This window comes from Rutilus rutilus, assembly GCF_951802725.1.
Source record: "Rutilus rutilus genome assembly, chromosome: 1".
NCBI lineage: Eukaryota > Metazoa > Chordata > Actinopteri > Cypriniformes > Leuciscidae > Rutilus > Rutilus rutilus.
The window spans coordinates 27,140,911-27,212,999 of record NC_140209.1 but is presented as its reverse complement, the minus strand read 5'-3'; the positions used below and the strand labels follow the sequence as shown (position 1 = coordinate 27,212,999).

At 38.2% G+C, this 72,089-nt stretch overlaps 4 protein-coding genes across 5 annotated transcripts in view; 1 reads left to right on the top strand and 3 right to left on the bottom strand.

Annotated features, from left to right (window-relative positions):
* The window catches only part of mmd (monocyte to macrophage differentiation-associated), a 17,464-nt gene extending 3,315 nt beyond the window's left edge, over positions 1-14,149 (bottom strand). The window contains exons 1-5 of one of the 2 annotated variants that reach the window (XM_084385403.1): positions 13,637-14,149; positions 3,017-3,098; positions 927-1,087; positions 584-658; positions 154-255 (exon numbers count right to left, since the gene is read on the bottom strand). In XM_084385403.1, coding sequence (XP_084241529.1) covers positions 154-255; positions 584-658; positions 927-1,087; positions 3,017-3,098; positions 13,637-13,665 — 449 coding nt within the window. In that variant the 5' untranslated portion in view covers positions 13,666-14,149. Of the gene's footprint in view, positions 1-153; positions 256-583; positions 659-926; positions 1,088-3,016; positions 3,099-4,903; positions 5,277-13,636 lie in introns of those variants that run through there. The other variant, XM_084385404.1, reaches the window with a different exon arrangement.
* Positions 13,815-14,123, bottom strand: LOC311276012 (small integral membrane protein 36-like; the record flags this gene model as incomplete). The annotated part of the gene is made up of 1 exon (XM_084385424.1): positions 13,815-14,123. Exon 1 carries the CDS (start codon positions 14,106-14,108, stop codon positions 13,815-13,817), a length of 294 nt encoding a protein of 97 aa, XP_084241550.1. The 5' UTR covers positions 14,109-14,123.
* Positions 14,150-35,192: 21,043 nt separating the features above from the next.
* tmem100a (transmembrane protein 100a) lies at positions 35,193-40,703 on the bottom strand. Its single transcript, XM_084405536.1, has 2 exons — positions 40,427-40,703; positions 35,193-37,782 (listed from the first exon to the last, which is right to left on the bottom strand). Exon 2 carries the CDS (start codon positions 37,728-37,730, stop codon positions 37,290-37,292), a length of 441 nt encoding a protein of 146 aa, XP_084261662.1. The 5' UTR covers positions 37,731-37,782; positions 40,427-40,703; the 3' UTR covers positions 35,193-37,289.
* Positions 40,704-44,282: 3,579 nt separating this feature from the next.
* pctp (phosphatidylcholine transfer protein) lies at positions 44,283-58,860 on the top strand. Its single transcript, XM_084387837.1, has 6 exons — positions 44,283-44,471; positions 45,588-45,705; positions 53,727-53,806; positions 53,968-54,139; positions 56,983-57,050; positions 57,138-58,860. Exons 1-6 carry the CDS (start codon positions 44,343-44,345, stop codon positions 57,213-57,215), a joined length of 645 nt encoding a protein of 214 aa, XP_084243963.1. The 5' UTR covers positions 44,283-44,342; the 3' UTR covers positions 57,216-58,860.
* The last annotated feature ends 13,229 nt before the right edge of the window (positions 58,861-72,089 follow it).

Below are 72,089 nucleotides of genomic sequence, written 5' to 3'. Positions count from 1 at the left end.
AAAATGCTGTATATGACTGATCTCAAATAATCACAACCGAGTTCTGCATTCAACAAAATATAAACACGTTGCGCATGTCAATTATTACTCTAGGCCATAATGAAGATACGATGTCAGATACAGTCTGAGACATTAAGTTGAAGTCGAACATACTTTTCGTGGTAGTTAAACACGTAGATGGTTCCAGCGGCCGCCATCAACCAGACAAACCAGCGCATGTGAGCAGCGAGCGGCCCGAGCTCACGCAGATTCAGCCTGTAGGAACACACACACACACACATACACACATAAGTGCTGTGCTCATCACACAGGAATATGTGGAGACTGAAGACTGGAGTAATGATACTGAAAATTCAGTTTTGATCGCAGGAATATATTACGTTTTACCATGTTCACATAGAAAACACTTATATTAATCATTACTGTATTTCTGATCAAATAAATGCAGCCTTGATGAGAATAAGAGACTTCTTTCAGACAAACAGAACTAAAATAAAATATAAATATAAACCTGGTCTTTTTTAAATGTAGCTCAGTGATCTATAATATGATATCAGTAAATATGCATAAACAAAAGCGTTACCATGGTGTGTAAGAGGCAGCGATGAAGAAGTAAATGACGACTCGATCACACATGTGGAAGCAGTGCTCCATGCTCCTGAAAGAGAAAACACACAGGAAACTAAAGTACAGTCATAGAGTTTGTGTCCCATAACAAAGACTTCAGAAAAAGCAAACTTAGAAGAATGCAAACTTTAAAATGGTTTGCAACGTCATGGGATCTGAGTTGCACAACTACAGGTTGAGATGTTACTCTTGTACTCCATTTACACATTTAAGGTGTTCGCTCCTGCATTCAAATGACTCCCGAAACTCAGCGGGGATTCTGTGGTGAGCGTCAGCGTGATGTTAACCGGCAGACAAACCTCATGTGGCTCTTTTTCCAGGAGATGATGTGAAAGACGGTGGAGACGAGGAAGAGTGCGATCAGACCCATGCCGTAGACCCAGGCCGTGATCCGCTCCCAGCGGTCGTCTGACAGCCGGTGTAACAGGGCCATTCCCACGAACGCTGGCACGATCAGGAACTGCAGAGGGTTGAAGACCAACAACAACAACATTTAACTCTTTCCCCATTTAACTTTCAAAACTTTCATTGTGTGTATGTATATGCCTCATTAGCGGCTGCTATTCGTAATATAATGTGGTTCAAATAACATAATATTTTGACTTTCTATTTATTAAACCAATCTTCTTCGTTGTATTAACTCCAAAAAAAATATTTTCAAATGAACTTAAAATCTAAGGCAACTTAACTTACTTTAAGTTAAGCAAACAATATTTTTTTACAGTGTACACTGTAAAAATTATATGATCAATAAGTTATGACAACATACATTTTTACATTGCTTTAACTAATCGAAATAAGTTAAGCAATTTTCAATTTACAGAGTTACACAAGATTCAGCTCATTTTTTTAAAAAGTCAGTTTAATGTATTTTAAGTTGAACTGACTTAAATATCCAGGGTGATTGTACTTAAAAATGTATGGCAGAAACCTTTTTTTTTTTACAGTGTATGGTATAACAGTGAAAGCCGGAATATTCAGTCAATGGCGGGGAACCGCTGTGTCGTAAATGATGGGAAATTCGTCAATGGTGTGGAAAGGGTTAATATGGCAACATTTGGGAGTGTCCCACCCAGTTGGGTTTCTTTTGGTCGGGTTGGACCGGAGACCAAACAAAATTTTGGCTGTTTTTTGTTTTGTTTTTAAACTGCCGGTTTAGTCGTGTTATTTTAATGTTCGAACACGAGTATAATGAGTAGTGAAAGCCAACATCAAGACATTTTTTTTTTTTTTCTTATTGGTTCAGTTTAAGACCTGTCAATCATTTTGCCGTCTTTGATGTTGGTGAGACGTGACGACTCATGAGCGAGGGGGTTTTAGTGTGATAAAGGAGTAGACTTTGAACCTGAAGCTTTATATTCAAGCGATCGCAATGCCAGAGTGGCCCAAATATTACATATATAAATATAAGTTGCACGATAAAGAGTGAGAGAGGACACGAAATCAGAAATCAGGGCACAACTGAATGAAACTGTCCAGCATCAGGATATATTTTAAAGCGTCCAGACTAATACACTCGTCCTTGACAGCTGCTGCTGGACTTGATCAGTTTTTACAGTGCAATTACAGTACATTATGTTTCATGTACTTCAGGAAAGATGTACTGTAGCTTTGTCCGAAGTCAAAGTGCAACACAAAGGCACGAGCGTTATTGCTGTTAATTTTTTTGTTGTCGGATTATCGTACAGGAGGTCTGTGCATCAATGAATGACACGTTTTTGGATATCATGGTGTGTGCATTAACGTGTGTGAAATGCCTGCTAATTACATCACTTTTTGTCCTTAAATTGGCTTATTCGTACTATTGACATTGAGAATGATGCATGTGTTTTTCCGAGGGTTAAAATCATCAGTTAATTCCTTGAATCATTTGAGTTTTTCTGGGAGTGGGCGGGTTTTGGTGAGCTTTTGAGCTGATACTGTGGCAGAAATGTACTGTACTGAACTGTGATGGGCAACATCACGACTATGAGAAAAAACAGGTATGCTTGAGCTTTCTGTCCTGTTTAGGGTCACATCTTGTGACATCATGTCCTGTTCTCTTGGTTCATTTACATGTCTTTGGTACGTGTTGCGTTCATATTTCACCAGAGTTTGTTTGGAAATGGACTGAGAACCATTTCAGCATCTCGGCCCACTTGTTTGGTGGCACCAGTGTTCAGATGTCAGCGTTCACACTTATTCAAATGAACCGCACTAACAATCAACAATCAAACCAGAGTTCGTTTTAATCCAACCAAACCTGTTGAGTGTGAACACACCGTTAGTGGCACCGGCACTCCTGCTCTTAAGTGTTAGTCTGGAGCCCTGAATGACATCTTCATGATTCAAAATGAACGCATGGGTGGATTTATTTACTTGTGTTAGTTAAAGAATGAATGTCGGTTACCGCATGGGTGTAGCAGTTGGCCGCGTGCTCGTAACATGTGGGCTGGTAACGGCAGTTTGCAGCCGCCCGGGTGTTCATAAACCTGAAACACAACAAACCGTTGCCTTTATTTTTCACAATTAATGGAGCGGAAAAAACACACTGCTTACTTCTGATGTATGTTTGGACCGGTGTTATTATCAGGAACTATAACTCATAACTTATGTTCATTTAAATAAAATGAATGTTAACCAAATAAAATATATATATAAAAAAAATTGTTATACTTAAAAACAAAACTTTTTTTTAATGTAGCAAAGTGGTTTGAATATGATGGCAATAAAGATGTATAACAGACTGCTTCCATCTATACGTTTGGACCAGTGTTATTAGCTTAAACTAAAACAAAGTCAAAGTAATAAAATTACTAAAACTGAAGATAAAAACGAATAAAATTAAAACAGACATTTAAAAAACAAAACAAATACAAACTGACAAAATACACAACAAAATTACTAACTAAATTTTACTTAAATATAATAATAACAATAATAATAATAATAATAATAATTCAAAAAAAAAAAATCAATAAACACTATATTAATGATACTAAAATAGCACTGGATAGGACACAAATGGAAGAATGGGATTTTTTTTGTAGTGAGTGACCAAGGATGTTAAACTATTTGTCCCAAAAAAAAAAAAAAAAAGATTTCTTTAAATAAAAAGTTTAAGATAACAAATTAAACTTAAATAATTAAATGCTTGTAAAGAGGGAAGAAAACCTATTTTATAATTTTGTATCGGTCTAAGAAATATAGAAATAATGCACAGACACCAGCCTGTGACTCTTTCTGCCAGATCGTTCTCTATCAATGATGTGTAAAGCAAACTCATAACCTGCAGAGTGACTTATACAGATGTGTTGTTTTTGTCAGGCCTGTTTGTTTAAATGCTAAACTCCTCAACGGATGCAGCAATGATGTCAAACATGGTGGCGTCTGATGCAGTGGTGCGTGCTCATTACACACACACACACACACACACACACACACACACACATCCGTATCCATACTGCATTCCCCTCCATTCCTACACCCATGCGGATGAATCCTGACACTGCTGATGTTTGGAGAGGAGATATCACACCATGAACTGAGATAAACCCACCAGCACAAGTGAGTCAAGGAGTCAGTATTGAGTCAATAAATAGACATGATGCACTGATATCTGTGCAAAATCTGATCTCTGAAAGGAGGGAGCGAAGTCAATAAACCTCTTTCCTGGCAGGATCAGTCACAGGACAGGCTTTTAGATCAATGCATGTTCTGATCCATAAACATGATGCATCTACAAGAGAGTAACAAATCTATTTTATAAAGAGATCAGAACATGCAATGAAACAAACCATGATCAGATTGCAGTTCATCTCTGTGAAGCTGCTTGAAAATAATCTGTAGTGTATAAAGCACCATAGAAATAAAAGTGACTTGACTTGGTCTGATCTTTACATCAAGAATAAAGGTCTGATCTCTGATTAGAGACTATATAGTCAACAAAAACTAATGCATGCATCCACAAGATGAGCTGGAAATGTGCATGATCTGATCTCTGCATTAAATAAATAAAGTCTGATCTCTGAATAGGGAATGCATGGTATAGAATCAATAAAAGCACATGTTCTGCTATCTATGCATGATCTGAATAAAAGCATCATGTCAGGATGAGCCTGTATGTCTGATCTCAATACAGCACAAATGCATGAAGATTTACGACATATTCAGATTTCTGAACAAACAGACACAATTAATGAGCAATAAACAAACAGACAACCATAACAGACAGATCAGACAATGCGTTGTAATAGTAATAGGACCCGTTAGCTGTCTGGCTAGCCTCCATACTCACCTCTGGAGACTATTCACCCTCTTCATCTCGCGAATACACAAATCAAAAAACAGAGCTGAGATCAGTCAATGAATCGGGTTATGAAAATGAATCAGATGTCCGAGGCCTGCGGCAAAATCCCCATTCACAAAACAATCAATCCCAGACCGAAACCAAACGCGTCCGTGCCACCATAACGGCTCAAACACACCCTAAATCATCCATAAGAGACCGTTTGTCACATCATTCCATCTTGTGTCGGGTCCCTCTCTCTCTCTCTCTCTTTCTCTCCCTTTCTCCCTCTTTCTGTGACTATCAAAAGCCGGAGATGGAGTTGTACATTTTAACCATTTTTTTTTTGTTTCGGCAGACATGATTGACGGGGACTTCAGCCAATGGGAGCGCGGTTGGAGTGAGGCGGTTGATGAGTTCGACCAATCCATCGGCGGGAATGATAGCGCTTTGTTTGACGCAACAAAGGAGGGCGGGGCGTATGGTGACGAGCGAGAGTTGCCATACCTGTTTGAATCACGATGACCTGTGTTCAAAAGTGACATTGAATAGAAACATGACGATTCTCCTTTGTCATTCAATTGTAATTCAAAACGATAATTATTAAGTGCAGCTGTAATTTAAACATAATGTGGTGAGCAGCAAAAACTGCAAAAACTGCAAAAAAAAAAAAAAAAAATTCCTTATTTCTGTGACAAATGTCCTCTACCATTTTTTTTCTCTGTATGGCCACATGTTCTTGTTCTTTGTTCTGTATATTATCACTTTTTGTATTGAATTACAATTGAAGTGCAATAAAACGTGCTCTACCATGTTTTTGGACATGCAAGCCCCTTCTTTAAAGTCCCCTGTAGGCTAGTCAATAATTTTATTCCTTAAAACTCATTTTTGATCACCAAAATGGCATAGCCTATTAAAAAAAATTAATTCGTGAAAAAAATCATGCCTTAAAATGGCTTGAATGTAACTCTACACCCTTGCCTCATTTAGTATAAGGTTCTATGAATATGCAAATGAGCCCCGCCTCCACTCACTCACAGCAGCTCAGAGATCCACTCGTTGACGATCACATGTAGATCTGATTGGTTACAAGGTTGACGATCACATGTAGATCTGATTGGTTACAAGGTAGTCTGTGACGTCAGAAACAGCAATTTCAAATCGTGTTTTTGTGACTGTCTTTGATTCACTGCAGTTTTAAGGAGAAAATACTCAGCAATGGTGTCGACTTATGAATTTGCATATTAAAAACACCACATAGACATTTACAACATTAAAAGCTTGATTTTCATCTCAGGGGGACTTTAAATTACTGAGTAGTATAAATAAGTAGACTAAATACCATGGTATGCAATCACTATGTGTAATCAAATTACCACTTTAGTAGACAAAAGGCCAACTTCAGTTCAGTTCTACTTCTAAAGTATGTGGTGTTACCACATACTTGAAAACCACGGTAGCAACTTCCTTGTTAAAAGCGTAAGCCTGATATTTTATTAATGACATTTAATTAAAAACACATGATCAAAATGCCAGTCTGTGTTTTTCTCTCTGATTGCATTGTGTGTTTGTATTAAAATAAAGGTTATATATCACCGTCTCTGTTTCCTTGAAGAACGTTCAACATCCATGAAAACTTTTCAATGCACATAAGGTTTTTTTATAGGACTGTTCACTGAATGACCAAAAATGGTTCTTCTATTCTATTTCTGTGAAAACCCCCTTTGGTAACCTTCATTTTTAAGAGTAAAGTTGTGCAATTGTGCACTTATGCTCCTGTTTTGTAGCTGAATTTCCCCTTGGGGGTGAACCAATTCATTTTGTTCATGAACACACACGCATAAAATGCATCCCTTACCCACATGTTGCAACTAATGCTGAAGGCGAACTTGCACAATATCAATGTGAAACAGTGTGTTCGGGTGAAGAGCAGCCGTGGCTAAGAGATTCTGTGACCAGAAGCAACATTACATAAACCAGCAGCAACGGCATTAGATGTCACTGAACATTTATGTAAGGCTGTTAACTGAATTAAGAAGAAGTCAGAGTCATGCTATTCGTGTTTTCCAGGAAAAACATCTAAACATACTTCATGCTCAACAAGGCTGCATTTATTTAATCAAAAACACTTGATCATGTGACACTGAAGACTTGAGTAATGATGCTGAATATTCAACTTTGATCTCAGGAATGAATTACAGTTTAAAATATATTCAGATAGAAAACAGCTATTTTAAATTGTAGCACATATTACTGTTTTGACTGTATTTTTGATACTGGATACAGACAGGATTTATCTGTCTGACTGCAGGTCTCATCGTCTCAGACTCTAATGTTTGCCAGGTCATCAGATTATGCACAGAGCTCATAATGGGATGATAGCGAGACTAAAAGCTGCATGCATTTCAGCATGTTACAAAAAAAGTGGAACAGTCATGGTATTAGACGACATTTTGATATTAATTTGATGTATTGAACAGCACCCCGAAATACTTTTATTTGCAGTGTAAGAAGTTTAAACTGCACCAACTTAACCACTAGTAAATGTGAGGGCATGCGTTTGGACAATGTGTGCTTTAAAAGGTTAGTTCACCCAAAAATGATAATTCTGTCAGTAATCACTCACCCTCATATTGTTCCAACCCCGTAAGACTTTCATTCGTCTTCAGAACACAAATTAAGATATTTTTTATGAAATCTGAGAGCTGGCTCACTCATAGGCTGCTAGGTAACTGATATCTGCCAGCCCAGAAAAGTTAGTAAAAACATCGTTAAAATAGTCCAAGTGACTACAGTGGCTCAACCATAAGTTTATCAAGCGACGAGAATACTTTTTTAGCGCAAAAAACTTTATTCAACCATCTCTTCTCTTCCATGTCATTCTCCTAAGCTGTTGACGTAGTGTAAACCTGTTCTGGGTTGTACGTCAGAACGTAGGCTCACTATTGGCCGACGCTGGTCATGTGTGTGATGTTGGCCAATAGTGAGCCTACGTTCTGGCGTACAACCCAGAAGCGCTGCGCTGTTACACTACGTGAACTCACTCAGAGGCCCACACAGAAGAAAATGAATAGCTGAAGAAAGTCGTTATTTTAGTATTTTTCTTGCGCACAAAAGGTATTCTCGTCGCTTGATAAACTTAAGGTTGAGCCACTGGAGTCTCTTGGACTATAATTGTAACAATGTCTTTACTAACTTTTCTGGGCTGGCAGATATCGATTACCTAGCAGCCTATGAAGGAGTGAGCCAGCCCCTAGATTTCATAAAAAATATCTTAATTTGTGTTCCAAAGATGAACGAAAGTCTTACGGGGTTGGAACAACATGGGGGCGAGTAATTACTGACAGAATTTTCATTTCTGGGTGAACTAACCCTTTAATCTCTGAAGATAAATCCCTACTTCTTCAGATGAACTTCTTCTGTAACATATAAAGAAACAATGGCAGAGGCCTTTATAACCACATGCGTTCATGGAAATTTCAATCATTTGAAGCCTTTGCATCGGCTCTTAATGCTATAGAAACAGTCCAGTTCAGCTGGTAGAGGAAGTAGAGACGGCTAAATTAACCGGGGGATTTACACTAAGACACTAACAGGAAGGCTGATCCTTCCCTTCCTCCTTATAATCTTTCATGACGTATTTCTCTACAATCAAATCTTCTGATCCTATCTGTTAACATTAATGTATGCCGTACATCGGGATGTGGTGCTCAACAGACAACTCTATTTGGATCTGCAAATGGAATGTAAAAAAAAAAAAAAAAATTCTAAACCACACTTAAAATAAAGGCATCAGCATAGAACATCAATTTCAAATGTTCACTATGGAACTCGGAACTCTACATCGGAATACTGATTGGAACACACCCGAAAACACGTTTCTGAATTATGTCATTTAGGCTACTTTTATCATAGTGGATATCAGATATCCATTTGAGGTTGATGACAAGTTTGGGATGTTTTCATCTGCCAGAAACCGCATATTCCTGCCAATCGAAATTAAGGTCAGCTAGATTTACCACACCTCTTTTCAGTTAATCTACAGACCAACATTCAAGTTAATTTGATTAGTGTTTGGCACCGATTAGTTGATTAGTGGTTTTGATTAGTTGATAACCCTAACCCTTTCACAATCACAAGTAACTGTAATGCCTAATGGATCTTTTTGTGGCTTGGCTTGGTCTGACGTTGGTCCAGAAGGATTTAAGGTCGTCTAGATCCTTAGAAAAAGAGAAATGCCAGTACCACGGTTGCACACACAATGTGGATTAGCCAAGTAGGACGTGTTCCTGGATTAACATAATTTGTTGGCCTGTTTTTTAATTAATTAACTCATTAGATCCCTCATTTAGGGTACGTTTACACGACAACGATATGCTTAAAAATGGAGACGTTTTTCCTTTTCCGCATACAGACGACACCATTGTCAAAACGATCCCCAAGGATCCGCGAAAAGACCATTAGATGGCGATGAAACACTATAAACTAAACACGTAATACGCAAACATAAAAAAAAAAAAAACGTGCACTAAACTGTTTTCAAAAGTTTGCTTTTTCAGGCACCCAAAACACCGTTGTCGTGTAAACGAACGGGCAAAACGCATACAAAGTTTTACGTTTTTAGTTGAAAACGGTGTCGTGTAAACAGCCACTTAGTCTGGTTATAGCCTGTGTTTTCAAGTTCTTTGTCCGATCTCATCTTTATAGTAGTTGTGTTTTCTACATTTATCTCCTGATTTTCCTTGTGGATCTACAAAAAAGAGTATTTGTTTGATTCTTTATCGTTGTCCGCTCATTACAGCCATCGTTACGTGACAATTGTATGATCACCATATTTACTGTAGTCTGTACCATAGTATTTACAATAAAAAATAAAACATAAATAAAACATAAGTAAAGCTCTCATATATATATATATATATATATATATATATATATATATATGAGGTGTTCACAGTTCACCTCAGCTTTACTTATGTTTTTAATATATATATATATATATATATAGTATTTACAATAAAAAAAACATAAGTAAAGCTGAGGTGAAATGTGAACACCTCATATATATATATATATATATATGCAAATGCTGTCAGATCTTCTAAAAGAAATATCTAGTCTAGATAAATAGATCTAGGTCACTAAACGAATAACATTCTTCACCTTGTCTCCTAAAGGTCCGGAGGGACTCTATGAAATTACACCCAGATAGTTATTGTGCAGAGCGTGTTGCCTTTAGGAAAAGACCTCTCATTACTCTTTCATAGACTGTAAGAGTAGGAACCACAGTGACATAACAAAATGGGCCACCTGTGAGGAGAAAGCTGAAATAATATCCCAGTACAAACGCGCTGCCAGACCGAACACATCGCTGAGCTCCCACAATCCTCTCTGTCTATCCCAGATGCATTTATCCTTGTCAAGACGCCAGTTATTTTTTTTTTCTTTTGCATTAAAGTCCCCCTGTGGTTAAAATCCAGCTTTTAATGTTGTTTATATGCTTTAATAGAATTTTCTCCTGCAAAAACTGCAGTGAACCAAAGACAGTCTCATAAACACGGTTTGAAATCACTGGTGTTTCTGACATCACAAACTACCTTGTAACCAATCAGATCAACGTGTGATCGTCAACCAGTGGATCTCTGAGCTGCTGTGAGTGAGTGGAGGCGGGGCTCATTTGCATATTCATAAATGTATACTAAATGAGGCAAGGGTGTAGAGTTACATTCAAGCTATTTTAAGGCATGAATATAATTTTTTTGTAATTTGGTGATTAACGATGACTTTTATGGGAAAAGATTATTGACTACATGCAGGACTTTAAACAACAACACCAAGCAAAAAGCTAATGCTAATGCTAAAAAAGTCAGAGTTTGTTCTATTTCCCATTTAGAATCTCAATTAAAGAACCCATAAAATGGAGTTTTAATGTTGGAACTGAAACCAAAAGTATTTGAATAGGTACAAGTGCTCTTCATACGCATTTTACTGTGACACAACACTATCTTCTGTTATCATTACGTTAAATATTTACTCTGTGCTACTCAACCTTTGAAACGATGGTCCACGCTTCCACAGATATTATTGTGTCAAATGATCATATCTAATCACCACCGCAGTGAGCTGTCAATCCTTTTTATGATGCTTTATTTGTATAAATTATGCATTATTCGTTGGAAGAAAGTAATGAGTGTACACTACAAATGTGCAAACTGAACAAATTCAGTGCAGGCACTTTAAATGGCTTTCTGGCCACTGCAGTTCACAAGTTTCTGTCTGTCTATAGTCTTAATGGTAGCCATAGTATGCACAAAAATATACTGTTCTCGCTCTGAGAAACTGAAGTGTAAAAATAGCCTAAGTAAGAAGTAGCATGACGTAGAGCTTAGCGGCTAATGGGCTCAAAACAGCTCTATGCAAGCGATACAAACCCTCACAAACACAAACGAAAACAGTGATGCATTTTATGTAAAGTCACAGTTTATCCTCTAAACAACTTCAGCTTATGGGTAATATAATTCGCAAGCAAATGAGATTAATGCATGTAACCCGTCAACTCAGAATAGATGCAGTATGTTGTCATAGACAATTGTTTTTAAACCAATCACCGGCACCGCGGAAACTTCCCGGAAGCTCCTGAGCTCCATTTGCCTGTTTCATGGATCAAACAGGGTCCAGAAAAAGACTCCAAGGAAAATCTGTGTTGCTCAGGAGTTACTCTTCTACAGCTCTGGAGAATTAATGCCGTTGCCAGTTATGTCACATTTAAGTATCAGCTCTACACGTCTCAGATGTTTCTACAAGAACAGTCAATAAAAAAAAATATAAAAAAAGCTGTGGTTGCCAGTATAACCTTGTAAATATACAGTAAAATTTGACATTTTACGATTTAAAACTGTAATATATATGTGGCCTAATGGTTAGAGAGTCCTAAAGGTTGAAGGTTTGATTCTCAGTACCGGTGGGGGAGTGAAAGAACAGCGCTCTCTTCCACTCTCAATACTCACGATTATTGGCATTGATGGTTCCACGAAGAACTTTTAACATCCATAGAATCTTTCACTTCCACAAAAGGTTCTTTGTAGTGGAAAAAGGTTCTTTAGATTGTTAAAAATGTTCTTCATACTAAGGAAAAAAATTCTTCTTTTAAGAACTGTTCACTGAAAGGTTCTTTGGGGAACCAAAAATGGTTCTTTTGTGGCATCAAAAATCCCCTTTTGGAACCATTATTTTTAGATTGTTAGACCTTTTTTCCAGAGAACCACAACAAATCACCGTTTGTTCTCCATTTTAATTCTGTCCAGGAGAAACAACTGTGGCATGAATTAAAAAACAACAAAAACAATCATACATCATGGTAACAATACATCATGACACTAAAATAATGCTACACGTTAATTTAAGGTGTAACACCTTAACTGATAAAAAAAAAAAAAAAAAAAAAAAGAATAAACTTAATTATTAACACATGTGAAGTGTCACACAGGGAACTCTAGTAATGACAGAGGCTTTTCACAGTAAATTATAAGATGATTTGTTAATTTTTACTTCCAAAATTTTTACATTTAATAGTATTTTACTGTAAAATTACATGACATATAGATCTATTTTTCCCATGTATATAATAAGATAACTTACTGTTAACCAATTAAAATTAAAATTACGGTAAAAATTTTGTTAATTGGTTAATATTAAGTAAAAAAAAAAAAAAAAAAAAAAAAAAACTACAATAGATCTACCAGGACAGTTTAAACAATTTTACAGTAATATACTGTTAAATGTTCAGACTTTGAAAGATTTACAGTAAAAAACTCTATTCCTACAATTGCCTGTGTGAGACTTTACGTATGATTGTTTAAACAATAATGTGTCTTGATAGTTTTGTTATAAAGTACGTACATTCGGGTTTTGTGTCACATACTGTATTGTTTAATTAATGTTTACTGCATTATTCCAGTGTCATGTGTGTTACCATGATGGTGTTTGGTATTTGTGCGCATGACACTGTGTGCAATCTGTATTTTAATTTTGCAGCTTGTGGAAAAGCTATTTATTAATAGATTAATAGTTTTTTTTAACTGCCTGCATAATTACAGTAGGTCTACCTATATATCAATCATTTAAACAAAACAAAACAGAGTAATAAGAAATAAAGCCTAAATATATATTTTTTTATAGTAAATTTAAGTTCAGCCCTGTAAAACCTAAAATGTTGCTACCACATTTTTTTGCAATAAAGTTCTGGCAACCACAGCTGTCGTTTTTCACGTAAAATTCACAGATTTTTTACTGTGTATAAATTTAATGTTCATTCATCAAATCATTCAATCTTGGAAGAATCGCTTGAGTTTACACTGAGACTTAATTGCAAACTGTTGAGACATGACTGAGATCTGTTCTGAAAAATAAAGGTTCTTTATTGGAATCGATGGTTCCATGAAAAACCTTTAACATCCATAGAATCTTTCCATTCCACAAAAGGGTCTTTATAGTGGAAAAATGTTATTTAAATTATTAAAATGTTCTTCATACTAAGAAAAAAAGTTATTTTAAGAACTGATCACTGAAAGGTTCTTTGGGGAACCAAAAATGTTCATCAATGGAAAACCCCTTTTGGATACATTACTTTTAGACCTTTTTTCCAGAGAACCACAACAAATCACCATTGGTTCTCCATTTTAATTCTAAGAAATAACTAAGCCATTAAAGTGCCATTTGTGTGTTTTGTTTTGTTTTACTCACCGTTTCTTCAGATAATCCAATCTGGACATGATTCAGTCTCGGCACAGAAGTTCTGAATTGTTTAAAAAAAGACGCTTTACACAAAACATCAAACGAGAGATACAGTCCTTGCATAGTTATGTACAGTAGATAAAAAAAGATAATGTGCTGTTATAAATTGAGCTGTTATCAGTCCGTCTCAGACCAAAGTACTCTTTTTCTCGGTGGCCGGCGGTTCGTAGGTGGTCACCATCTTGTTCTGGTCCCACCGGGCGTTGGCGGGCGAGCTCTGCATGACCATCAGCCGGATGGGAGCGGCGTTGGCGTTGGGCACGGGGTCGGGCGCGTACTCCTTGGTGGGGTCTTTGCCCTGGCAGTCGTAGAGGATGCAGGAGATGAGGAAGACGAGGAGGAGGATGACATAGCTGGCGATCAGTATGATGAGGTTGAGGGTGACCGGGTCGATCTCCACATCGTCTGCGATGAAGCTCATGGTGACGGTGGTGGAGGACTGAGAACCTGAAGGACTGAGTCGGACCCTGAGCGCCGTCTCAGGACATAGAGACCTGAGAGGGATTAGTACACACAAATCCCTCTCTCATTCTGCCTGTCTATCTGTCTCGCACTCTCACACTCTCACACACACACACTCTCACACACATGTTGTGTTTTCATGTTTTATGGGGACTTTCAATGATTTTATATTGTAAAAACTGTATATCTATCCTCTATCCCTAAACACACACACACACACACACACACACACACACACTCTCACTCACACACACACACACACACACACACACACACACACACACACACACACACACACACACACACACACTGTCTGTCTCTCAGTTTCAGTCTAATGTGCTTTATTGGCATGACTAATAATTGTACATCTGTATCGCCGGAGCATTTACGGCTTATAGCCTCTGTCTGTCAATCACTCAGTTTTAATGCATTTTGTTGGCATCACAAACACATTTGTACTGCCAAAGCATTTGCAGATGAGTTTCCAAGGACAAAATAAAACATTGTGTACAAGTCAGTAAGATATTTTAGTGTTTGTGAAAGAAGTCTCTTCTGCTAACCAAATCTGCATTTATTTGATCAAAAATACAGTAAAAACAGTACTATTGTGAAATATTATTACAATTTGACTATAACTATTGAATTTTCAGCATCATTACTCCAGTCTTCAGTGTCACATGATCCTTCAGAAATCATTCTAATATGATGATTTGATGCGCAAGAAACATTTCTGATTATTATCAGTGTTGAAAACAGTTGTGCTGATTCAGATTTTTGTGGGAATCTTTTGCAACATTATAAATGTATTTACTGTCACTTTTCACCCATTTAATGCATCCTTGCTGAATATAAGTGTTCATTTCTTTCAAAAAAACTTACTGACCCCAAAGTTTTGAATGGTTGTGTAAGTCACACTTAAAATGTCTGAATGTTATTGCATTGATTAGATAAAATATTAAAGTGAAAATGTTCAGGAAAAACATCTGATAAGTTTGTCAGGAAATGCTAAAACAATAGATATAGTGAAAAAAAATAAGTCAAAAATGTTTGTCAAATGTGTTCATGTTAATTAATTAGTTAATGTTGAACACCTTTGGTTCCTGTGTGTGAGCTTGAAGAGAACTGACTTCATATGTGCACTAAGGGCTCATTTACACAAAACAAAACAAAAATAAATTTGTTTGCGTTTTTCGCGTACAGATGATAACGTCGTCCAAACGATACCCGTTCACATGGATCCGCGAAAATGAAAAACGCTGTATTATTTCTTGCCAGGCCAGTAGATGGCGATGTCATTTTGTAATACGTAATACTCATTAGTGCTGCACGATTAATCGTATCGCAATCGCGATGTCAAGCCTACGCGATTATATGACACAAAATGCTGCGATTTGTTAAATAAACACATTTGCGCTGTTAACGCAATTAACGCAGCATCTGTTAATTTTTGGCATCCTTTGGCTAGTGTTACATGATCCCGCTCTTATTCATGTAAATGCTTTTAAACCATTCATGTGCGATAAGACAAAAAAGAACGCGCTGCCTGTGAATGTCCTCCTGACACACACACACACACACGACCCACAGATAGACGCGCGCCAGTATCAAGTTCTCTTTCGCGGTAGAATGGTAGAACGAACAACACACATGTATGCCAAAATGAACGCGCTGCCTGTGAATGTCCTGACTGTGACACACAGGAAGACTCGCGCTAATATCGTTCGTGCGCACAAAACAGCATGCCAGAATACAGTTCTCTTTCCAGCTTGAACGAACAATAAGTAATGACGTTCTGTATCCGCCACTGACAATAACACACACAATTATGCCAAAATGTCTTTTAGTCGAGTATCTTCATAACATAAGAGTAGTCTTATGATGAACGTGAAGAGTTGTGACTCGTGAGAGAAGGAGGTGTGTGAGATCCGCGTCTCTGACAGCAGCGGATGGTCTTAAAGGGACAGTACACAGTAGCCACTAATTATATCTGTCGCTAAAGTTAATCAAAGAACAAAGGGAACAGAGAAAAACACGCACTGCTCTTGACTAAATAACTTTTTTCTTTAGGCAGATTATCACTAATCTGTGTGTGCATTTATTTTCCTTGAGAACCAAGCAAGTTGACTCATGAAACCATTTGTTTATTATATCGCAATCGCAATATTGACCTCAATTATCGCAATATGACATTTTCCCCAAATCGTGCATCCCTAATACACATGCACATGACGTCACCGTGTAGTTTACACAGAGATGATATAAGTTAGTTTTTTAAAAACTAAAATGCATAAAAAGCCAAAAATGGTTATTCTATGACATCACTACGAAAACCCTTATTGGATCCTTTTATTTTTAAGAGTGCATGCACAGATTCATGAATGAAATCATTGTTTTTCTATCACTGACTGGTGGTGACTCCATACATTACTGCAGTTTGAAATCTAGAATGAGGTTATTGTATTTGTCTCTTTTGTTCTTTGTGTTTCATTTCTTTAAGACACACTGATTATGTGTATGTGTGTGTGTGTGTGTGTGTGTGTGTGTACGGCGCAGGGCTCCTAATCCTAATCTTGATTGTGAGGAGGGATTGAACCATCTGTTTTAGCAGCGATCACTATAATCTATCACATTATGTGAGACAGAGACACACAACACTGAGACAAGTCAATATTATCCTAAATGAAAAATATAAAAAATTCAATAAGATGGAAATGGAAAAACTGAGCCTAAACTAAAATGCAACTAAAGGCTCCAAAATGCACGCAAAATAAATAAATGAACAAGCACTAAAAACACTGAATCTATAATACGAAGTTATTGAAATGAGAAACTAAAAAACACCATCCGCAATGTCGCTTTTACAACATTTCAAATCCCTCAGTTCTCCATCTCTGAAAAGCCAGCCCGATGTTGATTCTTGTTTTATTATGAGCTCTGTCTCCTTTTCCATCAGACTCTCCTCTGTTCGGCATTTGTTTAAAATGGGTGATTCTCAAGAGCAGATTCCCACTCCCACAACACACACACACACACACACACACACAACTTACCTCTGCCACTTCCACACCAGACATGTGGCAAAGTAGGCGGAGCAACTTCTCTCTATTCACATGCCTGAATGCAATTTCCCGCGAAAACCATCCTGTCAGGTCTAAAATATAAACACTTTTAATCGATGTAAGACAAAAATACGTTTTGGAAGAAGGACTGACAATATATTGACTCGTAATTTTAATTTGGTTCATTTATAACAAAAAAGTACCTATATAAAAAGTTAACACGTATAGGCCTATTTGAGAATTATTTCAAAGTTCAGTATTCTGTCAGTCATTGGTAATTACCTCAGGGGGAAAACAAATGGAGCATAAATGGTGCATATTAGCAAATCAAGACCTTTTAGCAGACCGAATCTGAAATCAAATCTGACAGAAAGCAAGAGACATGAATCTACAGATCAACTTTCTATCAGAATGTAGCCATAAAATATGTATGCAAGGCATGAATAATTCCCTCGAGTCATTCCTAAAGCGGATCTTTCACCGTGACAGCAGGTCTGGTCAGTAATATTCAGTGCAGTGTCTCTTCTAAACAGCAGAGGGCAGAAGTGCTCAGGACTGAAAACAGGCCTCATTCTTGAAGAACACATGAACTTTGACTCATCTGAATCTGAATAGAATTATGCTTTTATATTATTCATGTTGCTCCAATGAAAACTGCATTTATGAAATAAACACATTCAGATTTTTGGATGCAAAATCCACATGACATTTTAACTGCTTAGTAAAGTAACCGCACAGAGAGAGTTATTAAATGTAACATGATTAGAGGAATTATTCAAACACAGCTGGATGACACACATGCTGAACTTTAATACTTAGTGATAAAGGTTTAATCAGTAAAAAAAAAAAAAAAAATGTAATAGTGAGTGATTAAAAAAATAAAATGCCAATAATTAGAGAAGCCCTGGTCTCTCTCAGCTTGAGGAACAGATTGTTGGCATCATTCATTCTGCTGACATTATGAAAATAAGTGAAAAACTCGGAGATAAAGCGGCACCACAACATCTGTGCAGGACTTTTAAAAGCGCAAGCTGTTTTTCAGCCAGTCAGACTTTTTATATAATGAATAAGCAGGAATGAAATGTTTTCTGCATTATCAGTGTGTGTATTGAGAGGTGCGGGTGGAGTCTGTCCTGTCTGGGTGTGTGAATACAGAAGTGGTGCCAGAGAGAGAGAGAGAGACGCCAAACATTTTACCTCCCGGTTCCAGGATTATGTTTGATAACGTCAGAATGTTTGACTGACGTGCATAAACAAAGTTTATTCCTGTTCCTGCATCCATGTGTCACTGTTGCGTTTACACTATAGATGCAAATACATTTTTTTCTCTCTTGCCATTCCCTGAATTGCTCTCATTAAAGATTTTCTGGCAATTTCAATTTTTTTTATAGTAGAATAGTTTTGCAAAGCAATTTGCGAATCGCAAAAGAATAGTTCATTCTAGTCAGTTCTTTTCAGTGAATCCGTCAAATTGGATCGCAAATGGTCTGAATGATTGTTTTGTGAATCACAACTAAATAGGCCAAGTTCATCCAAGTCAATTCTTTGCAATGAATCAGTTAAATCGGTTTGCAAAGCGGTTTGAATTGTTGCTTTGTGAATCCCAAAATAATAATTAATTTCACTCAATTATTTTCAATGAATCAATTAAATCAGATTGCAAAGAGTTTTGAATGATTGCTTTGTGAATCCAAAAAGAATCACTCATTTTAGTCAATTCTTTTCAATGAATCAGTTAAATCCGATCGCAAAACGTTTTGAATGATTGCTTTGTGAATCCAAAAAGAATCATTCATTTTAGTCAATTCTTTTCAATGAATCAGTTAAATCAGATCTCAAAGCTGTTTGAATTATTGCTTTGTGGATTCCAAAAGAATCATTCATTTTAGTCAATTCTTTTCAATGAATCAGTTAAATCAGATCGCAAAACGTTTTGAATGATTGCTTTGTGAATCCAAAAAGAATCATTCATTTTAGTCAATTCTTTTCAATGAATCAGTTAAATCAGATCTCAAAGCTGTTTGAATTATTGCTTTGTGGATTCCAAAAGAATCATTCATTTTAGTCAATTCTTTTCAATGAATCATTTAAATCAGTTTGCAAAGCTGTTTGAATTATTGCTTTGTGAATCCCAAAAGAATCATTCATTTTAGTCAATTCTTTTCAATGAATCAGTTAAATCCTATCGCAAAACGTTTTGAATGATTGTTTTGTGAATACCAAAAGAATTGTTCATGCTAGTTAGTTCTTTTCAATAAATCAGTTAAACCGGATTGCAAAGCGGTTTGAATGATTGCTTTGTGAATCTCAAAAGAATCATTCATTTTTAGTCTATTTTCTTTTCAATTAATCAGTTAAATCAGATCGGAATGTGATTCCGCAAATATGTGATTCCCCAAAATAATTTTCATTCTAGTTTACAATTATTAATTTGCATTACATATTTATAATATGATGACATTTCCCATGCAAAAAAAACAATAATCATTGGCTGTGCTCAGAGGGGCTCACTGCAAATGGGGGCAAAATTGAAATTGTGCTATTCATTGCAACATTTGACATGCAATGCATGTGGCGCCAGTTAAAGCTCTAGCTTGACGCTTTTTTCTCCCCAGAGTTTAATGGGTGGGGAACATCGACAAAGAGTCTTGAGAACCATAGACAGCATTTTATTTCCCTGAACAACCAGCGGAGTTCAGAGACGGACTTTCTCGATGTCTTTGGAAGCAGTGCTGAGGTTTGCGCTGGAGGATTCTGTAATTGGAACGATAAACCAAGAATAATCATATCAAGGGCTTGCCAGACAGAAATTCTATAGTTTAATCCAATTTCACACTAATAAAAACTAACATTTGGAAGCCTTGTTGGAAGAATTAACACAAGCGTATACTAATTTACTTGTAAAGTTCTGTTCAGTTTAAAGACACACGTGAACTGGCAGAGATTTCCAAATGAACTTTATGCTGCGTGAACTCTCTGAATCTCATGTTGAAATGACCTGTGTGTGTTTCCTGCGCTGTGAGGCATGGCTGTAAGACAGAAGATGTTGCATGTGTGTGTGTGTGTGTGAACTGCTCTGAGACTGAGCCTATTTATCCTGAACTGCTGAGGTCCATTAGACATGGACAGCAAAACTAATTTGATTATGACAGAGAGAGACACTCACACACATATGGAGAATGAACTTCACGCCCCTGCCAGTACATGAGTGTGTGTTTATGAATGAACAGGGTATATTAGATTGAGTGTTTTGCAACACCAATGTAATTGGGTTTTTTTTATTATTATTTTTTTTATTTTTTTTATGAGACCAATTGCAAGCCTAAGCTCATATCCAAATCTCTCAGTTTTGTCTTAATAAGAAATTATTTCATACTGTACTTACAGGGACAATTCACCAAAAATTATATTTCTACAAGAATAAATGTTTTTTGTTGAATTTTATTTTTACTTTGTAGCCTAGGCCTACACTTTGCAGAGAAAACAACTTTATTCAGATAGACAATTTCATTACTTGTCTATATATGATATTACATATTACCAAAAAATATTACACAGGTGGATTAAACTATAGTGATTTCTGATTCATAGATGAATCATTTGGTTTTATTAAACGTGTAAAATGGGTTTGCTAAGCCGTCTGAAAGATAGTTTTGCATATCGGAAAAAAATCTTTCATAGTCAATTCTTTTCAATGAGGTCAAATTGGATAGTAAAGTGGCCTCATCAATAATTTTGTGATTTGCGAAAGAATGCAGAGCTCTTTGGGATTTCCCTGCTGAAAAAAAAAAAAAAAAAATCGACTAGAATGAACGATTTGCCAAACTATCGTTCATCGCCCGCAAAAAAACAAACAAAAAACGGTTATTTTATTCGATTAATTTGAATGATTAGGTCAGATCGCTTTGCAAAGTGGCCCAAACGACTAGCGAATCGTTACGGGATCTTTCTAGTAAATTCATTTTAATGAATCGGTTTGGTTCACACAGTGACCCGAACTAGTCGTTTCGCGAGAAGTAATGGGATCCTTTAGTAAATTCATGAATCGGTCGGTTCGGTTCGCAAAGCGGTCTGAACGAAACGTTTCGTGAATCGCAAAAGAATCGTTCAGTCATTCTTAATTTCAGTGAATCAGCCAAATCGGTATTAACGACTCCCGAACCAAAACACTGCAGTTCCTCGGATAAAACACAATGGGTGACAGGTAAGCTTAACCTGTTTTTTTTTATATTATTTTATATATTAATTATAAGCTATATTTGACTTGACAAAACTCCACGGAACTGTAAACGAGCGTATTTCTTCTCGCTTTGTGCGTGTAACGTTAGGCCAACGCAAACCTGCGTTCGTGCGCGAGTCACTCGACTCAGATCATCGATCGCACCTTGGCTGGCGTTGGGTCAGTCTGTGGGGTGTCTGGGAACCCTTTCCTTCCTGAGGGCTGCAGTGTTTGTGTTAGACCAGCCGAAAGCCCTTCTTCTGGGTGTGGGAACCGACTCCTCCCTGGACTCCACATTTCCTCTAGTCAAGGACTGAGCGGCCGAAGCCCAGGCCGATCTGAGCCGTTACATTCAACGCGCATGTATAGGAACAACATACACATTTTACACATCATACAGAACAAATACGTAGGCTAACCATATGTTCACAAATAACATTTCATTTAGACAGAAGACTTTGTTTGCAGGTAAGCTCTAAGTTATAGTTTTCTGAGTAGACATCTGGATCATTCCTGTGAAAATGTTGAACAATATCAAATTTAAACCCGTTTTTGTCATAAATAACACCATTTGAACTCTAAGCATATTGAAATGGATTAAAAATAATAATAATTTACAGTATTTTGGAACAACCACATCAAAATTTTGTCCCCAGGTCTGTGTAGCCCATTCATGATAACACTTTTAGCCTACATGATTTTTCCCAACTTTTTTACATTGTTGGGTATAACATTAATGATTCTCTCTAATGTGTATATATATATACATATATATAATGTGTATATATATGTATATATATATGTATATATATATATATATATATATATATGTGTGTATATATATATATATATATATATATATATATATATATATATAATATGTGTTTTCAAATATTAAATTTATTTGAACAATTATGCAAATTTTTTTTTAGCTTGTCCCTCAATTTATTGTCCACCCTGTTATCATGACTACTTTCCCTTTAAATTAGTAAGATCCTCGATTATTTTGACCTATTTTATCTTTAAAATTAAATGTGATCAACCTTAGTACGTCCACCCTGTTAAGGGAAATATTAAAAAAGTTAGTAGAAAAATCATATTTTTAAAATTACAGTTTTTAAAGGTCATGCAATTCTTTATTTGATAAACCTTCTATGTTAGCTTGTTTTTGCTCATTGGCTGATTTTAGGTCAGAATGTCCACCCTGTTATATCTGAAGAGCTAACAGAGTGGACACCGAGAGTGAACAACATAGTGATTGTAAAAGTAATTTATGTTTAAAGTTGAAGAAGCAGGGCATTTAAAGTCTGTTTGCGATGTTTTAGATATTGTTTCCCATCTAAATCCAGTTCAAAATAAAGTAAAATTGTGACTGGTTGTTTGTGAGCGATAGGAAATCATCCATCCATCCATTCTTTATACCACTTGTCCATCACTTGTTATTAATTTGTCCACCCTGTTATCAGTTTGTCCACCCTGTTTTTTTACAAATATTTCATAAAATCAGTACACACAAAAAAACACATTTATTGGTTACATTTATTTACCCGAGCTTGACCAGAATATATATATATATTTTTAAAGTGTTTTACATCACTCTATCACGACTACACAATGTGTTTTTTAAAATTGATTAAAAACTGAGTTTGATTTCCTACATTTTATGATGATCAAAAGGCACAGAATATCATAAATGACCCATCTGTGCTGTTCATATGTTCTAATCAATAAAAAATTATGAATAGAAATGATTTACTAGTTGTCATCCATTAAGAGTCTAGAGCCATAAATGGATGTTGTTGAGATCTCTAGAGGAGACACATGTAAGATAACTGGGTTTTTACTAGGGAACAACTGGAAAACTTCAGCAAAAAGAGCTATTTCCATTTCATCTAAAAACAATTGAGATTTATATGAGTGGTTTATCTGGCGTAAAACAAATCTGCAGTTTTCTAAAGGCGTCATCTGTGTATTTTAGTTTCCCCTCGGTGGGTCACACACTTTGCCCCGGATTCGGCCTCTCTTAAAAAGCTCCACGAAAAACCCTTTTCATGCTCGTCCCTCGGCGGAGGAGGAGGCAGGAATGTTCACACTTCACAGATAATAATAACGCCCAGCGATCTCATAAACACACACTGCTGCAGTGGCCAACAGTAACCTGCTCACATCTTTAAATTTGACATTACTATTAGAATAAAACACTTGCCATAAAAACAGTCTCTGAGACCCCAAACGGAGAAGTCATGGAGTTTAAAAGAGATAAACTCTTTATAATATGATGTCAATTAACGTTTCCAACTTTCATTTAAAGGGAAAGTAGTCAAAATAACAGGGTGGACAATCAATTGTGGGATCATTGAAAAAAGAGATACATTAGAGAGAATCATTACTGATAAACCCAAGAATGTAAAAAAGTTGGAAAAACATCATGCATATTAAGTGTTGTATTTATCATGAAAATGGGCGACACAGGCCTGGGGACAAAATTGTGATGTGGTTAAATGTTTTAAATTATTATGTTTTTAATCAACTTCAATATGTTCAATAGATTAACTAATCAACTTCAAGCACACCAACTTGAAGAAAACGATCTGTTAGATGTGCGTCCATCGTGTCACGGCGCTTTAATGCGTCTCTGGAGGATGACGGATGAACTGTGAGCTTTTCTCACAGCAGGGCCGAGGTGAGATAAAAGGAAAGTTTGCGGTGTGAAGACCGTACCTCTCATGACATCAGCGTTAAACGCTTCCCGACCTCCACAGCTGCTGTGCGACACACACCCTCATGCTTCCTGCACTCAGCGTCTCAACAATTCACTTCAGTTACCCTGGGAAAAACGCCTCGGTGCCAGCCCACAAAAACCCCATGTTATTACGTAGACGCACAAAAGCCTAATAAAATGACCTTTGATTTGGTTTTAATAGTGCGTCCCAACACTGATGCATTGTGAGTGGATATAATAGATGATTTATTCAGAAATACTGCTTATAACTCAATACGACTGTGTGCTGCCGAGGTGTAGAGCGAAATTTAAAGTTGTTGTTTGCTGGATATTTTGCTGTTGCAGTGTGGCATCCATTGGGAAGAACATAAACATTTGGTGTGCATATATTAGGGATGCATATGGCTTCCTGTTCAGTCGCATATTGCTTTTAAAACTCTCACATTAACATACAAAGCTATGCGTGGAATAGCCCCTTCTTATATCTGTGACTTAGTCAGCCTGTTATGCGCCTTCCCGTTCCCTTTGGTCTACTGATTCTCTTCAGCAGCCTCTCTGTAGAGATTAACATCTTTCTCTGTTCCTTCACCCAGGTTATGCAATGCACTTCCTCTTATTGTTAGAGATGCTCCCACAGTTTCGAGAAGTTGTTAAAAACTCATCTATAATATAATTTCACAAACCTAAATCACTTGAAGCAAAAATCCATCCTTCTGGCCCTTTAAATGTCTGTGTTAAAAGAGCACATTCATCCGTTTAGTGAAGCTGACTGCTATATCCAACATCAGGTCTTCCTTCATCTTTAACTCGTAGCTGCTGCTGGAACGGTGGCTTGGTAAATTTGTTGGCTAATCAAATATCCAGTATCTCTGCTCGCCATTATTAAGGTATTTGGTGCATTGGTAGCAGTTCAAACTAACATCATGTAATTTTATTGACATCAAGTTGACCTTCAAAATTTAGGTGAAAATTCGGACGAGCCGCCACTTCATGAATAAATCGTTCACAATGAGATCAATAACATGCATTTCGAAAATAGGATACATTTCAAACCCTGTGGATGCCGACACAATACTTCCATTTTGATTTTTCTTAGTTAAAACATGAGTTGAGATTGTGTGTGTGTGTGTGTGTGTGTGTGTGTGTGTGTGTGTGTGTGTGTGTGTGTGTGTGTGTGTGTGTGTGTGTGGTTGTGGTAATCAACATTTTGCAACAATTGCTGTTGACTGTTTTTTTCCCTCAAGAGCCATAATATTTCTTGCCTAGAACTACCTTTTCTTCAGAAATTGGCCCTTGTGGTATAAAGTGCTAATGTGAACTACACACATTCACATTGCAGCAACTATGACAAGCTTGGATTGTTCTTTTGTTCCCCATTAAAATTTATATGAGCAGATTAGATGTGTGTGTGCGTGTGTGTGTGTGTGTGTGTGTGTGTGTCCTGAGACTCATTGATACTAGTGCTGATGTCATAGTGTTTTCCTGAATCCCAGCTCTGAGATCATTGTCTAAAGAGGTTGTTCAAAGGTCAACCGATCTCACACGTCAAGAAACAACACAACCCGATTGACAGCGGCACTGGGCCGCTTCCTTTGAGATTTCATCTAACTGTTGTCACAAAACGTCCTTCTACTGCATGAAATACACAGTATACAGCGCATTCGTACACAGTAATAAAACAGACAGTGTTTACAAATGAATACTGAGGCAGTAACAGAACTCTAATCACAGAGTTCATTTACACACTGAGAATGCTAAACAGTGCAAGTGTGGTAAATAGTCATTAAAAATTACATGATCCTTCAGAAATCATTCTAATATGCTGATTTGATGCTCAAGAAACATTTCTAATTATTATCAATGTAGAAAACAAATGCAATGTGATGCATTTTTTCCCCCCAGGATCCTTAGATGAATAGAAAGTTCAAAAGAAAAGCATTTATTTGATACATAAATCTTTTCTAACATTATAAATGCCTTTACTGTCACTTTTGATCAGTTTAATGCATCCTTGGTGAAAACTTTTGAATGGTAGTGTAGCTTTATTATGCTCACTTTCACTCGAACAATCACGAGCGAATGAATTACTCACAGAGGATTATGTTTTCTCATACAGATTTCTATCAAACATTGCTCTGCGGTTTCCCGTGTGGGAGGCTTGACGTCTTTCCTTCTTTGGGGCATTGTGGGATACGTCTGTCTGAGGCCGATGGACGCAGCTCTGCATGATATCTGCAAGAGCTCTTGATGAGGGAAAGTTGAACAAAGGCTGACCGGCCTGAGCACCGCACTCCTGGGTTTAATTAGGAAGTGTGTGTGTGTGTGTGTAAGGAGCAGGGTGGGACTATTGCAGCAACAGTGGGGAAAAGAGTACACGCCGATCGATCAGTGCGAGCCAGAGTTTTGCGTCACAGAGGACAACAGTCTGTGGTTATCATCACTCACGCACTGCTCCATTCAGACGATTGTTTTGCCTCGCGGGAATAGTGCTGGTCAACGCGGAGGCAGAATTGATGGAAATCATTCAAAAACAAAAAGCCATTGTTTCATAAAAGCTTTACCACCTTCCAGCCCAGCACACAATGACTCTATAATGCTTATCCGTCTCCATAAAACACACACAGGGAAATTGACTAAGAATGAATTGTGCATGCTTTATTTTTGATGTTTAGGCACTTAAAGGTGCTGTATGTAAGTTTCTGACTGTATTAAAGCATAAAAATACCATCATATGTTAAGTTTGCAGATATTTAGGAAACATGCTGAGTTCACATACTCGTTTCTCTGAAAAACACTTCTACAGCCAGTTATTTTACTTTGAAATGGTGTCAGAATGTCTGTTTTTGTTTTGGTCTGTGGGATATTGCACGTTGCAAATTTACCCAATATTATTTCGACACCACAGGTTGCCAGTTGGCAAGAAACACAGTGTATTGCAGCAATGGAAACCAGCGAACGCAGCTAAATGCCTAAAAATGTCTCCTCACCCATCTAAAGTCTCTATGAATGGGAGCATAATAAAATGCGATATCAACTCATTATGAATCAATAAATCAACTCATCAAGTAAGTCTCCTCTGCTTTCATTGTCAATTGCGCTCGTTCCTGTTGCGTGTCCTCAGACTGGCAACCCGTGTGAGCGTTGAGTCTGAGGAGGAGGGGTGGGGGAAACAACTCTCCAATATTTTTATTTCGACTGCAGTACCTATTTCAACCACTAGCTGTCAATCTTACAGACTGTACCTTTAAATTCATTAAAGGAATTATACACAACAGGTAAGTGTATAATACTTAAAGTTGCTATTAGATACAGTGGTTGTCCGATTTGTCTAAATACCATATTTGTGGTTCTTGTTTAGCAAATTACATTTCAAACTACAAAGTCAAAATTCATGTTTGAGGTATGAATGTGTGCAATCTGTGTTGTAGATGGAAATTTGAGGTATGTTGAGTGAAGTAATTTACATATACACTGAAAACTGTTGTTCTAAATGCTCACTAATTCTGAAGTTTTGAGTCAGTAAGTTAAAAAAAAAAAACTTTTTTTCAGCAAGGATGCGTTAAACTAGAGTGACACCCAAAAGTGACACCCATCGATTCCAGCAATCGAGCCAGAGGAGGCGAACGGACAGCCTCTGCTCCAACCGCCGCTTTCCAGAGTGGCGGGCGAATTTGACTGCGCCCAGAACTGAGTCACCCTCCCTGGGCTGGCCAGGGTAGGTCAGAGAGGCTGGATGTTTAGGCCAAGCTTGCACTTGACATATTTCCTAGGAAGGAATTCCTCCAGGGTGTCTGACACTGAATCGTGCCCAAGATGGTGCACCCTCCCTGGGATGCCTGAGGGGGTCAGAGGGGGTTGAAGTTTGCCCCGAGGCCACACTTTGTTTTTCATCCGACCATCAATTTCTACAGTCAAGCCTGCTAAGTGCACTTCTCTGGGCTGCCAGCAGCAAACTATGCACCCCCCACCCTCACCCCCCTGGTTTACTTCTCTGGAGGTCTGTGTTCTCTGGTAACCTGAGTACAGTCCATCACACAACCGCCTTTTCGTATGCAACATTTTTGTATGTGTTTTTCGATGGCTCTGAATTGTCAAAACACCTCTCAAAATGCTTGCTACGGATGCAAAAAAGCAGAAAATCAAACCCGATCCGAATTTTTTTATGACGGACGAAGGTTTCGGAGGCAGTGTGTAAACGTGATTGACAACATGAGGTCGTATTTATTTTTTAACGTGCAGAAATGTCTTGTTTAGCAACTTACATTTCAAACTACAAAGTCAAAATTCATGTTTGAGGTATGTTGAGTGAGGTAATTTACCTATACATTGAAAATTGTTGTTCTAAATGCTCACTAGTTCTGAAATTTGGAGTCAGGAAGTAAAAAAAAAAAAAGAAAATAAATACTTTTATTCAGCAAAGATCCATTAAATTGATCAAAAGTGACAAAAAGAGTAAACAAAATACACCCATCGATTCCATCATCCACCCGGAATAAACCGTTCCCTCAGACAGCTAGGTCAGAGAGGATGTTTAGGCCAAGCCTGCGCTTGACACATTTTCTGTGAAGGAATTCCTGACACTGAATCGTGCCCAGGACGGTGCACCCTCCCTGGGATGCCAGAGCGGGTCAGAGGGGGTTGAAGTCTCCCCCGAGCCCGCACTTTGTTCTTCAGTCGGCCATTAATTCCTACATTCAAGCCTGCTAAGGTGCACTTCTCTGGGCTGCCAGCAGCAAACTATGCACTGGTTTGCTTCTTTGGAGGTCTGTGTTTGAAATGGTTCAAAACCTGAGTACAGTCCATCACACAATCGCCTGAGAACCAGACTCAAAGTCCATGTACAGTGAGTCCGAAATTTACGTTTTTTTTCTTTTCCGTATTCATCATTCGATGGCTCTGAGTTGTCAAAGCACCTCTCAAAATGCTTGCTACGGATGCAAAAACAACGAAAATCGAACCTGATTCAAAAAATTGTATGACGGAGGAAGGTTTCGGAGGCTTAATTGATTAATGTGATTGACACAACGTGAGATCGTATGTATTTTTTAACGTGCGGAAATTTTGGACGAGAATTTCGGACTCAGTGTGCAAGGACCTTCAAAATTGAATCCTGCCCGGGACTGCGCATCCTCCCTGGGATTCCCAAGTGGGTCAGAGGGGGGGCGTTATTGCCATGACCCGCCAGGCAGTGTGCAGGAAACCACAAGTCTTTGGGTTCCAGGGGGTTGCAAAGCTGAATCTTAAAGGATTTGATGCAAAGGCACCACCAGGAGTGGAACCTGCGGCTCAATTTGACTCAACATGGGAAACCTCACCCGGCCCGGACACGGAAAGGAATGCTAGTGTAAGTTGGACCTTGCAAATAGAGCTGTTTTTTTTAAATGAACAAAACACACGTATAATGAGCCTAGTTAACATAGAGCAACATTTGAGCAAAACAATCTTCCTTTGTGAACTTTGCTTCCAAAGAAATTTTCCTGATGAAAGTTGAGAAATCACTGTGTATTCACTGTGGATTATGACATTGTGAATTTCACTGAACAGTTGTGCCAATGTTTTTGTATTTAAGCGCAACATTTTTGTCATTTAAATTAGTAATTGTTCTGTTTAGCACAAACATGCCTCCTTCTATGTTCTTCCCAGTTACATATTAAGTATCAATGCTGTTGCCGACGTTCTTCTTAAAACATAAAGAGTATAGACAGATACTGCGAGTTATGCGAAGAGCAGTTCAGATTATTTGAAATGTTTGACTTAATATTGAGATCGTTGTCTTTGGTTTCTTGGCAAACCTGAGCAGTTTGAGACTGTTTTGAGATCTGTTCTGACAGGATGCATGCGAGACTGGGGACTTTTTACCCAGGAGAAGCATCTGAGAAGCAGGATGCATTTAGTCTCATGGCAATACGATTTGAGACATTAAATAGATATTTTGGTCATATTTATTTCCCTTGAGTTTCACTCGATTTCTCAACTTTCAACCAGAGACAAAAAGGTCTGCCAGCTCTTTCTTTTGAAATGAAGATCTCTGTTGCAACACCGTAAGTGCATTTCAGAGTTCAAAACGCTGCAAAGTCAAAGGCCTTGAGTTTATTTTCAAGGCTATAATGAAAACCTCACATTCTCTTATTCCTTCCTTCCTGTTCTTTGGCTTTTATTCACAATCAAATAAAGGAAGAGAACTAGGGAGTCACCCTGTCAATGTGAATAAAGTGAAATGGATGACAGTTACTTTTGTTTTTTACTGAGATGAATCGCTCAGATCGGTGAGATCAGATGTGTTTTATTCAGTCTTCCTCCTGAATGCATGCCGGTTCAAAGTCATGTCACTGCCAGGAACTGTCTGGCACAGGAAGTGCAGTGATCCCACGCTGAGATCTTCCATCCCTGAAACCATGACAGAGTTTTCAGAGCATTAATTGGCCGTCCTGTCTCTCTACGAGACACTTAAGCAGATCTATAGCTTTCTAAACTCCTCAGTTCAGGCTGTTCTTTTTTTTGCTTGCAATGTGTTGAATTGAAGCTCAGAACAGCAGGAGTGATGCTTCGCTCTGTTAGAAACACAATACTGCAGGATGACATAACATTTTAGTGTTTCGCCAACTTTTATGGGCAAAGCAAAAGAATTCCTGCAAGGAACAGCTTCTCATTCTCATGTTTAAAGAGCGGAGCCGCTGTAGGAGGTGAAGCACAGTGTATTTCATTCATGAATAGAAACACTCCTTTTAAAGGTCTTTCTCACTGCATTAACACAGAAACCATTTACTCTAGTTCACTCTGCTCTTATTTAGAGGATGTCAAAGGTCAGACAAGAGCCCAAAGCAGAGACGAATAAAAGCTGATGGAGCTCAGAGGAGGAAAACCGTGGATTCTTTGCACGGTTGTGGTCGTTGACATAGTACTGAGCATTTAACCCTGGGTTAATGTAGCCCTGGGTTATTTTGTTCCAAAGTAAATTGCTGCGGTTTATTGTTTGCTGGCAGGACCGGATGAGCTCGTTCGACCTTCTGATTTCTCAAAGTCAGGTGAAGAAACGGCTGGAGGAAGGGATGTCATGCTGAGGCCCAAACGCTGAGCCACCCCTCACTGTGAGACCTCAGCTGTGTCTCTGTCCCCGGGGCCACAGCACTGATCTTTCAACAGACAGAGATCTTGGGTTGTGTTCAGGAACCCCCTGGTGCTCCTATAAGTTGCATGAGTCCATTTAATCAAATGAAACTCAAAGACAGAGAGATGCTAGAGTTAAACCACATGTTTCCCTCAGCCTTTTGCTTATTAAATGTCTTGAGGGTTTGGCTACACAGCATGAGGAATGAAATGTCACAGATGTAATATTCTTTAATTCACAAATATTCCACTTGAATAGTTCAGTCAGAAAAGTTTGCCAGTTCTTGTTGTTTTGTTCTTCCTGGGTGGTTAAGTGGTTGCTAGGGGGTTCTGAGTGGTTAACACATTGCTAGGGTGTTCAGGGTGGTTAGGTGGTTGCTAGGGTGTTAAAGTGGTTACTAGAGTATTCAGGGTGTTTATTAAGCAGTTGCTAGAGTGTTCATGGTGGTTAAGTGGGTGCTAGAGTGTTCCGCCTGGTTGTTAAACGGTTGCTAGGGTGTTCTGGGTAGTTGTTAACCAGTTTCTAGGGTATTTAGGGTGTTTAATTGGTTGCTAGAATGTTCTGGCTGGGTGGTTAAGTGGTTGCTAGAGTGTTCTGGGTTGTTGTTAACCAGTTGCTAGGGTGTTTGGGGTGGTTAAGTGGTTGCTGGAGTGTTCTGCCTGGTTGTTAAGCAGTTGCTAGGGGTTTCAGGGTGGTTAAGTGGTTGCTTGTGTGTTCTGTGTGGTTGTTATGTAGTTGCTAAGGTGTTATCTGTGGTTAAGTGGTTGCTTGAGTCTTCTGGCTGGTTTTTAAGCACTTGCTAGAGTTTTCTGGGTTGTTGTTAACCAGTTGCTAGGGTGTTTGGGGTGGTTAAGTGGTTGCTAGAGTGTTCTGCCTGGTTGTTAAGTGGTTGCTGGAGTGTTCTGCCTGGTTGTTAAGCAGTTGCTAGGGGTTTCAGTGTGGTTAAGTGGTTGCTTGGATGTTCTGTATGGTTGCTATGCAGTTGCTAAGGTGTTATCTATGGTTACGTGGTTGCTAGAGTGTTCTGGGTGGTTGTTAAACAGTTGGGTGTGCTTGGTGGTGTTAGCCAGTTGCTAGGGTGTTCAGGGTGGTTAAGTGGTTGCTATTGTGTGGTTAACTGGTTGTTATTGTGTGGTTAACTGGTTGCTAGGGTGTTCTGGCTGGTTTTTATCAGTTGCTAGAGTGTCCTGGGTGGTTGTTAACCAGTTGCTAAGGTTTTCAGTGTGGTTAAGTGTTTGCTAGAGTGTGCTGGGTGGTTAGGTGGTTGCTAGAGTGTTCTGGATGGTTGTTAAACAGTTGCTAGGGTGTTCAGGGTGGTAGTGAAGTAGTTGCTAGGGTGTTTGGGGTGGTTAAGTGATTGCTAGGGTGTTCTGGGTGGTGGTTAATTGGTTGCTAGGGTGTTCTGGGTGATGGTTAACTGGTTGCTAGGGTGTTCAGGGTGGTTAAGTGGTTGCTATTGTTTTTAGGGTGGTTAAATGGTTGCTAGAGGGTTCTGGGTGGTTGTTAAGTGGTTGCTAGAGGGTTCTGTGTGGTTAAGTGGTTGCTAACATGTTCTGGGCGTTTATTAAGCAGTTGTTAGTGTATTCTGGGTGGTGGTTTCATGGTTGTTAGGGTATTCAGGGTTGTTCAGTGGTTGCTAGTGTGTTCTGGGTGTTTAAGTGGTTGCTAGGCAGTTCTGGGTGGTTAAGTGGTTGCTAGGGTGTTCTGGTGGTGGTTAAGTTGTTGCTAGGGTGTTCTGGGTAGTTAAGTGGTTGCTAGTGTGTTCTGGGTGTTTAAGTGGTTGCTATGGTGTTCTGGGTGGTTAAGTAGTTTGCTAGTAGGGTTGGGTGTTTACAAATGTAATAATGTTAAGTTTAACATACTAGAGTAAATTAATTTGACCTAAACCAACTAAATTGTGTTGACCCAAATAAACTGAAAAATAATTGAATTAACTAAAATAAATGTTCTCAGAATTCATTTCTGAGTGTTAGATTAAAAACTTAACTGACTAAAAGTGGTACTTGAGTACTTTAGCACTTGAAATCCTAAATTCACAAAAACTAAAAAATATAGAAAAAAATATAATTAAATTTAAGCCGAAATTCTAAAAACCAATACAAATGACAAAAAAGTACAACAAAATTACCAAACCTTAAGTTAGAATAAAAACTGAAAACATAAAAATAAAAGCTACTTCAAAATTTGAATAAATAATACAGTAGTATGAAATAACACTGGTCTCATTTGTGTTTATTTTTATTTCTCCAAAGGTCTTTCCAGACCTTCCCGTGGAGAGAAGAAGACCTGGCCCTGGGCGTCAAACATCTGATCTACTGTATGTGTCGGGTGTCAGCCCATCTCTGTGTGTTCACCAGGTCGTGAGGGACGCTGGCTATCGAATCTGACGAAGTGTGTCGTGGATGCTGCTCTGACGCAAGCAAACCATTGAGTTGTAGTGTCTGGTGTCAGGGAAACGCATAGCAACGCAAATGCTGCCTATAAATACGTCTCTTAAGTCTGGCTATTTTAAACCGCCATGTCGAAGCGAGCAGTTCAAGGCCACAACCCATCACCTATAGAGCTGGTCGAGTCTGGGGACTACAGCTGTACTGCTCTAATGGACTGTTGTTTTGTGCTTTTACACAACTAGAACATTTCTGTTTGTCAGTTCATGACGGAAATACAAAATCTGTGTGTTTTATGTTTAGTGAGCTACATGTGCAAGTATTTGTCTTTCTTTTACATTTTGCTTGCCAAAATCTGCCAAAGCATTATAGGTGGTTTCCAAGGTGTTGCTATGGTGTTCTCAGTGGTTAGAATATTGCTGTGCGGTTGCTAGGGTGTTCAGGGTAGTTGTCAGGGCGTTTCTTTTAATGTTACTAAAGTTATTTGAGTGGGTTGAGAGAGTGTTGCTATGCAGTTGCTAGGGTGTTCAGGGTAGTTACCAGGGTGTTGCTTTACTGTTTCTAAAGAAATTTGCGCCGGTTGAGATAGCGTTGCTATGCAGTTGCTAGGGTGTTCCGGGTAGTTGCCAGCGCAATGCATAATTGCATTACTGTTTCTAAAGTGATTTGAGTGGGTTGAGAGAGCGTTGCTATGCTGTTGCTGGGGTGTTCAGGGTAGTTGCCAGGGTGTTGCTTTACTGTTTCTAAAGTGAATTGCATGGTTGTGAGTTCATTGATATGCGGTTGCTAGGGTGTTCCGGGTAGTTGCCAGGGCGTTGCATAATTGCATTACTGTTTCTAAAGTGATTTGAGTGGGTTGAGAGAACATTGCTATGCGGTTGCTGGGGTGTTCAGGGTAGTTGCCAGGGTGTTGCTTTAGTGTTTCTAAGGTGAATTTGAAAACAAACAGTTTGCAAAACAACAAACTTAAAATGTCAATTGGATTTGACCATAGACCACAATAGTGATGCTTGACCTTGTAAACAACCACACAGTCTTACTAAAAAAAATCTGCCTTTCAAATTCACTACTCAAATCAATAAACAATAAAGCAATAAACTATATGTGTAGTGAAGTCTGGATCATCCAGGAACACAATGTGGACTGTAAAAGAAAGAAACATTTCCTTCCATTCATTATTGAAAGTTTTACTCACACGAGAAAGCTTGTTACAATCGACCCGACCCAAAGCGCTCTTTAACTGAGACTTCAAAGAAACAGCAAGAGTGACTGGAGAAATAATTAAAGCCAGTCGCCTCTAAAAGAGCCGCAGACTTCAGTGCGGCTCATTCTGTCAGAGTTCAAAGTCATAACAGTTTGTTTCATCATTCGGCTTTTAAAATGGATGCTTCGGCAGTCTGTAAAATGCACAAATATATTGACATTCAACTTTAATGCAACAGTTGCTATGAGGTTTACAGTTTAATTAACTATATTAGATGGCAGAATATGTGTATATTCAGATGATTTTGAAATCACTCACTCCACAGGATACCACAAGATAACATATTCTGTTTGCACAGGAGTTTATTAAAAATAGTTCTGTCAACAGCTTACAGATATAACATTTCCAACGACACTTATGACGATTACAATCATACAATAATTTGAAACTGAATTGTTATTAAGACACATTCTTTGCATTCTCCCATCAAACATAAGCACCTGAAATCAATGATTCACGATTTTCATTTTGTTAAAATGATCAAAAGTGCTCAAATACACATAATACTGTCATCTTAAATGCGGTTATCAGTCTTTTTAAGTTACTTCACATACCGCGCAAGTCAGAGCACGTCATATGTCTGTCGTCATAGTCCGAAGTACAAGAATATAAACAAAATAAACTCAATAAAAGAAAATAATAGCATCTGGTTTTCCAGCCCATTGTTGTTTATACATCATAACACTAGTGATATAAGTACCGTACGTCCACGAAAGTGACATATAAAGTAGCTGGGTGTCAGAAAAACGCTCTCAATGAAGAAAAAAATCATTGTTCTTCATTTCCTCATTGTCCTCCCTTTCCTTTATGTCTCAAAGTGCGTCTTTCCATTAATCCGACCGGACAGGAAGCAGCCGTGGATTAATACGGCACTTCCCGTCTCTGGGTTTGCACAGCGGTTACTGGTCTTAATTTTGCCTTGGCCCGCGTCCCAGATAACAGAACGGTCCTGCCTGACAGGCAAAAGAGACTGAGGAGAAAACAAAAAGAAAGAAAGCGCTTACAAACCACTTGAAAGGTTGGCTAGCGCTGCGGCCTGTCAGAAGCTGTGAGGTCGTGAAAACGAGCGTAACCGTTGTCCCACTAATGCAAAAAATGATTTTCTTTCTGTACGTAGTATTTGTCTTGATTTCCAAGTCAAATATCTAAACATTCCTAAATCAAGAGACATTTACTTGAAAAGCAAAATTACTTAAAAAGGGCCTATTATGCCCTTTTTGGGCTCTAATAGAATAGGTTTTCATGCTTAAATGTTCAAAAAACATTCGGCATATTCTCCATTGTTGCATTACCTCTTTTCCCAGTCTGTCAGTAACACTGACACTGTTTAGTTCCTGTCTCTATGAAGCCCCTCCTTCTGAAAAGCTCAGTGTGCTCTGATTGGTCGGCTGGACCAGCGTGTTGTGATTGGCTAACAGCTTTGTGCGCGTTTCTTAAATGTCACACCCATATAACCGCGAGTTTCAACAACTCAACCAGACATCACCTCCTTATTTACTGTATGCCTTTGGCGGGAATAATTTAAATGAGGAATATTGTGACGTGTTCATTCGCGGACGATAACTCAAGACTACAATCTACCAAGAGCAGCGCAAATTAGCGTCTGGTTTAAGACATGCTTTTTTGGGTGGTAAATAATGGCACAAATACCAGTAAATTGACGAGCGCAAACCTTAGGAAATCACTTTTAAATGATCTCTTCCCATAAATATTGCATCTGAAAGGGAAACTCCTACAAATGCAAATGCAATAAGGTCAGCCGCAGAAATAACCCTGTCCATGCCTTTTCAGTGCTAATTTTTCACTGTGTGTCTTTAGTAAAACCTAACAGTAGTTTTTTAGCGCCAAAGAGGGTTAGCACTGACGCAAGCTGTTAGTGATTCAGGCCCTAAGTCTTGTTTTCTGAAAAAAATATCAAAATTAAGTGTTTATCCTTGACACAAAAACAAATATGTGTCAATTGGATGAGAAAAGTAAATGGAAAACAAGATTATTTTTTCTTGGTTTAAGCATAAACTCACTTCATTTTGATCATTTTGACTTAATATCTTGAGTAATTTTGCATCTCAAGTAAATGTACCTTGATCTAAGGTATTTGTAATGGAAAACAAGACAAAAATACTGAGTAAGAAAAGCTTTTTTTGTTTCTTTTTTTTGTATGTTGCAGTGCAGCTGTGTCTCGACATCTGGATGCATGCAGCTGCAAGTCTGTCTCACATTTAATGCTCCAAACGCTCATTCTGAGACCCATTCGTGAAATCCCGTCACTCGGTTGGTCTGAACTGGGGGCAAAACATCTGGACATTATCCCAAAATGTGAGTGTAACGATGGTTTGACTCATTCATCGTGAAGGTTTTTGGAGTCCGTGCTTGTGTCGAAATCAGGCGAAGATGCTCCTCTGATGGGCCATCAGGGCTGTCTGACTCTCTCTTCTTCTTTCCTTCTTTCTCTCCATCCGCACCTTCCAGCAGACGACGCTCAAGGCGAGCAGCACCAGCCCGGCCGAGAGCAGCACCAGTCCGAAGTAGGATATGGTGGAGCCGTGAGAGTTGAAGCTGTAGGCCACGGCGGTCACCACGATCCCGGCGATCAGGACCACCACGCCGAACGGGACGGTGCACCGGTAGCAGGACAGCTCGGCTCCCCCGGTGGCCGCCGTCAACTGCACCTCGTTGACCAGAGGAATGGTGACGGCCGCCGGTGGCTCGTTGTTGTTGGTTTTCTCGGCCAGGATTCGTTCGGGAGCTCCGGGGATCGTCATGGTGTCTTTCACAAGCTCGGCGGGCATCGCAGGGTCAAGGGTCAGTGTGTTTTGAGGCATCAGCCGCAGTCTGAGCCGTCTCTACTCTCTATTGTTCTCACCGTTTCCACACCTGTAGGAAAAGCAAGGCGAGTTTAGTTACAGGGTTTTATACAATGAGAAAATTGGTTTTAAAAACACATTATTTTCTACATATTCTCCATTGTTGCAGCTCCTCTCTTCCCAGTCTGTCAGTAACGCTCTGTTTAGTTCCTGTCTCTATGAAGCCCCTCCTTCTGAAAAGCTCAATGTGCTTTGATTGGTCGGCTGGACCAGTGTGTTGTGATTGGCTAACAGCTTTGTGCGTGTTTCTTAAATGTCACGCCCATATAACCGCGAGTTTCAACAACTCAACCAGACATCACCTCCTTATTTACTGTATGCTTTTGGCGGGAATAATTTACAATCTACCAAAAGCAGCGCAAATTAGTATCTGGTTTAAGACATGCTTTTTTGGGTGGTAAATAATGGCACAAATACCAGTAAATTGACGAGCACAAACCTTATATACTCTCTTCCCATAAATATTGCATCTGAAAGGGAAACTCCTACAAATGCATATGCAATAAGGTCAGCTGCAAAAATAACCATCCACGCCTTTTCAGTGCTAATTTTTCACTGTGTGTCTTTTATTAAAACCTAACAGTCGTTTTTTAGCGCCAAAAAGGGTTAGCACTGACGCAAGCTGTAAATCAGGCCCTAAGTCTTGTTTTCTGAAAAACTTATATACAATGAGAAAATAGGTTTTAAAACCTTTTTAAGAATAAGCAATAGAGCACTGCTGTATTTTTGGAGGCCGAACAATAAGTTTGCATCACTAGCCGTGTTTCCATTGCCCTTCAGATTCGAATTGAAAATGCACCCATTGCATATCCCAAACCATATTGTCGCAAATTGGTCGTTCAACCACGTTGGTTAATGATGTCACACACGTGATGGAGAAATAACTACTTTTAATGAATCTGTTTGAGATCGAATCAATGCAAGATGTTTTGCTATAAATTACGGACGTGGCATCTGAGGACTATTTCTAATTTTTCTCAGTTATTTCGCTTTATTTCCAGATTCAATCAAAGGCTCGTTCTTGCGTTCTAGAGCACGTTCGCACATGCGCACTCTTCAAAAACAGCACTTTAAATCTCTTGACAAACTAAAAGACGTAAATTACATTTGTATGTATTCTAAATTAAAGACACAGATTGTACTGAATGTCAGTTTGCTTATTTTGCTCTAGATAAGGATTTATTAAGTCCACATGTCATGCAAACAAGAAACTCTGCTTCTAAGCACAGGTCGAGAGCTGTCGTTCCAACCACACAACTTTGCAATGCTGTTTGTGTACGTTCGCCAGAACGATGGTTTCGGGAAACACAGACTCGTTGAACTATGCTGATAACGACAGAACTTGTGACCATAGTTGGCTATCGATGCTTTCGGGAAACGCACCCCTGGTCTGGTTGTCATTGCATTGCTCTGCGATTGCTAGGGTGTTCTAGGTAGTTGCTAGGGTGTTTTGAATGTTTTTGTGTGTTGCTAGGTTGGTTGCTAATGGTGTTTGTTTGTTTATAGGATGCAGAACGAGTTACACACTGAAGTGCAATACTTAATGATCTAAACAAAGCCCCAACTCGATGTATGAGCAATAGTAATAGTGATGGTTGAGGGAGTAAACACATGCGAGCGCAGGGCAGGTCTGTAGAGTTGTTTTGGTTTTCAAGCGGGAAGAGCCCCCAGATCCCCTTTCTGACCACAGACGCAGGCTGACCGTCGTCTGAATGACGCAAAGAGAGCTGCCACATTCCCTGGAGAGCTCACGATATGACATTACAAACCGGCCCATGAAACACGAGCGGCGTATAAATTAACAGTCATTTCTCAAGGGGCTTTTTCTCTTTCTTAAGAGGGTCAACAGAGCTGCCAAACGCCCGTGACACTTCTCTCTGACCGTTACGCATTACAGCTGCACAACTTAGCCTGGATTTTAACCCTCATGTGCTTCAGATTCACCTCAATACTTTTACATTTACAGGAGATCTTTACAATCAATATAAACTGATGGATATTGTTGCATTTTTTGATTTTACCCTAAACTGACCATACACTTTTTTGACAAAATGTAATAAAAAATAGTCTGTCATGGAGGGTAGTAACATTGTTTCTTTATAGCAAAAGCACAATACAATAAAACAAATCCGAATAGAGTAGCAGACTCATTCACAATCTGAAAATTGCATTTGCCCAAACTAAACCAAGGTAATATTATTTTCATTCAGAACTGCTAAAATCTTGTTTATAATCAGTTGTCATAAAAGTAGATATCAAATGATACGTCATTGCTCTTGCATATTTTTGAGCTTTTAAAGGGTATTAAAATCTTTCAAATAAGTGCATTTGTGCACTTAATATGGCAAATACAGTATATGTATTGCTTTATATTTATAGTGAATTAAAATGCTATTATTTATGTATTAAAACTTTTGTTTTGGTGATTTAAAATAACATATTATCTTTATATTATCATTGCAATTAAATTAAAACTGAACGTTTTTGAGAAACCGACATTAAAGGTCTTGTATTCCGCTAGCTATATATCAGAAACTGCATGCATGAAGGCAGCAGAAACATTCACTAATGTAATCCACTAATATTTTATGAATGTGAAATAATGAGTTTGGAGCATGCATGAAGGTAATCTGAGACAGGGTCAAGTCGTTCACCTCACACGTGTTTTCCATCCTGCCCTCTGAAGATCCTGTTCAGCAAACCGAAGGCGTTAGAGTCCCGTTATAGTCCAAACACAGGCTGCTTCTGGAGATCTCCTTCTCTTGAAGCGTGTTGGAGACTGACTGTGTGTGCAGGTCTCATTCACTTGAAGTGCGTCTGAGTTCCTCCTCCTCCATGTGAACTAACGCTGCTTCAGTCTGAACACACGGGGAGGGGCGTAAGCTTTGTGAACCATGTCATCTGCTGCATGATATGTGCTGATGGTTTGCAGTGATGGTCATGTATAAAGTTCATTGAGAGGAACTATATAACTTTGCCAGTGTGTTTGGGTATAATTAATGACATGGCATATTATGCCCTTTTACAAAGTTTTGATTTAGTTTTTTGGCTCTTTTGGAATCGATTTTCACGCATGAACGTTCCAAAAATATTGTTTTCTCATGTTTGACATTGTTGCAGCTCCTCTCTTCCCAGTCTGTCAGTAACGCTCTGTTTAGTTCCTGTCTGTATGAAGCTCCTCCTTCAGAAAAGCACAATGTGCTCTGATTGGTCGGCTGGATCAGTGTGCTGTGATTGGTCAAGTGCTTCAAGTGTGTGTTTAGGAAATGTCACGCTCCGAGTTTCAGCACACTACTAACTCAACCAGGCCGCCACACCTCTTTATTTTGCAGGAATTATTTAAAGTCACCCTGTAGTTAATCATTTTCCTCCTTAAAACTCATCTTTGATCACCAAAATTACATATTTAAACGTTTTAACCTTAAAATAGCTTAAATGTAACTCTGCTCCCTTGCCTCATTTAGTATACGCGGTTCTATGAATATGCAAATGAGCCCCGCCTCCACTCACTCACAGCAGCTCAGAGATCCACTGGTTGACGATCACACGTTGATCTGATTGGTTACAAGGTAGTCTGTGACGTCAGAAACACCAATGATTTCAAACCGTGTTTTTGAGACTGTCTTTGGTTCACTGCAGTTTTAAGGAGGAAATACTCAGCAATGGTGTCGACTTATGAATTTACACATGGTTTGTCTTAAAGCATATTAAAAACAGCACATAGACATATAAACAACATTAAAAGCTTGATTTTCACCACAGGGGAACTTTATATTGTGATGTGTTCTTTTTCAGAGGAAAACTCAAGACTACAATGGAGTTCAGGGAGTTCAGAAACAGTAACACTGATAGAGAGAATAACTCCCACTGGAGGGACATGGGCTGCGTTTAAATTCACTTTTAGACATACACTCGCAAACTTCCCTAAGCTCTTCCCCTCGGGAGAATCCTCTCCGCCATTTTGAAGTGCGTTCAACGTGTCAAGTGGATGAGGCAAGTTTATTTGGACGGACCCTCGACCCCTTGAATTTGACACAGGGGGTAAATCTAATCAATATCAGGCAGATCCATAGACCACAATGCAACACGATTGTGACGATTGTAAATTTACCCACACGTGATCAAGGGCTTAGTGTGCTCCATTTAAACACATCGCAAGGTTTCCACCAGTAGTGGGCGCTCATGCAACGTAAGCAATGACGTCAATCCGAGTGAACGATACGTGAACGAGTGAAGTTAGCGAGGGAAGGGCCTAAAAAACTTTTTCATGCCCAAACAGCAACATCACACACTGAAGAATGCCGAAAATGTTAAAAAAAAGAAAAAAAAAAGAAAAGCATAATAGGTCTAAAAATGTATTTAATATTAATATTTAAATATTCTGAATTAATGTTTCTCAAAAAACTTTTGATTTAAAGACTTGAATGCTTCAAATTAGTTTTCAGAACAGTAAATTGTGTTTATGTGCATGTCTAGCACACAAGTAGTGTTTTAAAAGCATCCCTTGAGGAAGTTGCTTAATAATATGTGTGTATTTAGTTCTAGTTGTATTTATTGCAACATCCTACAAAACAGTTGTTTCACACTTATGCTATACGTAGCCTAATAACCAACATTTTCATTGTTTAGATATGAATACTGATCAAATTTACATTTATATGCATTTTCATTTGGAAGCCATGCAACTTTCAGTGATTTTAGGTATAAATTTACATTTTCTAAAAAGAAAAAAACGTTAGCATTTATAAGTGTCACTGTGTCAATAATATGGAAATGCACACAGCGCATATATACAATATTTATTTCAATCTTTGAATCTGACGTGACAGCTACAACGGTCTTGCTGAGGTTGCCTGTAAATCACTGCACAACCTCTGTGAGTGTGTATTTTGTTTGTGGACATACATCTGAATATGCGTCAATGTGAATTTGAATGCGTTTGTGGTTTGAATTGGCTCTTGCCTTCTGCTCTTATATGTGTGACTCAAGCATCAAATTTGTTTTTCTGCTTTTTTTTTTTCTTCTTGTAATGTGATACAGGGTGTTGTCTACAGTCTTCCTTCCCGGAGGAAATCTTTCCTCAAATGCTGCACGCGCTGACGGACATCGCTCGGGTCTCTGACTGACAGCAGAGACACTGAGGGTTTGGTCATTCGGCTCCAGTTTTGTATCTTGCTTGAGTTCATTTGAGTTCATTCAGTGCAATTCTCACCAAACCGTTCTTTAATGAACAAATTTGATACAAACACTCCTTAATGGTTCTTCAATGGATCTTTTAGTTGATATACTGTATGTTTTTCGATGTTTCATTACAGGTTCTGTCCTATAAGCTTGAATCTAACCCTTTATTTTATTAAACTTTCACAACTATTATGACACACCGCCCATTTCTGATGAATTGATGGGCCTGTTATGAATGGTGGAGTATAAATATTTGAGCTGGTCTGTCTTGTAACAGGCTGTAGGTATAGAGTATCATCTGGTAACAAAGGTTACAGCATTAGGTTACTAACAGAGGCTTCTCAGACGAATGTCTCATGTCAGGCTCCTGACCACCCGGCCAGAGTTTATTTTGAGATAATGAACGGCTGACTGGCAAAAAAAAAAATCATATATAGGCTATATAAAAATGTACACTGCCAGTCAAAAGTTTTTGATTGGTACGATTTTTAATGTCTCTTCTGCTCACCAAGGCTGCATTTATTTTATTAAAAATATAAAAAAACAGTAATATTGGGAAATATTATTAAAATGTAAAATAACTGTTTTCTATTTGAATATATATTTTTCAATATAATTTATTCCTGTGATCAAAGCTGAATTTTCAGCATCATTACTCCAGTCTTCAGTGTCACATGATCCTTCAGAAATCATTCTGATATGAGGATTTGTTTATCAAGAAACATAAATTATTATTATCAATGTTGAATTTTTTTTTTTTCAGGATTCTTTGATGAATAGAAAGTTCAAAAGAACAGCATTTATTTGAAATATAATCTTTTTTAACGTTATAAATGTCTTTCCTGTCACTTTTGATCAATTTAATGCATCCTTGCTGAATAAATGTATTCATTTTTTAACCAGAAATGTTTCTTGATCATCAAATCATCATATTAGAATGATTTCTGAAGGATCATGTGACACTGAAGACTGGAGTAATGATGCTGAAAATTCAGCTTTGATCACATGAATAAAATACACTGTACAATATATTAACATAGAAAACAGCTATTTTACATTTTAAGAATATTTCACAATATTACTGGGGTTTATTTTGTTGTTGTATTTTTTATAACATAAATGCAGCCTTGGTGTGCATAAGATACTTCTTCTAAAAACACACATATATATACATATCTATATTTAATTATCTGTCTTAATATATAATAATAATAATTTTAATATATAAATGTATATACTCTTAATTTTCTTGTATACAAAACATTTAAGCGTGTACTGAAATGCGTGAACGCGAGCACGTGGCGCGCGATCAGCTCAGCTGCGCTCTGACGTCAGCGCCCGCGTTCACACACATGACTCCTGACTCTTCTGGTTGAACACGGAAACATCATGGCTCTGCAGTTCAGTGATGAGGAGTTTCAGCAGGCCTGGACCGAGCTGGACCAGCCGATGCTCGACGGAGGCTGGGAGTTCTTCACCGAGACCATGAACGTCAAAATATACAGACTTTACAACAAGGTGAATATTTGATGAATGACTCAATGCGCACGCGCCCTGTGCACAATCAAAACAATCCAGTGCGATGCAATCTGATCTATAACATCATGCATGACATGGAATAGTATATATATAACATAATGCAATGGTTGCGTTTGATTATTATTTTTGGCACAACAACATAATACAATGTCCAACGTAAATGTGCTGTATAATATTGGACATACTGTACGTGATGATATTCGATAACATAAGCTTCAAACTCACTGTAAAAGGCAGACCGGGGCTAGTTGTCACATGTGTTGTCATAATCCATGCATTTTAAAAGTTCAATTTCGAATCGGAAGTTCAAACACAGACATGCTTTTTTTCTAAAACAGTTGTTGTGCATGTTGATTTAATCCACCTACGTATTTTTTTTATAATTAATTAACTATCATTTCATTATCATCATATTTAGTTAATTAGGCATTTCAGTTGAATTAAACAATGTTTTTTATTTATTTCTTACCCCTCCCCCCCTCCCCCGTTTTCTCCTTGTGATTTTTAATGTTTCATGAATTACTTAATATTGTCTTTTTGTTTAATAGACTTTTTAATGCAGCTTCTCATTGTGACAACTTGCCCCATATAAATGGGCTCTTAAAAATAAGACAACACTGATAAATGTTTTCTGGAGTTGAAAGTGATATTTAAAATGAGTATATGCTATAATATAAAACCTAATTGAATGTGTGAATCTAGTGGCAGTGCAGTGATTTACAACTGAACCTTTCTGTTACTAACACAATATGTATTATAAACACACCCACTGCATTGGGTTGGTAATATACATAGTATTTAAAAGTTCTATAACACTATTTGGCTCAGTGTGGATGAAATGACCAAAATCACCCATAAAAAATCCAGATGTTTTAGTGATTTATAAGCAAAACCTACAAGCAAAAGTAACCATGACGGATTCATTCAAGAGATCCTGTTTTCATGCACTGTAGGATCAGTTTCCCATCTAGTGCATGACATGTAAAACATCACATCAGTCATTCACATATCACGACGCTTGTTCAGTAGTACAGGCTCTGGCTGTGATGTGGCATGTGTTTGTGATGCTTTTGTCTTTAATGTCGTGTTGAACAGGAAACGGGTTTGTACGAGTACAAAGTGTTCGGTTCTCTGCCCAGCTGCTCTCCAGATCTCCTCGCAGATGTTTACATGGATCTCAACTACAGGAGACACTGGGACTCCTATGCCAAAGGTAATCATGAGCAGGACTGCAGAAGTCACGATCAAACATCTTCATGAAAACCATTATTTCACCCTTCAGTCTCAGTGTCGTGATAGTTTGACTCTCAGTATTACTCGTAAGGCAGGTTTAGACACATTCCTATGCTCAATGAATCATCATTAAAGAGATTATAGGTGATACACCCATTTCTGTAGCAGAACAACTCAAACAAGCTTTTGTGGGTAAAAAAACACATTTACATCAAGTCACGTCAGCTTTATTCATAGTTTTCTACAGTAATAAACAGGAAAATTACAGAATCATTAATGCAACTTCATCAAATGTGACACAAATTCAAATTCTGCTGTAAAGCAGCTCTAAAAAGACAGTGTCGTTTAGCTCAAGTCAGTTCAATGTTTATTCAGTTCAGTTCAATAACTGTGTCGATGTTGCAAAATGCGTCAATTATGAAACTAATTCGGTTCAGCTATGAAGCAGCTCTACAGAAGACAATAGGTTCATTATTCATCTCACGTGTTGTTCTCATCTGACAGTGTCAGCCAAATTGATAATATTACAGAGTATTAAAGAGATACTCCACTTTTTTTGGAAATAGGTTCATTTTACACCTCCCCCAGAGTTAAACAGTTGAGTTTTACCGTTTTCGAATCCATTCAGCCGAACTCCGGGTCTGGCGGTACCACTTTTAGCATAGCTTAGCATAGATCATTGAATCGGACAAGACCATTAGCATCTCTCTCAAAAAAATGACCAAAGAGTTTTGATATTTTTCCTATTTAAAACTTGACTCTTCTTTAGTTACATCGTGTACTAAGACCGACGGAAAATGAAAAGTTGCGATTTTCTAGACTGATATGGCTAGGAACTATACTCTCATTCCTGCGTAATAATCAAGAAACGTTGCTGCCGTACCATGAGTCCAGCAGGCGTAAGGATATGACGCAGCACCTGAAAATAGTCCCCAGCTCGGTAACTTCCAACGTGACCGGGACTAAGTTTGTCTAACCTATTAGACCTATTTTCAGGCGCTGTGTCATATCATTACGCCTGCCATGGTACGGCAGCAAAGGTTCTTGATTATTACGCAGGAATGAGAGTATAGTTCCTAGCCATATCAGCCTAGAAAATCGCAAAAATCGCAACTTTACATTTTCCGTCGGTCTTAGTACACGATGAGTACAGAACTACAGAAGAGTCGAGTTTTAAATAGGAAAAATATCGAAACTCTTTGGTCATTTTTTTGAGAGAGATGCTAATGGTCCTGTCCGATTCAATGATTTATGCTAAGCTATGCTAAAAGTGGTACCGCCAGACCCGGAGATCGGCTGAATGGATTCGAAAACGGTAAAACTCAACTGTTTAACTCTGGGGGAATTGTAAAATTAGCCTATTTCCAAAAAAAGTGGAGTATACCTTTAAGTGTCTTAAAGTTATGTTAACTTACTCTTGTGTAGCTCAAATAAACTGGCGACCACTTGAAATGCATCATATTTTTCAACATTTTTTCTAATGTTTTTCCACACTCTGAAGCTTCTCCTCTTGATGGTGGTCAGATCCGTTCACATACGCAGGGAACTGGACTGGTACGTCGTCATGTACATGTAGTGTCCCAGTAGATTGACCCAGTGTTTATTCTGTCATTGTTGTGTGTGTAGAACGTGCTGTGTTGTTTGATAGTGATGTGGTTTATACAGTACTAGTCTCATGTAGGCAGAAGATCTGGACTCGATCGCAGCGTTCATTGGCCAAGGACCATCCAGAGGCCGTCTGACTGACATGTAAAGCAACCAATCACAGCTGGTTTTGTTCCGTGTCATGTTTAAAGGCGTGAAAATGTAACGTCGATGTCCCTACAATAACAGATGTGTAAAACTCTTGGACGTATTTTAAGGAGCCCATGCCGTGAACTTTACATACTTCACATACTTTTGAAAATCCTGCATTTATTTGATCCTAATAATAAGCGCTCATTGTCACAGTTGTAAACACGACAGTTTTCTTTTTCCATGAGGGGGTTTGGCTTCACGACTGCTTTGTTTTCAGGCGGGCCGTTAAAGAACGCGACACACCCGTCTCCCGGAAGTCCTGTAGGGTTCAACCAATCAGATGGCGACTTTGAAAATCCTCAAGTGTTTCTAGTTAAGTGTGCCATATGCATCAGACGTCCATGCTTGAGACTTAGGCTGCATTTACACTGCAGGTCTTGATGCCCAATTCCGATTTGCTGACTATATCCGATTTTTTTTTTTTTAACGACCCGCTTACATCATCTTTTAAAAGTGACCCGTATCCGATATTTGCATTTACACTATACACTGCCGAAACAACCCAATGTAGATGTTCTGACCCGGAAAATAGTAACACAAGTAAAACTATTTGTAAAACAGCTCGATTTGCAATGGATACAAAAGCAGACAAAATGATTATAGTGATGAGCGGATCACGGTTATATCCGCGGGGGCTCTGCGGATAATCCGCGGATCGGGCGGGTCAAGTATTAAAAATAACATTCTGATTAATTTTGGGTGGGTCGCGGGTGGATATGGTAAATCATTAACGAAAATACTAATTACATTCTCTAAAATATGAGCATGTTCCATTCCAGTTTAAGTTTCAAGGGAGTAATGATCATCCATTTATCCTCATGCGTAACAACACATAAGAATAATAGTAATTTGACCATTGGGTGCGGATACTTAAATCAGAGAAAATTATTGGTGTGGGTGAGTGGCGGGTGGATGATTTGTTTTTGGCTGCGGATTCGGGTGACGTTGGAGCTCATCTGCGCACCTCTAATTATCCAGGGTTTTGCTTTCCGCGCTATTTTCAAAGGTCAGCAAAAAATTGCTCTCCACTGTGTTGAGCCTTCGTCCTCCATCGCACCATTAATAAGTCATGTGATCGCAGTTGGTGTCCACCTGAGTTGACGTCCCTTTTTTTAATGACGTACGACTCACATTTACTGGGGAATATCCGATTTGTCTGCTTACATGTCAGACGCATATACACGTATCCGATTCATATCTGATTTATTTCCACATATGAGTGAGGCCTGAAACCGATCTGAGAATATCGGAATCCATGTGCTTTTTTCCTGCTTACACGTTCGCCGGTCATATCCGATCTGTGCCACATGAGAGGAAAAATCGGAATTGGGTCACTTGAACCATGCAGTGTAAATGGGGCCTATATACAGAACAGGCCTTTAAGTATCGAGTTTCTCAGTGGACTGATCCAGAATCAGATCCTTCAGTCTATATAAGCTCAACCGTTAGCATGTGAAAGGCAGAAACTGACCCTGGATCAGATTTCTGTACATTGAACAGGTTTGTACTTTGAATCTCCTTTTTTTGCAACAACATTAAATCTCAATCAGTACGTGTTTGCTGTTTAATCAAAAGTGTTAATAGTTAAAAATGAGATGGCAGAGCACCAATAAGCTCAGAAAACGAGGAGGCGTGATGTCACGTTTAAAGTGGCCTACATGCAGTTTATAGCATGTAGTGTTCCACTGAAGACTAGTTATAAAGTTAAAAACAGTTATAATTTAGTTATTTATGACCATTTTCTCCCTCTCTGACACTCATGATGCATAAAAAAAGGCAAACTTTTTTCAGTTTTCCAACAAACCAATATCAAAATAACATTACTTGAATGTTTTTCAAATGTACATCCAGTTTGCTTGAATAAACTTTCACTTATGATGACAAAGATTATCAGTTTCTCATATGCTGCAATGGTTGATCAATAGGTGGCAACAGAGTGAAAGTGGACTTTTACCACATGTACTGTAGACTAATTGAACTTTTGCTGAAGTTTATTTGTAGTTTATTTATGTCTGTCTGTGTGCAGATTCATGTTATCAACAAAATGCACTCCTAAAATTCTAAATGTATTTCACTAAAGTACTTCAATTTCAACACATTTAAAGCCACAGTTTATATAGTCTTGACACATCAAAGTTTGCCTCCCATACTAAAAACTGTGTTTCTTTTAGAAAAAATGACCCGAATGCATTATGATTAAACTTACTGTTTTTGATACTTTACCTTTAAGACTTCTGGTTGTAAATGATCTTTGCCCACGTACTGTAGTTCACAGTAGGTCATTTATCAGTTGTTTTACATGGTGGTTAATATGTAAATGTGGGAGGTCAATGAGTGATGTTAATGAGCTTGTAGTTGTGATGCCATTACCTTTTTGCAGGTTATAGTTAAGTGATCTAGGGACAGACTTTTGTGTTTGAAGTATTGCATTGCATTTTGAAAAAAGCTCAGGAAATTGTGTTTTAAATGAAATGACCATTTAAACAATGTTAACATTGGGTAATCATCAATACGGAGCTCGTTTTATTCGACAAACGTGTACATGTTGTGTTCTCTCAGGATCTGGGAACTATTAAACAATCTTTAAAAATCACTTTGTTTTGTGCTCGAGTTTAGGACATGAAAGCTGTTTTTGCTCTCCAAAAGATTATTATTTTGACACATCTTTTTATTTTTTTCTTATCCTGGACTTCTTGTGTAGTTTCATGAGTGTGCATTTGACGAGAAACTAGCTTTTGAAGCCATTTGGTTTTCCTCATGTTTGAGACATGACATGGCCAGGGTGGTGTATTTCCCGCAAACACAAACAGACCGTGAATAGCTGTGTGTGAGGGTGGAGTGCTGTTTTATTGGAAACACATCTCTGGCTCCAGACGGACCCTGTACGCATGTGTTTGAGATGATCTTTCACGAAAAGCCTCATGCATCTGACAGCGTTTGTGCTTTAGTCCTGATGTATGTCCTCTATAGTGTCCCCCTGTGTGCTTCCCTGTGGTATAACTGGAGAAAGCCCATCCAAACACTGATGTATACACACAACAGCACAAACTGACCTCCAGATCTTGATTGCATGACAAGCGTTTAGTTCAGTGTCATCATCTCTGCGTTTTCTTCAAAGTAAATGTTTGTCAAACTACAGGACTTGTTTTGTTCTTTTATCTGAACACCATGTCTTTGTTCACATGTATAATTTCACTCAACGTTGTGTGATTTCAATCACTAGTGTGAATCTTGTGTCGGACCACCAGAGCAGTGAAATGTGGTCTGGGTTAAATCAGTCATGAATCGCTTCTGATTACAATCACGAGCCTCCACCCTTGTTCGCTGAATACATCATCTGTGAAACGCTAGATTGACCCGTTCAGACCTGGAACAAACACGCCTGTCAGTCTTTTTCTGCTCAACAGTGTTAAATATGTTTCACTATCATAGTTTTTAACCGTTTTTATATTTTCGGTTGTAATTTTCATTTGAAAGGTTTAGTAAATTTGTTGTATTTTATCATTTTTATTAGTTTTTTTTTTTTTTTATCTCAAGCTGTGGTTATTTTAGTGCATCAAGTTCAACTAAACGAAAATAACAAATTTCAACTATCTGGGTAACACTTTACATTAAGGTGACGTAGTTACACGTTACCAGAGGCGGACAAAGTACACAGCTTCATTACTTGAGTAAAAGTACAGATACCCCTTGCTAAATTTTACTCAAGTACAAGTAAAAGTACTACAGTCAGATGTCTACTTAAGTAAAAGTACTGAAGTACTTGTTTTTAAAAGTACTTGAGTATCAAGAGTACAAGAGTACATTTTCTAAATATTGCATTACTACTGCCACAGTGCTTACACTGGTAAACACAGCAAACACTTTAAGCGAAAACTATCATTAACTTGTTCAGAAAATTGAAATAGTCTGGCGAGGTGGGGCCACGGGTTGGCACATTCCCGGGACGGACCTGCTGCGTCTTCATCCATTGTTTCGTCCATGGTTTCGTCTCTTATCTAAATCTGACCATGGAGTTGACTTTGGCGGAAAGCTGAAGGTGATTGCTGATAGGCTGTCCCAATCAGTGGCGCCTGCACAATCCAATCACGTTTGAGAGGGAAACAACAAATTGAGGGTTTCCAAGATTTTTCTTTTTTCCTTTTTTTTTTTTTTTTTTGAAGAAGTAACGGGTACTCACGGTTATGGATAGAAATGTAGCGGAGTAAAGAGTACAATATTTGCCTCCCAAATGTACTTGAGTAAAGTCATGAGTACTCCCCAAAAATGATACTCGGGCAAAGTACAGATCCCTCAAAATTGTACTTAAGTACTGTACTCAAGTAAATGTACTCCGTTACTGTCCGGCTCTGCACGTTACTACATCCACTTACTATAGTAATAACTAAATTATGCATGATTACAAGTAACTAACCCTAAACCAAACCCTAACTGTAACTCTATAGCAAGTGCATGTAGTTAAGTAATATTACTCAGTACTTACTAGAGTAAGTACAAAATAACTAAGTCACCTTAAAATAAAGTGTAAGCAACAGAGTTTAAGTTTTATATATATATTTTTTTAAGTTTGTTTATGGCAACACTTTACAATAAGGTTTCATTTGTTAACATTTGAACTAACAATGAAAAATACTTCTACAGCATTTTATAATCTTAGTTAGTCAACACTTACTAATACATTTTTAAGATCAAAAGTTGTATCTGTGAACATTAGTTAATGCACTGTGAACTAACACGAACATGGATATTTTTTTATCAACTAAATTAAAGGTATTAAAGGTAGGGAGGCAATTTTTTCATAAACAAAAAATCCTGAAAGCAATCAATAATACAAGTGGTCTAAATATTAACACGTACATATATATTTTGCGTTTCTATGGCAACGCTATCAATGCCGAAATGAATCTGCAGCAGTCAGGTGGTAAAACTAGAGCTCTGCAAGTATACGTTCATGTTGTCATGTAATGTGTGCTTTGAGACAAAAGGTCATGTAATGCAGTCTATCGTAATGCTTTGCAGACTCTGCTGTGTGTGTTCATGTGTTTTGAGGTGGCGTGGCTTTGGAAGGAAGGGTGGGATCTCATGCTTTCAACGCCCGTTTCTATAATACAAGTCAGTTTTGAACTCAACTGTTTAATAATATAAAGCTGTTTTTACGTGACTTTGAATTCAAACCCTGAAATGCTTGTCGTTCCTGATCGCTTCCAGTCTTCTGGGAAGATGTTAGATGTTGGACATGGATTTGCTCTCAGTGAGAGTGAGGTTGCATGATGTGATCAGACTCGCAGACGGTGTCCAGATCTAGAGTTCAGGAGAGGTTCGGGTCTGGTTTTAGTTCTTCCACACTTGACGTTTGAGTCATGCTGGAACTGAAAACGGTCCTCCTGAACTATTGCCATTAAATCAGAAGCACACTGTCTCTAAAATGGCATTTAATAGTGTTGCATTAAGATTAGCATAAGTGTAGCTTTACTTTGTAAAATATATGGTTTGTTATCCAAATTAGGCTGTTTATGTTATATAGGTGATTTAATGAATATATAAAGCATTTTTCATGTTTAATTTCTCGTAAAATGAACTATATCATGATGTAAACCCTTAACCTTGATGTGAAATGAATGTGATGCAGTGATAGTTCATATCACCCATCTCTGTGATAGTGTCTCATAACTCATCTTTCACTCTTCTCATCCGAAACATTTTCCTCTCATAATAACTTGCTCTTGAACTGTTTGTAAATGTATGTATGTTTAGGTTCTGGGTAACACTGGGTCTCATTTGTTAAGATTAGTTAATGCATTGGCTATCATGAGCTGACAGTGAGCTATATATACAGTATGTTTACACATATTTACAACCTTTTTTATCTGCACATTACAAATGCAGCAGTTAGCAAAATACGTCTCGTCACCTTTATTTATATAGCACTTTTTTTGTTTCAAAGCAGCTTTATAGTGATAACAGGAAAAGAATGCAACAAAGTTTGTTTCTAGAAGAAAAACAAACTATTAACTAATATTAATGGATACAGCTTGACATTAACATTTACTAAGATTAATTAACACTGTAGAAGTATTGTTCATTGTTAGTTAATTTTAAATAATTTAGTTAACTAATGTTAACATCAACATGAGACCTTACTGTAAGTGTGCAAGTACTCACACTGAGTGTGTGTGTGTGTGTGTGTATGTGTGTCATCCTCAGAGCTGCACGAGAAAGACTACAGCGGGCAGAAAGCCATATACTGGGAGGTGAAATATCCATTACCTCTGTCCAACAGGGATGTATCCTACAGACGCACTTCATGCTTGGAAAAATACAGTGTGTGTGTGTGCGGGACAGATTCATGCTGACCAGTGTCAGAAAAATAATATTTCTTCATTTATGATAATATTTGATAAATAAATCTGCAGTTCTCTCTCGGTGAGCCCTTAACCCTCTTGAGTATGTGTATGTGCGTGAGCGCCGGGATCTGGACGCGGGAGGACGGAAGATCTGGGTGGTTTTAGCCAAGAGCTCGTGTGTGTCTCAGTGTGCAGAGAAGAGAGGCGTGATCCGGGTCAAAGATTACAAACAGAGTCTGGCCATGGAGAGCGACGGCTCCGGCGGGACCAAAGGTACAGACACACACACTCTCACACACACGTTCACACACACACACACACACACACACACACACACACACACACACACACACACACACACACACACACACACACACACACACACACACACACACACACACACACACACACACACACACACACACACACACACACACACACAGTCACTCACACTCACAGTCACTCACTCAGACAGTCACTCACACTCACTCACTCACAGTCGTACAGACACACACACTCTCACACACACGTACACACACACACACACACACACACTCTCTCACTCACTCACTCACTCACTCACTCACTCACTCACTCACTCACTCACTCACTCACTCACAGCCACTCAATTTTCAATTTTTCAATTTCAAATGAGCTTTATTAGCATGATTGTGTAACACAATGTTGCCAAAGCATCAACATATATATAATAATAACAATGAATGTAAATAATAAAACAAATGTATAGATCATGTCATATGTACAGTAGCATATACAAATAGATAGATAAATAAATAGACATAATCTATCTTCATAAATGAATATGAAGTTCTCACTTACAGTCAGTCAGTCACTCACTCACTCACTTAGTCACTCACTCAGTCAATCACTCACTCACACACACACACACACACACACACACACACACACACACACACACACACACACACACTCACTCACTCACTCACTCACTCACACTCAGTCAGTCACTCACACTCAGTCACTCACTCACTTAGTCACTCACTCAGTCAATCACTCACTCACTCACACACACACACACACACACACACACACACACACACACACACACACTCACTCACTCACACTCAGTCAGTCACTCACACTCAGTCACTCACTCACTCACTCACTCACTTAGTCACTCACTCAGTCAATCACTCACTCACACACACACACACACACACACACACACACACACACACACACACACACACACTCACTCACACTCAGTCAGTCACTCACACTCAGTCACTCACTCACTCACTCAGTCACTCAGTCAATCACTCACTCACACACACACACACACTCACTCGCTCACTCACACTCAGTCAGTCACTCACACTCACTCACTCACTCTCTCACACAGTCACTCACTCACTCACTCACTCACTCACTCACTCACTCACTCAGTCACTCACTCACTCACACACACAGTCACTCACTCACACACACACACACACACACACACACACTCAGTCAGTCAGTCACTCACTCACTCACACACACAGTCACTCACTCTCTCACACACACACACACACACACACACACTCAGTCAGTCAGTCAGTCAGTCAGTCACTCACACAGTCACTCATTCACTCAGTCAGTCTCTCACTCACTCACACACACAGTCACTCACTCACTCTCAGTCACTCACTCACTTTCACAGTCACTCACTCACACACAGTCAGTCACTCACACACAGTCACTCATTCACTCAGTCAGTCTCTCACTCACTCACACAGTTACTCACTCACACAGTCACTCACTCACAGTCACTCACTCACAGTCACTCACTCACAGTCACTCACTAACACACACAGTCACTCACCCACACACACAGTCACTCACTCATGCTGAGTACACACCAAAAGATAATCGGGCTGATTTTGGGCCGATTTCCCCCCTTCCGACAATCCTAGCTATGTCCCGATTATCTTGATGGTTCAACAGATTATCTTATCAGATTTTCCCTTGGTGTGAGGTGTGTTAAGAGTGTCCGAACCTGCTCGGAAGAACGTCGGAGCCGCCCCGATCGCGAATCGTAAATATTCAACATGTTTAATATTTACGATCAGAAATCCTGATGTGTGGGGGGAACCCCGAGGACAAACGCGCGCACGTTCTGGAGATTATCACGTGAAACGAAACAATATCCAATCAGAAAGTGAGATGATGGAAGACGGTCATTCTCACACACGCACACGCACACATGCAGGAAGCTGAGTGTTATAAGGGTTCAGTGAGGGATTAAATAGGCTAACTTTTTCTAAAGAGACAATAAATACAATAAAGAATAAATAAAGACAATAAAGAATGAATATATTTCTGTATAAAAGGTTATATATAATGGTGGGTACAATGTTTTTTTTGTTGTTTTTTTTAATGTGAATTTTTTTATGTGAAAATCATTCCAAACACTATCATCATAATTTCTTCATGCATATCATCCGACATGCTTATTCTGAAGTCTCGCGAGGTTTTGCGAGATTTACTGTGTTCACAGTCGAGAATCTGGTTGAAAATCTGTTTGTGTGTGGTGTGCTGTCTTTGTCACATCATGGCACACCACACACTATAGGAGCAAAATGCTTAAATCTAGGATTTTTTGTCCTCATGTTTGTGGTCTATCACATTTTGAAAATCTTATAAGATGTAAAAAATCTTTTGGTGTGTACCCAGCATCACTCTGTCACTCACTCACTTTCACAGTCACTCACACACACACACAGTCACTCACAGTCACTCACTCACTCACAGTCACTCACTCACTCACAGTCACTCACTCACACACACACACAGTCACTCACTCACACACACACACACACACACACAGTCACTCACTCACTCTCACAGTCAGTCAGTCACTTACTCACACTCAGTCACTCATTCACTCACACAGTCAGTCACTCATTCACTCACTCACACAGTCACTCACACTCAGTCACTCACTTATACACACACACACACACACACACACACACACACACACACACACACACACACACACACACACACACACACACACACACACACACACACACACACACGTAACATACTCCTGCTCACCTGCAACTATGTGTGTTTGAATCATATTCCAGTGTTCATGAACTACTTTGATAATCCCGGAGGAATGATCCCGACGTGGCTGGTGAACTGGGCAGCAAAGGTGAGCCGGCTGTACATTCATTCATTCATTCATGTCATGTGCATTTATTGGTGTAACGGTGTTGATGAATGTGTGTTTTCACTTCAGACGGGCGTCCCTGCCTTTCTCACCGACATGAAGAAGGCCTGCAATAACTACGCAAACTACTGCACCAACAACAAGTGATGCATGAACACTGTCCTCTCATTCTCCTGACATCGCTTTGGTTCTGTTTCACGTCGGAAGGGCATTCTGGGTGCAGGGCATTGTGGGTAGAGTTACTGATGTTTATTTGGGGATCGGAGAAAATGCAGCTGAGTTAAAGAATCAAAGGATTTCAGGTTCTTGTTGAACTTTAGAAGTAAATCATGGATAATTAGAGTTTATAAAATCGGTTCCGAATGTAATATAGATTAATCATAGCGCTTATGTAATTCGTGAATATATGAAAACATTAATTAACCTTCGTTAGATATCAAATGCACAAAAACAATCAGTAAGCCTTCCTGAAATCCAAATGCTGTTAGGTTTTATACAGCAACCCTATAAAGTTAAATATAAATATATATAATATATACAATTTGGACACTTAAGACATGGAAATGTGCTAGAAAACAAAGTATAAAATCAAGAGTTGTTTACAGTAAAGAAAGATATTTGGCAAAAAGAAGTTTGTTAGGTTCGAATCATAAAGCAATAGATATACACTGTCATTATTAATAATTGAGCAGCAATAATAAATGAGCATCATATTAGAATGATTTCAGAAGGATCATGTGACACTGAAGTAATGATGCTGAAAATTCAGCTTTGATCACAGGAATAAATTACATTTTACAGTATATTTGCAGAAAACAGCTGTTTTAAATGGTAATAATATTTCACAATATTACTGTTTTTACTGTATTTTTGATCATATTAATGCAGCCTTGGTGAGCAGAAGAGACTAATTTCAGAAACATTGGAAAAACTCACTGACCCCAAAAATGTTTGAACAGTAATGCACATCCGGACTCAAGTGTCCAATAAGCACGAGGGTCACTGTATGTGATCTGAATAGTTATATAATGGTTATGTTATAGTTTTGTTCCCCAACCCGAGCAACTGAATACAATCATGCACTTAAATATAACAAGAAAAGTTTGCATGTGCTGAATTAGGCATTTATATTATAATGATGGATTGAAGTAAAGCAGCGTCCTCTACTGTTTGAAGCACGGGAACACAGTTGAGGCTTTACAAAGATAATATGGTTCGCACTGATTTAATTTTAATGGTTGATACATTTTTAACGGTCAGAATTTATGGTCTGTATATTGGGAAAATTAATTGCATACCTTTTAAAACAGGAATTTGCATAAATCACTTTAAGGACAATTACTACAGAAAATATATTTCTGAGCATTTGCACTGAAAATATTATGACTCAATTCATAATACTGCTGTTTACATGTTAATGCTGAGCACAGTAAATTTAATGAAAAAAAAAAATCATAACACATTATTCCGATCACAAGAGCAATTTAAAGCAGCAATACAGTCCGTTAATATCTGGTGCTGGTGTTTACAGGCGTGGGTTGTTATCCATTAGGAAATAGAGATTATTCATAGGAAAGTTATTAAAGAGTTTCATTGACATTCCCTTTGACTTGTTTGACACTCCGTAGTTTCATTGTGTGTTTTTTTTTTCTTCTGGATCTGTTGTTTTTTTACATCTACCTCTTAAACTCTCGGTACTGCAAGTGGAAATTAAAATCATCTGTGCATTCTGCCTCAGCCTGTTCATTGTTGCAAAATTTAATTGCAATAAAACTGGTGTTTTGCCTTTCAATGTTGTTGAATTTTTATTTGTGTTTGTGCATTAAAACTGAGCTTAAAGTCCCCCTGTGGTGAAAATCAGGCTTTTAAGGTTGTTTATGTGTCTACGTGGCATTTTTAATATGCTTTAAGACAAACCATGTGTAAATTCATAAGTCGACACCATTGCTGAGTATTTCCTCCCTAAAACTGCAGTGAACCAAAGACAGTCTCAAAAACACGGTTTGAAATCGCTGGTGTTTCTGACGTCACAAACTACCTTGTAACCAATCAGATCAACATGTGATCGTCAACGAGTGAATCTCTGAGCTGCTGTGAGTGGAAGCGGGGCTCATTTGCATATTCATAGAACCGCGCATACTAAATGAGGTGTCGAGTTACATTCAAGATTAAGGCATGAAGGATTTTTTTTTTTTTTTAAAGTAAAAAATGCTTAAAAATGTCGTTTTGGTGATCAAAGATAAGTTTTAATGGATGAAATGATTGACAACAGGGGAACTTTAAAAGGACTCTAATATAATATGATCATGGATTTGAGTCTACAAATGAATACTTGTACAGGACAGTATTTTCTAAATTAAATGCAGGAGCTGTGTCTCTCTCTGCTGGTCAAAAGTGTAATTACAGTCTGGAATGTCATATTCAGAGCAGAATACTAGTATACGACTTGTACTATCTCTGCCATAAAATTTTTTTTTTTATATATATATATATATTTAAAATAGTAAGAGTATACACTAGTGTGTGGTTCTAAATTCAGAGAGTGACTAAAGTACACTTACTAAACTGACTAAACAGGTTAGTCAAAACAGTTGATATAATGATATTCCCTTATTTAAATATCATAGATTTTATAATGGTGCAATTTTTTTATTGAATTCTTTTGATTTTGATCCTATAACCCTCCTAAATCAAGACGTTTTGTAAGTATTTTTTAACACACATGCACATTATAGTGTTATAAACATCCTTCTGTAGTTGACAGTATAATTATATTTGATGTTAGTGTGATCCTGTTTCTGTATAGCACAAATATGGCACCAGCATACAGAGCGGCTCTCACCCCAAATTCTAAATAAATCATATTTTGCATATAGAAAATATATATTTTTTTTCTGATTTGTGACGTATAATTATTATTAAATTGTATTATTATTATTATTTATTGTTATACATCATGTATATGAGTGTTTAATATTTGAGTTTGCATGTAATTCTCATTATTACTCATATAAACTAAAGGCAGTATAAATATTGCATTATATAAATACTTTACTATTTAGATGATGTATATTTTTTCACTTTGCATAGTCACTCACAATCTATTAAAAAAACCTTAATGGTTGTAAAATATAATTTCTTAAATCTTCTTTTGAGGTTAAATATGCTCTTGACAGGCTTCATGAGATTCACCCTTCTGAATGTTTCTCTTGGCCGATGCACTCGTAGGAAACAATGAAAATGAGATTGTCGAGGGTCTATATTTGTCCCACATTTTGTCCCCTGAAACGGCCCTCTCGAATAACATCAGGTATTCCTCTGTTTCTTTCCACTGGCTGTCTTTCACGAATGGAAGGCAAATATATTTCTTGGCCAGCTGTTGTATTTCTTCTGATTGGTCATGTACAGGACTAATTAGCTTCAGAAAGCGATACACTTTTCCTCCTGGACTGAAAACCTCCTCCGATTTCCCAGGTGCCTGTCTGTCTGAACAGACGCTCCGCTCGGAAACCTTCCCGTCTGCAGCTTTTGTGATTCTTAATAGATTACAATTAGAGATAGAGGGGCCTCTGGGAACATGCATCCTTGATCCTGAATAGGCTTTTATGGGCTTTTTCTAGTGCGTAATGCGCATGAAGTGAGTTTTGATGGAGGTTATTCAGCCCGGTTATAATTGCAGACGTTACCTGGCGCTGCGTCTGGCCCCTCTATCTGTAGCCAAGAAGCCTCTGAACTCAAGGTTAGGTAATTATTTTCATAAGCATATGCTTTGCATTGTTGAAATCTTAACCGTTCTGGCGTCGAGGAGAGTCCAGGCTCTGGTGCCAGTTTATAGGAGTCCAAACAAAGTGTTTCTGCAGGTAATTCGTTTGCGTCTCCGTCTGGATTTGTGCAGGGATTTATAAGAAAATACACGTGAATTTAAGTCTTTGGACTTAATTTGGTTAATAATTTTGCAGTTAATATAATTTAATAACATTCTTACATATAATTAATAAATTGGTTGCTAGGGTGTTCAGGGTGGTTGCTAGGGTGTTCTGTTGATAAGGTGTTCTGGCCTGGGTGGTTGTTAAGTGGTTGCTAGGGTGTTCTGGGTGGTTGTTAAGGTGAAGGGCTGGGTATTGATTGATTTGATTTGATTTTGATTCACAATCGCTCAATCGTTTCGATATCCATCAATTTTCCTCAAGAACTCAATCTGTAAACTATTCAAGGAACCCTGTCAGTTGGTACATAATACATTACTATAATATTAAATATTAAAATGATCAGACTAAGCTACGTTCATTACCCAATTACATCGCTATCAACTGATTATTATTATTATTATTATTATTATTATTATTATTATTTTTAGATATAATAAACAAATAAAAACCGATTTGTAGCCCTATACAAACATTTAATTAGCGCAAAAGGCCGTTTTATAATAATAACTTTTTAATGATAATGTCCAATTCGTTTTTTAAATATATTCTTAAATGTAAACATAATGTAGGCTACAAACATAAACTTGTTTTCGTGATGGATCTAATCAAACAAGCATTAAATAAGACATCACTAACAGCTTAAGTAAAAATGTAACCAATATAGTGCATATCTTTCGCAAAAATACTTTTTTTTTTTCTAGCTAACAAACTGTCCAGCTGTGGACATCGAAAGGCTTTCCTGAGGGAAATGTGGGCTTACCCGTTGGCGTTACACGTGACAGTTTGTTGATGAGACGTGTTCACGGTTGAATCACTGATTGAGGCATAATACATTTCGGTAAGTTATACGGTATCTTTCAACATACCTTTGGATGTTCACTCATGTTTATTTAGTGCTTTAATAGCCTACAGAGGAAGATATGATCGGTTCACGTGCCGCTTGAACTGAGGCGCAACAATCGGTCACGCGCCACACTAAAAAGAGCGCCAAAACGACATTTATTATTTGAATTTCGTGATAAAATCGACAGAATTTAAAAGCTGATACTTTGTTTTAGGTTAAGTTTTGTTCACGCATCAACAGAAAACAGCATCAATTAATAAACTAGTGTGTTTTGGTTGGTTAGGTGGTTTCTAGATTGTTCTGTGGTTGTCAAGCGACTAGGATGTTCTGGGTGGTTGCTAAGGTGTTCTGTGTGGTTAAGCGGTTACTAGGTTGTTTTTGTTGAGTGGTTCATACTGGTCTAGGTGTTGCTAAGCAGTTGCTAGGTCTAATGGTTGTTAGGGTTTTCTGGGTGGATACGTGATTTCTATGTTGTTTTGGTGCTTGTCAAGCAACTGCAAGGTTGTTCTCACTGAGTGGTTGTTAATTGATTGCTTGGATGTTTTCAGCTGGATATTATGTTGCTAGGGTGTTCTAGGTGGATGTTAAATTGTTCCTAGGTTGTTCTGGGTGGTTGTTAAGTGGTTGTTAGGGTATTTTATGTTGTTGCTCCTTGGCTCAAGTCAAAAGGTGGTGTCTCAAATCCTACCCCAAAGAGTAACCAGTTGTCTGATCAAAAAGCTTGCAATCTATTGCAGTATTTTTGTTCTAGCTATTCAAAAACCTTTTCTTATTGACCTTTTAATAAACCGTATACAGTATAATAGATAGCTAAGCATACTAACCAGTTAGCAATGCGCTTAGCCAAATATTATTAATATTAAAGTACACAAAAGAAGTTCTGCAGCCAATTTCTGTATATAGTTGACTTGCTCTTGGCAGGACAAATGTGTGGCAAAGATTTCTGTGTTAAACTGCTGATTCGGTGGGGAACATACAGAGATGATGTTCTTCTTCAACTCAGCAGCATTTTAACTGTTTATGATAGAACTGAGTTTTTGTTCCATTTGGATCAGTGGGTTCTGTTAAAGAGGTTGTTTGCGTTTCATTCATCATTCTGCAGAGAAGATCCCGCTTTATTCACTGTAAAAATGTATTGTTTGAAGTTAAAAAGTAAGCGTTCATGCTGCCTTATAATTTTAAGTTGAATCAGCTTAAATGTGAAGATAGGCCTATAATAACTGACAATTTGGATATTTGAGTTATCTCAACAAGTTATTTTAACACTAAATTTAAAGTAGTAAATCTGTATCTGATTACAGTAATACTTTTCCTTTTCAGGAAGGTTTATCATCATTGTATTGAATTGCATTATAATTAAAACTACATAAGCTTTGATCATAAGCTTTTAGATATCATCTTACTAAGACATATTATGAGATAGGCCTATAGAGTGAAAAATTATATTTAGGCTAAATGCATTTTATTTTATGTAAGTAATATCTATACAGTTGTAAACTCAATGATTTACATTTCAAGCATCATCATTTCATATTACTTTTTGCCCATATAAATATCAGCAACTGCACCAATTTCATATTTGTATGCTCAGTTTGGGCCTCTGAATAAAATGTAGGTGTTTCTTCCTCCTCGAACTTCATATTCTCACTATCATACTATATGAGTCATAAAAGCATGATGTATCAAATATGAGTATAAACAAAAAAAAAAAACGTTTTTCAATAAACTGTTCCATCTCAAAACATTAGATGTCAGGCTTTACAGGGTTAAAGTATCATTGGACATTGATCATCACCATTCAGAATTGAATTGAGAATGGCCTTTAAAGGGTTAGTTCACCCAAAAATTTGATTTCTGTCACAAAAATAAAATTTTCTGACATAGAACCCTGGAAGTGCTTCACTAGGCGCGTTTCCATTACAGATTTGCGCAAAACTTTGTGATTTTGTTTCTAAATGTCGACAAAAAACTATTAACCAATGTTATGCTACTAAAATGTAATTTTTTACTCTCGCGATAATCATTCCAGAAATCATGGCCACGGATGTTGGTAGGTTTATGTATCCCAGCCACTGCACTGGCCATTATTATTAATCGAAGGAGACATTAATGGTTAAGAAAGACCCTTATACTTGGTGTTTTTGGGTGTTTCTCCCTCATATCTGCTTCGAGGTCTTGATTGTGTCATTTTTTTGAGGTTTAGAATCCAGTATTCCTGTAATTATTTTGTCTTTTATGAGTTTAATGAAGGACTCTGTCTCGTATTCTGTCCAAACACACCGCGTCATCTACGTCAGGTGACCTGTAAATGCGCAAAAACTGTTTCCATTGCAGTTTTGCGAAATATTTCTTTTTCGAATTGCCTGAAAAACCACCTCATGTGAGTGTAAAAACTTTTCTGCGATAAATGGGAGTTTTTGCAAAATTGACGTGTTTCCATTGGCCGTATTTTCAATTCGCAATTTCCATTTGCGCAATTTGAAGGGTTATGGAAACGCGGCTACTGTTTACAAAGTGAACAGCGTCAGAGACTGACACGAAAGAGAAGAAATGGTTGAATAAAGTGTTTATTTTTATTTTTATTTTTTGCGCACAAAAAGTATTCTCGTCACTTCATAACATTAAGGTTGAGCCACTGTAGTCACATGGACTATTTTAACGATGTCTTTACTACCTTTCTGGGCCTTGAAAGAAAGTGGTAATGTATGCTGTAGGACAGGTGGTGGGGGGTCAGAAAGCTCTCGGATTTCATCAAAAATATCTTAATTTGTATTTCCAAAGATGAACGAAGGACTTACGGGTTTGGAACAAGATGAGGGTGAGTAATTAATGACTGAATTTTCATTTTTGTGTGAACTAACCCTATAACCCTATTTGAACTGAGGTAGCAAACAGGAGGCAGAGGAAGTAGAACTACAGAGAAAGTAGAATCTTCTTCCTCCAGAAGGGGGCGTTAGAGTCTCTCCCAGTGTCTGTATTTGAATACATTGTGTTTTCTTCTCTCTTTTTTTTTGAGGCTGTCATTTGAGACTTGCCACTTGAGTCATTTTCTCCTGTGTCTCCTCTGTAAATACATAATGCAGAAAGTATAGGAGCTGGCACGCCGTCTGATTGCAGCTATTTCAAGTGATTACAGCAGAACGTCTCTGTCGCTGCTGCTCGTCCCTTAAACGCTGCAGGACGGAGCCCGCTGGGACCCCATTCCTCCATTATATCATTAGTCCTGCGGCCGGAGAAAACACGAGACGACTGCTTTTACTTACAGAGCTCTGACCGCAGCCGTCTGCTACTGTAACACACACTTCCCACCGGAAAATCACTCACATCTCATTCATGTCTCAAGTGTTTCTCTAAGAGCACAATGAGATTAAATGGAGGCTTTTGAGTCTCATGCTTCTCAGATGTTTCTCCTGAGGAAACAATAACTCAAATAAACTCACATGTGTCTCTCTAGAGTTTCAAAAGTGTGCAGGCAAAATCTCAATTTGAGCTCAAAAGTTTCTCAGAACTACAGTCGTTTTTGGTTCAAAGCCGGGGTCACACTCTTTAAACATGAGAGTATTATACAATCATTTGAGACGTTTCTCCTTATATAGAATCTTTTTTACATGAAGGGTTCTTTAAAATTGAGTCAGGAACCCCAGAGTTCTATATAGAACCCCACTGAAGCTTTTATTGTAAGAGTGTGATGTATTGAATCAGTGACTTTGCTGTTGAAGGGCGTCTGAGAGAGTGAGAATGGGGGTTTTGTTGTATGAGGGTGGGCAGCAAGAGCTCAGACTGTAAACAGCTCTACGTGGCTGTTTGTTATTGAGTGTACTCGGGTTGGAGCCAACAGTAAAGCTGTCTGTGAATTGAAGTGGAATTCAATAAAGCGTCCGTTAGCTAGTAAACCCCAGCGCCGGACCTTGACGCACCGTGACCCGCCACCAACCGCTTCACGATTACACCCATAAACCCTGAGGACCGGCCTCTCAGGACCAGCTTAAGCCTTTATTTATGAACCATCTTAGTGAAGATCGGGTTCCGGCTTTCAGATCCGTTATAAACTCATCTCAGATCATCACACTCAAGCTCAGATCATTTACACACACTGATCTGCAGACAAATAAACAACGTCTGCATGGAGATTTTCACAATAATCGTTTTGTAGCTCAACTAAGATGTGTAGACGGCTAATTAAGACCCAAAGCATGATCATTAAAGAAGCAAACAAACATCTGAAGCCTTCTGTCCACACTGAGGAATGAAGAGAATTTTGGTAAATATTATTTAATGATTGATCATTTAGCAAAAGGACTATCACATGGATATTTTCTGAATGCTGATGAATGAAAACAGCATTTCAGTCATTTTGTGAAATACATGATATTCTAATTAATATATATATATATATATATATATATATATATATATAAATTAATAAAGTAAACAATTTATAGAATATAAAAAATAAAGAACTAAAGAATGTATAAAATAATGTTTTATAAAAATTTGAAATCATAGGCTATTTTTATAGAGCTGCACAAAATTATATTAATATTATTCATCAAAATAATTTGGTAGTTTATTATTTATTATATACTGTGTGTGTGTGTGTGTGTATATATATATATATATATATTATGTATTTATAATGTAATATGTTATTAAATAATGTTATCTAATAATATATGTTATTTAATTTTTTAAATATTTTATATAATATAAAAAATAATGTTTATCATTCAAAATGACTGACTACAGTCCATCTTGGCAATTGTTATATATATTATTCTTTTTTTACTAATAAATATTCACTGTTAAAAAATAAAATACAATACATATAATTGCATATTTAAATGTTCCTTCATGTTTTAAGATTTAGATCGCAATCCTTTAGCGGTATCATTCATTATGGCAATTATATAACTCTTTCACTGCACTATTGGGTTCTGCAGTGAAGAACACACAGTGAATAACAACTTCCTACCTATTTTTATTCGCTTCTGTATGTCTGGTGAACTATTAGATTGTGTCTGTAATGTGTTTTAGTTTAATCATGTGAAAATATTTCTGTCCATTCAACAACGGAAATATCTCAGCCTGTTTTTGTTTGCAAGTACTATCACTGCCATCATTTTCCAATGTCTCACTTTCTATTTTTTGTCTTGACATTTAAAATTAGCACAGATTCCCAAGAGGTGTTTAGATGGGAATTGTGGGTTTTCTTGGAAATTTGTATTTGTAATTGATTTAATTGCGGTCATTAAACGGCACTGCCAGTATATCACACACACGCACGCACGCACACACACACACACACACACACACACACACACACACACACACACACACACACACACACACACACACACACACACACACTCTCAGGCCGACTAACAGAATGAGATAGACACTTGAAAACAATGCAATGTAGGCTAAATAAGTAAACATCACTTTAAAAAATAAATAAACTCAACTTTTTGAGTAAACTCAACTCAAGTCTGGAAAAAGCCAGGAAAAAGTATTTACAATATAATATAAAAATAGTTTGAATATCTACATTACCGTTCAAAAGTAAACATTCGGTAAGAGTCTTTAAAAGAAGTCTCTTCTGCTCACCAAGGCTGCATTTATTTGATGAAAAATACAGTAAAATATAATACAGTAGTAATATTGTGAAATATTATTACAATTTAAAATAGCTATTTTCTATTGTAATATAGTGTAAAATGTAACTTATTCCTGTGATCAAAGCTGAATTTCCAGCATCATTACTCCAGTCTTCAGTGTCACATGATCCTTCAGAAATCATTCTAACATGATGATTTGATGATGTCTTTACTGACACTTTTGATTAATTTTATGCATCCTTGCTTGTTGAATAAAAGTATTAATTTATTTCTTACTGACACCAAATCTTGAACGGTAGTGTGTATACGTATGTTCCTACAGTATAATTTCAATTTGCTCATACAATAAAAGCAAAATCTCTGTTTCAGACTTTGGCCTAGAAAATTACAAGTTTGCCAACACAGGAAACTTTCATTTGTTTCATTGCCATTTTAATCCATTGATTTAGCTGACTTTTAATGCATGATATAGGCTATCACTGTGAGAGAGATTGAGTGGACAGCAATCGTATTAGAACAGTTGTGGTTGAGCTTAAACCATCTAACATTACACTTCTTTTACCACACACACACACACACACACACACACACACACACACACACACACACACACACACACACACACACACACACACACACACACACACACACACACACACACAGCAACAATAGATACTCCAACTCACAAATCCATCCAGCCAAATATTTGCAGTTGAAAGCCGTGTTTCTGAAGAAACCACCCTTCATAATGTGTCGCGCTCTGCAGATTTATCTTGATTCTCCTGAGAGGGGAGAAACGGGCCTATTGTTATTATTATTATTATTTTTAGGAGTGTGAGCCTGGGTCCTTGTGTTATATACCAGCTGCTGTTATCTCTGGTGTCTTTTCAACAGGGGTTGTCTGTGATTTCTCTGGGTCATTTACACGGCAATATTAGTCTTACTGGAGCCTGGCGGTTTCTTGGCTCCCGAAGGTCGTTTATTAAAATCGTAACACGACAAAATACTGCAGCGTATTCTTCAATGTCATTTTCACACAAAACAACTGGGGGAAAAGGGCCGGTTTGATCTCGTAATTACTCAAAAGTGAAGACGCCCGTCTATATGGGATCGCGTAGGTCAGTGTGAACGGGCATAAATCAAAGTGGAAAAGCCCATTTCTCATTTCGTGGGACGTGCAGCACCAGGGGGTTTGGGTCCGGCTCTAGAAACGACTGACTGTCTCCTTCTGTTCCTTTACGTGCGATAGAGACGGATTCATCAATATTTAGTCAGGGTATATGTATTGTATATTTGAACATGTGGTTTCACAATTTGTTTTAAGCTCAGTGAGTAAGAAGGGAAAATCAGCCAGGGTGGGTGGTTCAGGGCACAAATGCGTTATTGTTTGGGGAGACAGCCAGGACGCACTGAGCACGCTCAGTCTGAGGTATCATCATCATCATCATCATCTTCATCATACGGGATCCATTCTAGTATGGTGTAGGGTTACTGCTGGTGGAACTTCAGTTAGCCTACACTCTTATGATTTAGTGAAGATGTAGTGCTTTTCTATGTAAAATCTCACTGCAGAAGTGATGTGGGTTGATGCCAGGCTGTTGCTAGGGTGTTCTGGGTGGTTGCTAAGGTGATGCCAGGTGGTTGTTAGGTTACTTTGCGGAACTTTTGAGATGAAACAGATTCTTGATGTTTCCTCATAGATTCATAGGTGTTCCATCATATAGATGCATACAGTAGATTCTATTCTTTTATCATAGGGAACTTTGTAGATTAAACAGATTTTTGATGTTTCATCATAGATTCATAGGTGTTCCATCATATAGATTCATACAGTAGATTCTATTCTTTTATCATAGGGAACTTTGTAGATTAAACAGATTTTTGATGTTTCATCATAGAATCTGTTTTATCATAGATTCTCATCATAGTTTAATTTATAGATTCTTAATAAAGAACTAGGCTAGTTTTTTTTATCTCCTCTCTTTGTGCAACTTGTGGATTCTTCTATGTCTTAAGGTTGTAAAACTCATTTATTTATTATATATGCACAATTTGGCATATTTCATTGTGTTATTCACAAATAAAACAATTGACTTCAAGCTCAAGTACTCAATACGATGACAAAATTTTTAACACATTTTTAACAATATTCATATAAAATAATATATATGTGTCACGTCATGGCTGTAGTAGAAATGCGCACAACGAAAGGAGTAGAGTACAAACACAGTCTTTTTTAAATCCACAGTGATCTCAGGAGAAAACGCAAACACAACAATGTTAAACTACCTGTAGACGATACCAGACAAATGAACTGAGGAAACTCAAGGACATAAATACATGGGGAGAGTAATCAAGATATAATGGAACAGGTGTGTAGAACTAATTAACAATAAAGGAAACTAACTAGGGAAGAAGAAGAAGCCATAAGAAGTCCAATTGAGGAGGGAGGGAGGAAGGGCGGGGGCTCTGGAGGAGGATGCAGAGCAGGCGAAGGGCAGGAAACCAGGGAAGATGACAGAAGGAGAGGCCAGGAGGAGGAGTAGCCAGATGACGATTGGAAGAGCCAAGAGCAGGAGTAGCCAGGCGGGGACCCAGAAAACAGCCAGGACGATGGCCCACGGTGACGTCGAGGGAGGGAGGAGCCATGGTAGAGACACCAGGGAGACGAATGATGAAGATGCCGCCGATGGAAGTGGAACCCAAGGGGAAGACAGAGATGGAAACAAATGACACCGATGGCTTAGGAGACGAGTGTCCGAGGTGGAGCCGTTGTGACCGAGGACCAAGGCGAAGCCCGATGAGCCTGATGGAGCTGAAAGGGTGGAGGAACAAAGAGTAGCTGAAGGCCAGTTACTCTGTGGCACAGGCAGAGTGACGTCTAACCAAGGCGAAGCCGGAGGGACGAGGCAGCCTGGTGGAGCCGTAAGGACGATTGTCCCCCGTGGAGCCAATGAAGGGAGGAGCCAAGGTGAAGGCGACTGGTCGACGAGCCGAGGTGGAGAGACTGGCTCAGTGAGTGGAGGCGGAGCCAGGGGATCCTCTTGACTAGTTGGACCTAGGGAAACATCCTCTTCCAATTCATCATTGCTCTATACTCGTACTCCACTAATAATGATTCTGTCAAACTAATAGGTATTCTGTCACACAATGGCTATAGTAGTAACATGCACGATGAAAGGAGTAGAGTACAAACACATTCCTCATTAAATCCACAATTGAAAACTCAGGAGATTGCAGGAGAAAACGTAAACACAATCACGTTAAACTCAGGGGCTGTTTACACAACGTAAACTTAAAACGCACAAACGTAAAGCTTTTTATGCGGTTTGACCGATCGTTTACACGACAACGGCATTTTGGGTGCCTGAAAACCCAAACTTTTGAAAACCGGTTTCAAAGTGCAAGTTTTTGAAAACGTTTTCCGTGTAAACCACAAAAACGCGAATCTCTGAAGACGATGACGTCATGCACGTGCGTATTACGTGTTCAGATAGTGTTTCATCGCCATCTAGTGGCCTGGCAGAGAATACAGCGTTTTTAGTTGTTTTCGCGGATCTGTGTGAATGGGGATCGTTTTGACAATGCTGTTGTCTGTGCGTGAAAAATTCTAAGTAAAAACTTCTCCATTTTAAGCATATCGTTGTCGTGTAAACGTACCCTAAGACGATACCGGACAAATGAACTAAGTAAACCCAGGGCTTAGCCCTGTTTACATGAAGGGAAGATGCAGATATTTCCCTGCGGTTTAGCCTCTCATTTACACGAAAAACCCGTTTTTATCACAGAAAACGATTATTTCTAAAAACTCCGGCCAAAGTGAAGATTTCAGATAACGCCGGTAATGTGTTGCCGTGTCAACTGGGAGAAACGGGGGTTTAGGTTCTCAAACGTCACATTTGTTGTTTTGAAAGGAACAGGAAGTCGCTCGTGTTATTCGTTGTTGTCGATTCTGAGGATTCTGATTGGCTTGCATGGCTTTATCCTTCTCCCTACACTGCCGCCCATAGGTTTGGCATAGTTATGATGGCGCTCGACAGCGTATTAATGCGGGTTGATGTAAATGACAACTTTTTTGAAAACGATGTTGTGTGCATCGAAAATGGAGGGGGGGAAATTATTCGTTTCTCTAAATACCCGGCTATGTGTAAATGTGGCCTTAAATACATGGGGAGAGTAATCAAAATAAAACTGAACAGGTGTGAAGAACTAATTAACAACCAAGGAAACTAGGGAACACAGGCAACCAGAACAGGGAAAACAGAACCAAAACGATGACGCACAATGAAACTAAACTAAAACAGAACACATGTCATATTATATATCACATTACAAAATATATTTTTGGCAATTGTTAGCACAATGTTTTTGAACAGTTGGAATGTGTATTAAGAAGGTAAATGGGGTCAGTTTTGTTTTCATGTTGACTTCAAAGCATAAAGCAACTGTTTTGTATCATAGTATTACAAACAGGGATTTTTATTGGAGAGAAAAAGCATAAAGAAGTAAAGAAATATCTTGCCTTCATGGTTTTCATCACATAACGAGCGCTGAAAGGGTCTGGCAGCAGATGCAGATTGGAAAGGCCTGTGAGTGAAGCAGCTCTGATATGTGACATGTGCCGTGTGTTCAG

Excerpts from the sequence above, each read along its gene's own strand:
- tmem100a (XM_084405536.1), bottom strand. The coding sequence starts at position 37,730 with ATGCCTCAAAACACACTGACCCTTGACCCTGCGATGCCCGCCGAGCTT.
- pctp (XM_084387837.1), top strand. The coding sequence starts at position 44,343 with ATGGCTCTGCAGTTCAGTGATGAGGAGTTTCAGCAGGCCTGGACCGAG. Across the intron at positions 45,706-53,726 it reads CTGGGACTCCTATGCCAAAG|AGCTGCACGAGAAAGACTAC; the intron begins GTAATCATGAGC and ends TGTCATCCTCAG. Across the intron at positions 53,807-53,967 it reads TACCTCTGTCCAACAGGGAT|TATGTGTATGTGCGTGAGCG; the intron begins GTATCCTACAGA and ends AACCCTCTTGAG.